Below are 57,907 nucleotides of genomic sequence, written 5' to 3'. Positions count from 1 at the left end.
CCATGTATCACCAACACTTAATTTATTCCACTTTCCTTCATCTTCTTCCCTCATCTTCATCTTCATACAACATTGAACAATCTTCATCATCTTCATAAAAAAAAAAAAAAAAAAAACATTTCTTTTAATCAAATTTTCTAATAATAAAATTTGTCAAATTTTCATACTTGTTCTCCGCAAAGGGTTGGGTAATCTGTGGAGCTTATCAAGATAAAGGTTTTCATACTTTTTTCTTCATCTTCCTCTTCATTAACTTCATAAATATTGAGTAATTAAACCAAAAATAAACCCAGCAAATCTGAATTACCCAGAAAATCAAAATTACCCATAAATATTAATATTCTTCCTTCCTCTTCCTATTCTTCTGTTCTCTTCTCCTAGATCAGAATTACCCACAATAACACCATCACCAGATTCGCATCACCAGAATCTCAACACCAACACCATCTCAACAGAAACGCTAGAACATGCATGTGTTTTTGAACCTGCACCAAAATCAAATCTCTATCTCAGAGTCCTTTTCAGAATCACAACCACATACACAAAATCAAATCTCCGTTGGAATCATATTACAATGGGAAAGCAATCAATTGCAAGTATGAGATTTTTTATGCTTAATGGGTTTTTGAGAAATGGGTTTTGAGATTCATTTAATCAAGCATCGAGTTTTAAGATTCTCTTTTCCTTTCATTGAATCTGTCGCTGTAGAGAGATTTACTGTTGATGATGAGTTTTGAAGTGATGATGGGTTTCAAATTTCAAATGGGTTTTAAGAAATGGATTTTATTTTGTAAATGAAGAGGTGAGGAGTTAAGATGATGAGTTTTGTTTTGTTTTGTTTTGTGGGTTATTTGTTGTTGATTTTCTGGGTTTATATTAATATGTTGGTGATGTTAATTTTAGATTTACGGGTTTGATTATGTAGTATTTATTGAAATTAAATGGTTTAATTTTTTAAAGAAAAAAAATGGGTTTTTCTAATGAAGATTGATGAAGCTTTTATGAAGATGAAGATGAGGGAAGAAGATAAAGAAAAATGGAATAAATTAGGTATTGGTGATACATGATTAGATCTCACATACCTCTTTTATCCAACGGTCTCCTTTTTTAGGAGATTAAAATTAACGAAATATGACTAAATTAACCGACGAAAACACATATAAAGGACCAACTTGAGACTTTTAAAAGATATGAGACCAATTTAAAAAAAAGAATTAAGTTAAAGGATCGGAGGATCAATTAAGCCTTAATACTATTATCAACTTTCTTAATTTCCGCAGTTTTGGCAAAATACTCTTATATTTAGTACTCTTAAAAATATGAAACTACCGAACGGTCCCTGTCTATTTGTCTTCCATTTCCTTCAAAGAAGAAGGTGATTGCTACCAGTTTCCACTGCTCAAATCCACCTCAGGTCAGAAGAAGAAGGTGAGTTTGAACAATGTACTTGGAATTCCATTCATATAAATTCATTCTTCTATCAAATTACATATATTTTCCATTTCTATGATATCATTCCAATTCTAATATATATAATGTGTTCATAGTTTACTGATGAATGAAGCAATGATCGTGGTAATGCTGTGACTATGATGATGGGTAGTGGTTTTGAGCTATTATGGTGAAGTTATATATAGAAATAGAAAATAAATTAAAAAACTCTAAACTTAAAAACATATTGATAAACTCATACAAAATTGGAAATAAACTAAGTAAGTAAGGTCAGCTACATGCTCCTGCAATATGGAGGCAGATCCAATTACTCGAATCTTTGGTTTGCGCATGTTATGATGCGGGGAAGAAAGTGGTTTAATGTGGAGGCTAGCTGGTTAGGGACTTGTTGGCATGCGAGAAATACTGAGATTCTTCGCTGATACTAATTCACGTACGAAATGATAGTATATGTTTAAGTCTTGCACGCACGCAGGAATAGAACTCTGGGTTACCACCTATATTGTGTGAGTAGATCGTAGGTGCATCAATTGGAACACCAAGTTTAGAGTCCTTGTTGGAGTGGTTGTAGCTATTATTTTTCCAAGGATTAAAGAAAAGCTCGCACCAATCTTAAACACCACAAATGACTACTAAAGTAAGAAAGAAATGTAAAAATGACCTCAGAATGGAGTCTAAATAAAGGTATTGATTACAAGGTTTTCAATCAAACCTTTCACAACCAAATTATAAAACACCACAGATGACAACAAAAAAAAAAAAAAAAAAAAGCCAAAGTCACTCAGTGAATTGAATCCACACTTTTCTTGATTATTGCTGGATGATAAATAAATAATTTACTTTAATTTGAAGCTCTAAGAAAATACGTCATCTTTGAGCTGTATTATGGAGAACCAAATTTCTGGCCACACCGACACAAGAAAAAATCAAGTCAGTTATCTCATACACTGTCAACTTAAATAAGAAGCATTACATGATCGGATGAAAGGTACCTTCATATTTTGAAGCTTGCTAAACACCGGATCATTCTCAATTTGCTTATGACTGCTTAGAAGACGAGTGAATAGTGCGAATTGCATAGTCATAAAATTTTGGACCGCTCGAGTGATGAATGGATACAAGAGGGACATGCTTGATAATCATGTAGTCTTTTCCTTTGTCTGGATCAATACTTTCAACAAATTCAGATGGCATTTCAGTGAAGTTAATATCTTTGAGTTTATCCAAGGACCTGATGCCTGAGGGCACCTCCTTTAGCTGGGGGATTCTGTCCATGTTCAGATATTCAAGAGAGATCAAAGTTCCTTCGTCTATAAGGATAGAATTTACCCTATTCAAGCGCCTGAGGTTCAGTCTCTTCAACTTTAGAAACCCTCCAATTTGAAAATGCAAAATTTCACCATCATAGGCGTTGTCCCATAGACCGAACTTCAACAGATTTGGCAAGTTTTTAAGTGACTGCAGTGGATCATTTTTCAAGTAAGATAAAGCCAACTTTATCTCAACAAGATACTCAAGTTTTGGAATCCATTCAGGCAATGTATCTAGTTTAGCTTTCAAATGAAGCGCCTGAAGTTGGGGCGGAGATGAGACAAAATTCAAGTTAATGCTTTCATCCTCACCAATTGTAGTGATATTAAGATCTTCAAGGTGTTTCAATTCTACTATAACAGCACTTATGGCCTCCCCATGCTCTCTTCTTACATGCCTTAAACCTAACCTTCTTAACTGACTTAACATTTTCATCTCTTGAATGAGATCAACTCCCCCATGATTTACCTCCACATAATAAAGCTTTTGTAGGGAAGCCATGTTTTTAATACCTTTTTCCATCTTCACACCAGATGTAAATCCAAACAGTGAATACTTTTCTTCATAGTTACGGTGTAATGCGAAAAGGTGACGAAGCTTTGTGAGCTTGTTTATCTCTCTTGGTATCTCATGCACAAGTGTGTATGTTATATCCAATATCTCTAAGTTCTGTAGCTCACCAACTGATTTAGGAAGAACCTTTATTTTTGTACTCTTTAGGTTTAAGTACCTTAAGTGAAAAAGATTCCCCAAATTTTTAGGAATATGATTCAACGATGTACCTTCAATGTCAAGTACCTTCAAAATCCTAGATTTCGAACACAGTTTGCCCACGAAATGCTCCAATGACACACTTTTATGAAAAACATGAATAGCACGGAAATGTGAAATGTTAGAGCTCTTCAACACATTGTTGTGGCTAGTGGTTATTGATAGGCGTCTAGTTTTCCCAACCACAAGTGATTCACCATCATCATGCATACAATGGCAGAAACTCAAATCCTTCATTTTTCTAATGATCACTTCCCGCAATAAATCATGGACTTGACATGTATGTACTTTCCCTTCAAAGTTAACATCCGAGACTTGGACTAGACTTCTCTGAATCAATTCAGACAAGTACTCCTCTGCAACTTGCTCTGGAGTTCTTCTCCCATCAGATTTAACAAACCCTTCAGCTGCCCATTGTTGAGTTAATCTCCTATGATGAATAGCAAAATCCTCTGGATATAAACCAAAATACAAAATGCATGGTTTCAAGTAGTGAGGCAGGCCATCATAACTAAGCGACAAAATCTTTGTTAGACTCGTTAAATGGGTATTACACCCCAACTCCAGGCTCAAATTTTGACTCACCTTTTGCCATTCAATCATGGTTTTAGATTTTGTTGAAAGTAGACCAGCAACGGCCACAATTGCAAGAGGTAGTTGCTTGAACTTTTGCACAATTTCTTTTGCCACAGCCTCAAGCTCCGGTGGACAACGCCCTCCAAGATCATATCTAAATACTTTCTTGCAGAAGAGTTCCCATGCTTTGTTTGGAGTCAAAAGTTGCAAGTTGTGAACATGAACTAGAAATGATTTCTTGAAAAAATCTGCAACTTGCATAATTCTAGTGGTGATTATGATCCTACTACCTTTGTTGTTATTAGGCATGGCAAATTCAACCTGGTCGGAAAAATCTTCTTGCCATACATCATCAAAGAATATCAAATACCTCTTATGTTCTAGGTATTTCCTTACCTCTGTAATCAGTGACCTGTCATCCATTTTGTGTAACTTCTTTGGAAGAGGGTCTTCAGTTTCCTGACAAAATTGCGCCATCATTTTTATCAGTAATCCTCTCACAGTGTATGATTGAGAAACTACGATGCAAGCTTGACAATCAAACTGTGTTGTTACCTTTTGGCTGTCAAAAACTAGCTTGGCAAGAGTGGTTTTGCCGAGACCCCCCATTCCTACCACTGAAATCACTGTGCGTTCAGCTGAACCCTCCAATAACCAACCATATAGTTCTTCTTTTGGGCCTTCAAATCCTACAATTTCTGTTTCTTCAATGAAAAGGGAAGACAGTCGAGGATCACGCCATCTTCCATTTTCTTTCTCTTCGGTAGTGTTGCTGCTGTTTGAGGATCCTTGTTCATTTGAAATTTGAAAGTTATACCTCACGCTTCTTTCCTTGATTCCGTGAATTGTCAGCTTGATGTCTTGAATCTCTGATGCAATTTTGTGACGGGGAATCAAAGTTTTGATTGGGCTTGTAATCTTGTTGAATACAGATCCGCTACCAGGAGGATTGGCCGTATGGATCAGCCGAAGGTATTCGTCAATTATATCTTCAATGCGAAACGATGCTTCTCTCATATGCTTCACCCATGTTCTTATTCCTTCATTGGTTTCTGCTTCATCTGCTGCCCTTCTATCTGCATCTTTGAGGAAGATTTGAATGCTTTCAAGTTCATCTTTGATGTCTAAGAAATCTTTGTGTACACCTCTTAGAAGATTTGTTTTTACCTTAAGAAGTTGGAACACTTCTCCCAAGGCTGATATTACTGCAGTTTCTGCCATTTCACTCGCATTTGCTGCTACCTTTCAGTTATATATGCTGTTTGGATCATCTGTATATATTATCCTAGCTGTATGGTGTTTGTCCACTTTTTTCTATATAATTTGTTCTCAGCTTTAGATGAAACGTGATTATTTTGTTAAGTTGGTGGTGGGCAGACCATGCTTTTCAAAGGAAAATATTATTCCTAGGCAGGCAGACCGTTTTTCTGTTTTTTATAATAGTCAGTGGGATGTTAGGCAGGAGTCTTTGGAATTGACCCACTTTTGGCTCCAACTCCAAGTTTAGCATATATAATATAGTGAAGCTTTATAATTTTGAATGGCTATATATTCACTCTTAATAAATTAGATATTGTCAATGTCATGGTCGGTCCTAAGATTTTTGAAATCTTGGACGAATCAATGTCATGGTCGGTCCTAAAATTTTTGAAATCTTAAACGAATCAATAAAGTTGTGATCTTTTAATTATTTGAATGTTTTTCTTGTATTTTTTTTTCTTTTTAAAAAGATTCATTCATAACCAAGGTTATGTAAAAATATATATTCATTAGAAATAATCAAAACTAGTTAAAAAGAAATATGTTTATATAGTACTAACTACTAATTAAAAATAATAATTTTGGTGCCTCAATATTCATTTTTTGCTGTAGGTTGAGATACCTTTGGTCTTGCCATAAATTTACTTACAACTCAAACTCTATAAGCAAGGTCAAGTCTTGTATAGCATAGGTACCTCATTGATCTAACGAGTATCCTATACTTTGTTGGAACCACATCATATTTCTCATCATTCTTTGACAATTGTAGTCTTGTTTCAACTGGATTTACTGCATGATTGATTGCAATTAATTCTCCATGTAAAATCTCTCCAGGATTTCAACAACATACCTCCTCTGATGCGCTGGCAAACCTCTAATACTCTTGTGAAACTCAATTTCAAGATCATTCATGTCAATTAGAATATTTAAAAATAAAATAAAAAGTATTCTAGGATGTGTTGGTAATTTTGGTTAGGACAAGTACCATATGCGATTCTTTAAATTAGATTTTATAACAATTTATTTCTTTATGTTTTTTTTTTTTTTTTTTTTTTTTTTTTGCAAATTGGTCTTTTTAAATCATAAAACATCTACACTATTATGCTATTTTCATCAAACTCGGCTAAAAAATGTTTATGTTAATATTTAATATTATGTTGATATGTCGAAATTTACTGCTATCAAAACTAAGGTTCTTAAGTATATTATTCAGTCTTGATTTAAAATAAAATTTATTGTTTACCTGATTTATAATACTATTGATGAAACATTTATCTATTAAATTTGGCTTGAATTCAAAAACAAAAAGAAGAGAATGTAAGTGCGTAAGTAACCATGTTTGATATCATAAGCATTTTTAGACCTCTCACCTCAATGTTAAATGGTACATCAACAATTTTTAACAAAGTTGATTTGAAAAATAGATAACTATGTCAATTTCAAGTATATCTAGATGAGACTCAAGATTTGGGACCAGATCGTTGATCATTTTTCAATTTTTTTCATGAGAATTAAGGTCAAGACGAGCATTAACATGTTCGTCTTTCCATTTTATTAACAAGAAATAAAATGATGAAATAGTAAAAAAACTTAATTAAATTAAAAGGAAAATTGTAGGAAAAAATGCATAAGATTAAAATCAAGTTTTTTTTTTTTTTTTATAGTTTTTAATATTGTTGTAAATTATTTCTTCTATTGTTGTTAATTATTCATATTTTAAAAAGATTTAAATTATTTTTAAATTTTTGAGAGAAACAAATTTTTTAATTTATAATTAAATAATTTAAATAAAAGGTATAGTCGAGTAATAAAAAAAAATCCAATTCAAAATAGATATGTTCAGAGGGGGTCACCCTTTTTCATCGTAAAGAACAAAAAAAGAAAAAACAAAATCAGAAAGGATGTAAGCTAACCTCGTCAAGTAATGATTATTTTTTTTGCTCAAAAAAAAAAAAAATAATGATTATTTTTAGAGTAAATTACACCCCCTTCTTCCAAAGATGCTTGAATTACACTCCCCTCCCCTCTTATGTTAAAATATACACTCCCCTTCCATCTTATTCAAAACATATTAGAAAAGGTTTCACCCCCTTCTCTAAGAGAAGCTTGAATTACATTCCTTGTGTCAAAATCTACACTTTACCCCCTCAATAATTTTTTTATTTCTAATAATCTAGCAAAAAAACTAATAATCGAACACACTTCGAAAAAAATAATATTGCGGGTCTATTTTAATATAATCAAAATTTGAATACATATTTTTTACTACTTTTTATTCACAATTTTATTAACATATAGTTTTAAAACCTATTATAAAATATGAAAAATTACTAAAGACAATAAAATAGGGTTACTTAAATTTTAATTTTATACTCTTAATTATAAAATTAATAGCAAAATATTTAACAGGTACTCTTAAATTTATTAACATATTGCGGCTTTTTGATTTGACAATCAACAAAGTTGTCACGGTTGGAAACATGTTCCAGTTGGGTTTGGAGTTGGGGGGGGGGGGGGGGAGTGGCGTCGCCGCTTGTGGGTTTGGGAGGAAGAGTTTGTAGAGGAGTGTAGGGAACTATTACTTACACTTACTTTGCAGGATTCCTCTTCTGACAGGTGGCTTTGGTTACCGGATCAGACTGGTGGGTATACGATTCGTGGTGTGTATGATATGTTGACATCGCAGGAACAACCCATGTTACATCAAAATATGGAGTTGATTTGGCACAAACAGGTACCTTTGAAAGTGTCTATATTTGCTTGGCGTTTGCTGAGGGACCGGTTACCTACTAAATAAAATTTGGCAAGTCGTGGGGTCTTATCTTTGGAGGCGCGATCATGCATAGATGGGTGTGGGCATGTCGAGGACCTCAACCGAAGGTATTCATCAATGACATCTTCAATGCGAAATGATGCTTCTCTCATATGCTTCACCCAAGTTCTTATTCCATCATTGGTGTTGGTTTCTTCTTCAGCTCTTATATCTGCAACTTTATTGTGTTTTTCCTCTCTTGTTTTTTCCTTGGGGTACAGTAACTTTAAATGGTGCCAAGGAAAGTTAAGCTTCAAAAAGTCAAACTAAAGGAATGCCATCACTTTTGTTATCAACCTATGGTAATATGATGAAATGAAGTTTTATTATTCTGTATTTTGTCAACGGAATGTGATCAAGTATGAATTCTTGTTTTATTCAACAGCTTATCGTATATGTTTGGTATCTTGGTGGATATGTTATAATCATGATGATCCACTATAATTTTTCAAAATCACGGCAAATTATAATTTGGTTCTGTAATATCCACCATGATATAGAGTTATTTGATAATGTCAATTTCATGCAAGCTACCAAGTATGTCTTTAGACCGAGATTCATGATCTGGGACCACATCCTGGAAAACATTTTTTCTGATTTTTATGATAACACTATTGTATGTTGGCTTCCAAATAACATTGTCAATGGTAGGTAGGCAGGCGTGCTTGACTATAAAAATACACATCATGTATGACTGGGTATGAATATGATTGTGACCGGCATATGCTTCTCTTCTATGTGCAAAGGTAAACAACTTTAAATATTTTAGAATATGTGTATTTTATGTTTCAACTTTAAATTCGAGTTAGGTGTAGGATTTACTTCTCTCGTACCAACTTTTTCATCATTTTAGATGGAAAATGCTAGATATCAAGAATCATTTTATAAGAAAGATTTAAGAATGACATGGCACAATAATCACCTTTAAATTTCAGTCTCATTTATTAATCTTTCATAAAAAAAAAAAATACATAACACCCACTACCCCATGATTTCCGGTCAGGCTGAGATTTTATTGGTTAACATTAATTTCAGGACTATTTCTTGATAAAATCTAAAGGTGATTATTCTGCCATGTCATTCTTAAAATTTTCTTGATAAAATCTTTCTTGATATATAGCATTGCTCTTTTAGACCTTTCTATTATAATGTTTGTAGAAAAACCACAATTTCAACCTTTTGCAGGTGGAAAATGAGACCTACCAATATGGTTTGGTTGGATTTGGTCCTTGATTATATATTTTTTTAAGGTGACGTTTACGATGCATAAATATTAAATTTGTGCATAATACATAAATACTTTCAAAACCTTCTATAGTCAGTATTCCAATTTCTTTATATAAAAAAATTTCTGAAAGCTGTACGGTTGGGTGGATTCAACTTTTAATATACTATCTTTTAATATCTATCATAAAGCTGTACTGTAGCAAAATGTTTTAGTTATTTTTATTTGTTGGATAAAAATGGTTAAGGTAAAACCAAAACAAACAAAAGGGAAAACAGTTCGAGTTTAAACATTTATTTAGATTCATTATTATTTTGAAATAGATTAATACATCTGATAAGTAGTATTTTTATTATGAAAATTATTCAAAAAAAAAAAATTATGAAAAGTTGATTCGTTAATAAAAAAAATAGTTCTTTAAGCGTGTGATGTGTTTTTACATTAGTTTTCTTTTTGTTTATAAAATTATTTCAATTTAATCTATAAAACTATTAATAAAAGAGACACTTGAATATCCCCACGAGCTTAGCTCATTTGTTAGGAATATTGTATTTTATATGCAGGGGTTAAAGTTCGAACCCCCAGACACCCACTTCTCCCCCAAACAAGCTTTTTTGGAGGAATTTTTAAAACAATTGGTGGTAAATATAAGATATTACACTAAATTATTTGTTGTTTGATATATTTTAGATTAAATATGTTTTTCTTCCTTTAAATATCAATTTTAATTTTTAATCTCTTTAAAAAATTTCTTCAAACTTTGAAAAAATCAAAGTTTTCAATTTTTTTTTCTAGAGACTAAAATGTATTTAAAGGCTTTAAAAGCATGTTTAACCCTATATTTTATTGTCCTCTTGAGCATAGTTCAGTTAGTATGGACAATGCATAATATATGCAAGATTTGGGGTTCAAACCGCTCCACCACAAAAAAAAAAAAAAAAACCTATATTTTATTAAAAAAATGTAATATTGATTTATTTGAACAACAATATTTGTGAATTTTTTATTCAAAAAAATATTTAATTACTTTCTTATTCCGTGCCCCATTATTTCACACAGAAAAATACTGAAGCCTTATCATCTTTATAATGTTTAAATAATTTTTTGTGGGGTCCCATTTTTTGCAGTTGCTTTATGACCAAAAAGTTGCTATCAGGTTGCCATCAATAGATCTAAACCATTCAATTAAAATAATATTATATCAATGGTCCCTTAACTAATTATGAGTTTTTAATATGATCCCCTTATTAATTTTCGCCTCATTTTGGTCCTTTAAATTACCTCCGTCCGCCACTTATTAAAAAAACGTTAACATTCATCTTCCTCCTTCATCAACTTCATCCTCAAACCGAAAAAAATCATCATCTTCGTAACCAAATTCATTCAGAAAAACTAATAAAATTCATCACAAAACTCAAAAAAAAAAAAAAACCCAAAATATTATCTTCTTCACAATCATCCAAAATTAACACAAATCACAAAATATTATCTTATTCCCTTTTAGAAACAAGATTCATATTAACTAATGTTCATCATTCTACCAATCTTTTCCAACCGTGATCTTCATAATCTTAATATGAAACTCAGAAATCCCAATTTTTTTCCTTTTTCAAACAAAAACGGCTGAGTTACAGAGAGATGAGGGAATAAAAGAAGTTTTCTAAAATACAGCCACCAAAAATCCCAACAAGAGGCTTGGATTTCGAATTGGATATGTGAGAAGAAGGTATCAATTGAGGTTTCGATTTTGGGTTTCTTGAACTGGATACAATTAGGAGAGATGGGTTTAAATGGTACTGTGTTATGCAAAATCGAATTTAGGTCATTCAGAGGATAGGTTTCATAGATTCTAAAAACGGATTCAATTCGGTTTCACAACCAAATTTTAAAACAACCTCAAATGACAAAAATAAAAAGTAAAAGCCAAATTCACTAAGTGATTGGAATCAACATTTTTCTTAGTTATTTGCCGGACGAGAAGGAAGCATTTTATTTTGAATGAAGCACTATAGAACGAAATACATCATCTTTGAGCTGCATCATAGAGAACCCAAATTTCTGTCCACAATTGTCAACTTAAAGAGACACATGAAATTATTAATAAAACTAACTTCATTCGTGAAACACCAAGTTTAGAGTAACTGTTGGAGTGGTTGTAGCTATTGTTTTGTATTTGGTCTGTGTGAGTGATGGTAAGCTCTTGCACATGTTGAGTGATTGAGTCTAGTGTAGCAGCAGAAGGGAAGAAGTTAGGAAATAGGAAGTGGCTTAGATTCTGCCAAGGTAGCTCAACCAATTAGTGTTTCTGAGTTAGGAAGAGTCCTGTGGTGTGGAAGTAGGAATGACTTCAACACACAATATGTGGGTTGATAGAATGTGATCCTTCAAAAAGAATGTGGCTGCAAATGAATTTGGAGTGATATACTCGAAACCTGATGGGTAGCTGAAGAGCGAAGTTTCTGACTTGGAAATTATGAATAAATAATCGGTGAGGAAGAAACTAGAGTTGAACCTAGGCTGGGAGCCAGTTTAGACCATATACAAGGCCTTTTTAAAGCTTCCAAAAATAATTAGGTAACGAGGGATGATGAAGCCAGTTGGCTAAGTCACATACATGTCCTCTTGATTAACTTTGAATCAACTTAAATAATGAAAGCAGAATTAATCTTGGTTAGCAAAATAAAAATATTCATTCAAATGAGGATATTTTGATTATTACATGGACAGAAACTTCAAAATGACGTCTGAATGGAGTCCGTGTATAGGTTGTGATTACAAGGTTTTGAATGAAAGGTTCTACAGCCATATTATAATAACATACTAAGTTACAACACCCTAAATAAGAAAATTAAAAAAGAAAAGCCGAAGTTACTTGATGAATTAAATCCACATTTTCCTTGACAATTGCATGGCAAGAAGGAAATATTTTGTATTCAAGCATCATAGATAGAGTGAAGAACAAATTACGTCATCTTTGAGCTGTAAATGGAGAATCTGAATTTCTGTCCACCTTCACACAAGAAACAATTGAGTCAGGTATCACATACAGTTGTCAAGTTAACTAAACAAGTTCAATGAAGAATCACTGTAAAATTGAATGCTAGTGTGAGAATGTTTTATATGGTAGCACATCAAATGAAAAATATATACAATATTAGAACCTACTTTATTCTTGAAAAGTTTCACAAGTTAATATTGTAAAAGATATCTAAAAAGATGTATAAGAGAATCATTGTGTGATTAGAGGAAATGTACCTTTTTCTTTTGAAGCTAGCTAGACACCTTAGCATTCTCATCTCTCAGGACTTCTTTGGTGGATGAGTTAATAGTGCGAACCTCATAATCATAGTATTTTGGGCCAAACCATTGACGAATGAACACAATAGGAACATGGTTTATAATCCAATGGTCTTGTCCTCCGTCTGGATCAATGCTCTTAACAAATTCATCTGGCATATCAACTAAGTCAATGACTTTGAGCTTATCCAAGTGTTTGATGCCAGAAGGCACATCCTTTAGTTTGGGGATCCTTTCCAATTTAAGATTTTCAAGAGAGAGCAAAGCTCCTTTCTCTATAAGGATAGAATTTGGTCTATTCAAGTGACTGAGAATCAGTTCTTTCAATATTTGAAATCCTCCATTTTGAAAATGCAAAATTTCACCATCAAAGGCATTCTCCAACAAATTGAGCTTCAGAAGATTTGGCAAATTTTTCAGTGACTGCAACGGATCATCTTTCAGCTTGGATAAAGCCAGACAAATCTGAACAAGACACTCAAATTTTGGAATCCAATCAGGAAACTTCTCTAGTCTAGCTTTCAAATGGAGCCGTTGAAGTTTTGGTGGGGTTGACGCAAAGTTTAAGTCAATAATTTCATCCTCTTCTATTGCAGTGATATTAAGTGATTCAAGGTGTTGCATCTCTTGTACTGCAGCACTTATGGCATTCCCATGTTCCCTTCTTACATGCTTTAAACCTAACTTCCTTAACTGCCTTAGCATTTTCATCTCTTCAATGAGATCTACTCCCCCATGATCTACCTCCACATAATAAAGGTTTTTTAGGGAAATCATGTTTTTAATACCTTTTTCAATCAGCACGCCAGTTGTAGAGCCCAAAGCAGAATATTTTTGTTCATAGTTGCGATGAAAAGCAAGCAGATGCCGTAACTTTGTCAGCTTGTTTATTTCACTAGGTATCTCATGCACTAGTGTTTCTCTTAAATCCAATGTCTCTAAGTTATGTAACTCACCAATAGATTTAGGAAGAGCCTTTACATTTGTATTCCTTAGGTTAATGTACCGCAAGTGAAAAAGATTCCCCAAATTTTTAGGGATATGATTCAACGACGTCCCTTGAATGTCAAGGACCTTCAAAATTCTTGACTGCGAACAAACTTTACCCATGAAATGCTCCAATGATCCATCTTCTTCAAACACATAAATAGCCCGAAATTGTAAATTATTAGTGCTCCTGAACACATTGTTGGGATTAGTGGCTATAGATAGGCGTCTAGTTCTTCCAAGTGCAACTGATTCACTATCTTCATGCATGCAATGACCGAAATTTAAATCCTTCATTTTTCTAATGATCAATTCCCGCATTAAATCATGGACTTGACATGTTTGAACTTTTCCTTCAAAGCCAACATTTGAGACCTGAACCAAACTTCTCTGAATCAATTCAGACAAGTACTCTTCTGCAACTTGCTCTGGAGTTCTTCTCTCTTCCAATTTTACAAACCCTTCAGCTATCCATTGTCGAGTTAATCTCCTATGATTAATTGCATAGTCCTCTGGGTATAAACCAAAATACAAAATGCATGGTTTCAAGTAATAAGGAAGTCCATCATAACTAAGTGATAGAATCTTTACTAGACACGTTAAATGGGCATTACGTCCTAATTCCAGACTCAGATTTTCACTCACCTTTTGCCATTCAATCATTGTTTTAGATTTTGTTGAAAGTAAACCACCAATAGCTACAATTGCTAGAGGTAGCTGCCTGCACTTTTGAACAATTTCTTTTGACACAGCCTCAAGTTCTGATGGACAATGTCCACCAAGCTCATATCTAAATACTCTCTTGCAGAAAAGTTCCCATGCTTTGTTTGGAGGCAAAAGTTGCAGGTTGTGAATATGAGTTAGAAAGGATTTTTTGAAAAAATCTGCAACATACATCATTCTAGTGGTGATGATAATCCTACTACCTTTATTGTTATTTGGCATGGCAAATTGAACCTGGTCCGCAAAATCTTCTTGCCATACGTCATCAAAGAATATCAAATACCTCTTATGTTGCAGGTATTGCCTCACTTCTATAATTAGTGACTGGTCATCCATTTTGTGTAACATCTGCAGAAGAGAGTCTTTAGTACTCCGACAGAATTGCTCCATCATGTTTATCAACAAACCTCTCACAGTGTAAGATTGAGAAACTGTGACGCAAGCACGACAATCAAAGTGTGCTGATACCTTTTTGCTTTCAAAAACTAGCTTGGCAAGAGTGGTTTTTCCTAGGCCTCCCATTCCTACCACGGATATCACCGTGCGCTCAGCTTCACCATCCAATAACCAACCAGACAGTTCTTCTTTTGGGACTTCAATACCAACAACTTCTGTTTCTTCAATAAAAAGAGAAGACAGTCGAGGATCATGCCATTTTCCATTTTCTCTCTCTCCTATGCTAATGCTGCTTGAAGTTCCTTGTTCGTGTGAAATTTGAAAGTTATACCTCTCACTTCTTTCCTTGATTCCACGAATTGATAATTTAATGTCCTGAATTTCAGATGCTATATGATGACGGGGAATCAAAGTTTTGATTTGCCTTGCAATCTTGCCGACTAAAGATCCGCATCTAGGAGGATTGGCCCTATGCATTAGCCGAAGGTATTCATCAATGACATCTTCAATGCGAAATGATGCTTCTCTCAGCTGCTTCACCCAAGTTCTTATTCCATCGTTAGTGTCTGCTTCATCCGCAGCCCTTCTGTCTGCATCTTTGAGGAAGACTTGAATGCTCTCAAGTTCATCTTTGATGTCTGAAAAATCTCTGTGTACACTTCTCAGAAGATTTGTTTCTTCTTTTAGGAACTGGAACACTTCCCCCAGGACAAACGATACTGCAGTTTCTGCCATTTCACTCTCATCTCATATTTCTAGGCTGCTACCTTGCAATTACGATGCTTGGATCATTTGTACATAATCCTAGTATGATGTTTTGCTTTTTTTTTTTCTTCCCTGGAGTACAGTAACTTTGAATGGTTCCAAGGCAAATTAACCTTCAAAAAGTCAAAGCAAATTACCATTGTTATTATCAACTATGTTATAATGTGATGAAGTAAAAGGTAATTACTTTTATCAACTTGGTAGTATATTCAGACCATGCTTTTAAAAAAAAAAAGGTTTATTGTTCTGTAATAGTATGACAGTAAACAAATATGAATGGTTGTTTAATTGAATGATTTTATTTATGCTACCCCGTTTGAAATTCAACAGGCTTAATCAATCAGAAATATATTTTTGACCATCATGCATCTGTCTGTAGATTAAGACTCAAGATCTGGGACCACATCCTAAAAAACAATTTTTTTGTTTTTTATTTTATTTTATTTTGTATTTTATAATAACTAGTGGATGTTAGGTTCCAAATTACCTTGTCAAGGGTAGGTAGGTGTGCTTACCACATAACTAATGACATGCAGCCGTATGTTTTATCTCTTGACTATTATAAAGATAATAAGGATTTGTTGTGCAAAGATTATTGTTGCATGGATAGCTAGTATCTTTATTTTAATTTTTATATTCTTTTTAGATATGGGATTGTATAAGACTAGTTGTGAAACTATGCATGAATGGATCACATTTTATGACAAAAATATAGTCATTGTGCTCTCTTTATCTCACAAACATAAGATATTTTCTTTTCACACCCACCGGGCTTCTCGCATGCCCTCCATTTTGACAATGTTGCTCCGTTGGAATTTTATAATCTGAAGCGTACTTGGATGATAATATTTGAAATGTATATTTCTTCATTTTGAACCCCTCCTCAAACAAATCATCGGGTTTTTTAAACAAAAAGACGTTCAGATTATATACTCCAAACCCAAAAAACACAATCCGGATTATTTAAACCGAAACATGCTTATATATAAGCAAATCTTATAAACTACATTCATTTCAACAATTTCGAGTTTTCAACTTAAGAGTGTGATTAGTTGAGATAATGTAACACCCCTACTAGAAATTACCTAGGATATCTAGAATGTATGTTAAACTTGGCATTGGATACATTAAAATTACAATAGTAAAAATTTCCTCTGGATAAGATATGGTAATTCCCGTCTTATACCTCTGGAGTAATACCATTGACATGAACTTTATATGGTCCAGCGACTTCTGCTTCTTCATCACGAACAGTTCTGTCGTCTAGTAACCTGAATATCTGAAAATAAATAAAAGGGATTGGGGTGAGACAGGATGTCTCAGTGAGTTCCACCTATCCTAGGTTGTAGGCAATCTCAGGGAACCTAGGATCGCCATATGTTTTAATCTCAACCCATTTCGGGTTTATACAGTCTTTATCATACATAACTGAGCGATCAGGATAACTAGGATCGCTACCTAGAATACTATCATGACTCTATCATAATGTCATATTCTTATTCATACACATACTCATAATCATAATTCTAAACTTAAAGTTAATGCCATTAATTATACATTTCATTGTGTGCATATTTATCTCTTCATTGTAGCAAACGGAGTTTTCACATTTTTTACTATGAGCCGTACCTCATAGGCTTTATTATCTCTTCGTTGTAGCAAACGGATTTTTCGCATTTGTTTTTTTTTCTTTTTTCTTTTCTTTTCTTTTTTTCCTTTGAGCATGTTACTCATTTCAATTTTTATTTCAAATCATTTCTATAAGTATATACATCAATTGTCTTGATTAGTGTTTTAATGCTAGAACCAATTCACATGATCAATACTTTCATAACATTCGTATCATATAAAATTTCATTCACATTAACATGACTTTGCATAACCATTAAAACCTCGATTGTATTGAGTAAAAGTAAATAGCACCATTTCAATGACATGATTCAAACTACCCAAAGGGAGAGTTAACTAACTAAGGAACTCACCTTGACATTTTCCTAAATTATCTACACCATTTAAGTCTCAAATAAACTCTTGTCAGCTTCATAGTTGCTTTTCTGCAAAACAGTTTATTGCGGCTTTTTTACGTCAGCTTCTAACTTTATGTATTTCAACTTCAAAACAAACACTTATTCAACCCTTTGAACATATATATTAAGTTCCGGAACCATTCCCCCAATTTAAATTCACGTTTTAGCTTATTTCGGACAAATCCAAGCCAAACCCGTAGGCAAATTTTCAGCATAAAATTCCAACCTTCAAACGCGTTTTCTGAATCCATTCCTAATCCAAAACATACAAAATTTATATCCAAACTGAAGTGAATTAAGTGTAGAATCCGAAACTCCAATAATTACTTAATTCCAGGTAACACAACAATATATATGATGAATATACTACAAATATGCCATACGAAGTTTTTACCCAATTTTCATAAGGTTCAAGTACAATCACTTTTATCAATAATACTACATTTTGATCACCAACTCATCTTACTTACATCAGCAATAAACCATCAACAACAATTCTCTAACATGAAAGTTATCATAGAAATCCTATCTTTCACACACAAATCACATACCCATAAAGCTTAATCAACAATTCAATCTATAACAATTCAATTCAAGCTTAAATTTAGGATTCTCACCTTGTTTAAAATAACTCTTACTAGAATAAGCTTCCCCAACTTGAGCTTTTACTTCAAACTTTGATCTTAGCAACCAAAATAGAAACTATCATCAACTTCACTCACCCTTGCATACAAAGCTTAAATCACCCTATCCTTGCAAGATTCCCAACTTCCTTAAAAGAAGGAGGAGGTTCGGCTGACTAAAGGGAGAAAGGTAGGAGAAATCAAGCTTGAATTAGAGTTTAATAATGGTAAGGATTAACTTTTAGAGCCATGGCATGTTGAATTGATTACTCTTGTTTGGATTAATTTGTGAGGATTGAAGGAGTGTGGGTGAGGACGTGTGTGTAGAGTGGTGGAAAAAATTTTGTGACTTTTGAGAGAAGTGTAGAAGAATGTAGAAGGAATTAATATTTACCTAAATGCCCTTCAAGCGAAAAGACACAATTACCATCTCTTGCTCGTAACCATATGATTTCTCAAGGAGAGTTGTTCCCACATGTGATAAGGTTGTGTCACACCAATAAAATACGATTTTACCCCCTCGGTAGTTAACTGCTGAGGAATTTGAAATTCGGCTGCAGTTAACTGTCGAGGGTCTGTTTCATCAGATGAAACAGCCACCTGCTCCCCCTACACACTATTTTCTTCATCAACTTCATTTTCCATCTCCATTCCAATCCCAAAATCCAATATTTTTTTCATCAATCCTTGATCCAAAATCATTCAAGCATCAAGCATAGGAGGTATCAACACACTTTTGACGTAAAAAAACAGGTATTTGACAAATCCTTGATTATGTTGAAGTATTTGCGGGTGAGGATCGTTATAACTACATTTTAAACGGATTACATCCTCCCGCAAATACAAAAACTTGTGCACATCTTGTTGATAAGTGGTTGACTTTTCCGGACATGGGACACATTGTTGCTAATTATTACAAAATGTGTGTGGTGGTGTTGACAAATCTTGAAGTTGGAAAGTCGGAATCGTTTTTCCCACTAAGAGGGCCACCACCGTCGGGTAATCAAAAAACTCTCATCTTGTGCCTTGGGGCAATTCCAAATCATTTTGTGCTTATTTTCTTGAAGAATGGTTGTCCACTACCTCCATCATCTACGGAGTGGCACAATCACAAGAAAGAAGATGCGGTGACTTGGGAAGATGAGTATTTGGATCAACATGAGTTGTTCCGAAAGCTCATGGCTATTGAAAGTGGAAACAAACCGTCCAAACCACAAAAGGAGTCAAACAAAGCGGCGCCTATTTTGTTGGACACTCTTGAAAAACCAAAGCAACAATTTGAAGTTATTGCGGAAGATGAGGAAGATTCTATGTCACTTGATCTTCTCCAATCACTTGGTCTTTAATGAGTGATTTTTTTGTCGGTGTTAGTTTTTTTTTTTGGTAGAAATTACACCGACGTATTTTTTGGGGTCGAAATTGTAACGCCAATTTTTTGTGGTCAATATATAACTAACATTATGTAATTTATATTGATATATATATATATATATATGATAATATGACTTTTATGTGGTGAAAATAATGCAATACTTATTTATAGCTTATTAATGTTTACGCATTTGATTTATTCGTTATTACATTCCATTTAATTTTGTTCTAATATATGATTCTTTTGTTAAAAAAAATTTCAAGTGAGACATGTCTGAGGTTGCACAAATTGAAGGGCGTGTTAGGTACTCCGCGTTTAAAAAGACGGTTAAGGTTATGATAACGCCGACGGACTCTCTTGACAATTTGAAGGCACAACTTAACACTTATTTTGAGCATCTTGGTGAAAATCAATATACACGTCACTTGTTTGGTCAAATGCCATGCATAGACCTAGGAGAAGATAGAGATGAATACGCATGGAAAACGGCAAGCTATATGCCTTTGCTTATTCGCGACGACGGCGACGTCGGATTTATGTTTCGGAATATGGTGGAAGATAATATATTATATACGTATGTTCGTTCCATATGCAATTGCGTTGAATGTAAGTAGGGATTTAATTTAATGATGTGTAATGAGTAGTTTAATTATGAACACTTTGTAATGTTTTGAGTAGTTTAATTTGATGAATTTCAAACGTTTGTTTAATTTTAACCAAATGTCGGTTTAATTTAATTATGAACAATTGTATGAATCTTGTATGAATTATTTACAGGTAAAAACAAACGTTGGAATTAAACTCATACAATATCTTCATTATGTCCGAGTTTCAATCTTGTATGAATTATTTTGCCTTTGGAAATGCTCTGGTTTAATTACAAGTAAAAACTGGCCGAAAAAATGGCTTCGAAATGTTTACATTTATGCAGACCCACTGTCTGCATAATCAGTTTTCCTCGGCAGTTAACTCCCGAGGTTTTCCTCGGCAGTTAACTGCAGCCGGATTTCAAATTCCTCGGCAGTTAACTGCCGAGGGGATATTTGGGTAATTTACTTGTGTTTCTCAGCCAAACAACATGTGGGAACAACAATTCTCTTTCTCAAGTCTGTTGGGATAATGTGTGAGATATCTACCGAATGTCTTCAAATTTCTCAATATCATATCATATCATATCATCATACTTATTTCTAATCACTTACTCTTAAAGCTTATTAGGTCATGCTATTAGTTAACCTAATTTTTTCCCTCTAAATCCATGCCATTAATTGCTAATGACCTAATTTTTCCCTCCTATTACATGTTAAATTTGAATTTCAAAATTTTGCTTCACAATTGTTATTTTCTCTCTTCTATGCGTGTCTTATTGATGTTTGGGAATAGCACTGTTACCATGCTATTAAATATGAAGTTTATAATATCCTTGGCAATTTCCAAAGCATTTATTTGCATCTATTCACTCTCCCTTTTATACGTGGAAGACAGAAGAATTTTTTTCAAACTTTCCCTGCTTGATATAAGTAAAGCATTAAATTGTGTGTATTGGAAACTAATCTTCCCATAATTATCCACCATATCTCATGCTATAAATGTACACTCCTCAAACGGTGCCATACAATTCTCCTGGTCATTACCTTAAAAAAAAATAAAAAAATACTCCTGGTTATTTGACACGCTAATTCTTCTTCTGTCTATTTCACTTTCTCTTTCCTCTTTACCCCTTCATTTTCTAGGTCTCAATCCTTTCTCCCTCATCTAATCCATCTCTTTCTCTCATGAGCATCCTTCATAACAGCTCCTGCAATTTTTGCTTTCTACTTCTCTATTTCCTCCTGTAATCGGATCTCAAACTGCTGCTCTTCCTAATACGCTGGAATCCAGATTAGTATATCTCTTAAGAAGGTTTGTGCGTGGTAGCTGCTTGCAGCGGTGATGGCTTATGTGACAGTGTTTACTTGTGGTGGCTCACAGAAGGAAAAAAAAATTTGTTTCTCAATATCTAAAGGAACTATAGTTTTGGATTAAGTTTCAGGAAAATGAGTAAATAACGAGACTAAATTTTTTATACTATTTGGTTTCAAGGTCATATATAAATATTTCAGTTAATATATGCATAATATTTCAATTTGGCAGCTGTATCTTGAGTGGGGAGTAGATCTATCAGTATCGACATTATATTTTAAGCTGTTTTTCTTCTCACCACTTTCATTTGGACTGCTGCTGTATTTGTTGAGTGGTGTAATTTGGTTACGTGATCAACTTATTAACATTGAACACATGACAACAGTCACTACTTTAACCACTAGGCTGCTCACATTTTTGCTGAAATAATGGTTTTAAAGTAACTAACATTAGCGGTTCCTTTTTTTTAGCAGTTCCTTTTCATATTTTTATAGCAGTTCATTTATTATTATTATTATTATTATTATTTAGGCTTCTTTATTATTTATAGCAGTTCATGTATTTTTATAGCAGTTCATCTCTGTGTTGTGCTTTTTGATTGTATCATGAAAATGTATCGAAGAACATATGTTGGAACTAAGTTTAACATCATGCATAATATATTAGTATTATTTGGTTTGTAGGTGGGTGTTGTATAAGGAGAAGAAGCAACGCTGGAGCGAGTCAAAGGAATGGGTGTTGTTTTGTTTTATAAATGATAAAGTGTTGGTTGATATACCATGGTTTTCATGTAATATGATTCTAAGTATGAGACTTAGCCTAACTTTATGTGCCAGTATTATTTTGTTTTTTCTTAAAGAATTATGTACTTCCATATAAATTTTTGTTTTGCCATAAAAAAAAAAAGTACTTGCATTAAGAGAAGAAAACGTAACAAATATAAGTTGCATTATTTTTACGGGGATGTTAAGTTACTTTCTTTAAGTAAAAAAAATGCTAATTTAATTTTTTTATATTTTGTAAAATTGTCATTGAAGGCGTAGTTTGTAAAACTTTATTTGCTTTGTTTTCTTTGACCATTAGAGATTATTTGGTGAAGGTAATAATATTCATGAAGTTATCATTTCATATTTATCATTTGACTTTTCTATTAATTTGCAAAATAATGAATATGCAAATGAATGAATTAAATGCTTGAAATAGATAATATTGATCAATATCTTAAGGTTTAATAATAGCAATATACATTACACGTTACTTTTAGTTTGGTTTTTTAGTTAAATTCATAACTATAATTTTATTCATGTTAATTATTATTTTACTGTTTCATATTTATCATAACTGTAATTTTAGTTAAACCTGGTCATTTGCAACTGTTTTTGCCATTATGACACACATTTTGGTTGAATTAATTTCGTTTTTAAAATAAGTATTCACGACATCTTACTTACTTAAAATCAAAGGTAGTCTGATAGGAGTTAATCCCTAACCCTAATTGCATCAAGGGCCCACATTATGCTTAATCTCTTTTGCCTAATACATGTTTTGGCGCCTTGCAATTTTGCTCTAATCACCCAACTGTCTGTATTAAATGACCTGGTGTTGGCCCCCACAAAGTATTTGCAAGCAAATGGTTCATTAATTATTCTACCAGCCATGTAATGCTTAGGAACAAATGCAACCGTTTTTTTTTGTTTAACCAATGCAAACTATCTGCATGCCCTAGGTATCATTCAATGCCATCTAAGTGAAGATGCCTTCAAACACTCCAAACCTCCTTAGATAAACGAGCCAACTAATTTTGCATTGAAGCAATCCAGATTTGCGCTGCTCAAGATGATAAGTTGGTTTGCTGGTAGAGCTTACAGCTCATACACTCATTAATGCGCAGACTTTCAACTGCATTTTTTGTGCTCAATGTAAGTTTGTCTTGCAATTCCCTTGACATCTGATTAATTACACACCATTGAGACACACAACTTATAGACAACATTTATTTCTTTGTCTCAAGGCCAAATCGAATTGCTCAAGTCCTATGATCTATTCCTATAAATATGAGTTACTCTGAGTTTTGTTTGTGCCATTCTCTCAAAATATATTTTAAGTTCATATCAGAGTGCATCCGAAACTATCACGTTAGAAAGCCAATCTTGCATACTCACTCATGGCAAACAAAGGTTAGTTTTCATGTTTTCATGTATGGTTTTGTTTGTAACATGACATATCTTCGTAAATACTGATGATGTTGTTGGTTTGTAGGAAAAGCTCCAAAGCTAAGGAAATTTGATGAGATTGTTGGTGGAAAAATTGAGTTCCAGATCCAAGGTAGAGTGCTTAACCTGTGGACTACTCCTGACCGTTTCAACGCAACTGATGTTGGCATGATTCATATGATACTGGTGGATGCTGAGGTAATAGAGTCAGTTTGTAATTGATATAATCATATAAGGGATTTAGATACGCGCATTGCACTTTACAGACTGCTTCGTGTTTTATTTTCATTATACAGTGATTTAATTCAATCTGTTTTGCTTTTGTTTTGTTATAAGGCATGAAAGTTTATGCAAGTGTGAGAAAAAATTTGTTACCTATGTTTAAGGATCACTTTGAAGAAAGGTAGTCTACACTTTGCTCTAATTGTTTTGCAAATGACCCATGTTCGTTTAAAACTTATAATTTACATCGAATAACTGTACTGCCGTGTGATTGTGCTTCTGCAGAATGAATGAGGCGAACATGGAATTTACTCAAGTAGTTAGTTAGATGACTGGACCTATTGTTGTTCCGTTGGCTGATGATTTGCTCGCTACTCCGAGAACGACTATCGAAGATTTGATTGAATCAACTGAGGTGTTTATTACTTTTTCATATACGGCTTCATTTAATTATGTAAGATCCCTCCTGTATCATACACACTATATATAACTGTAAATGCCTGATTTATATGTAGAAATGTGTGGGAGCTGTTTTGGCACGGACATGTGAGCTTGAGGTCGATGCTAGGTGGTTCTATATATCGTGCGTGCACTAAATGTGCATCAAGGATTACCATTATCAATGGACAAATTTGTTGTGATAAGTGTAGCAAGAGTATGGGAAAGAGAGGTTCTGAGGATGTGGAGTCATTAGATGACATTGTTCTTACTGCATACGACACATCTACAACTAAGGAGCTGAGGATTGTGTCAGTCAAGGTTGAAGATTCTGATTGATTGTCATGCAACTTCACAATGTCTGTGTTTCTTTTAAATGTGTTATGTGGTTTTCTGTTTGTTCCCAGTTAGACTTATCTATGGTCTTTTTATTCTGTTTTGTTGTTTCTTAATTTAACATGCATAATATTGCATGTAATTTTGGATGTATAATGACTCTTTTGAATTGTCTAATGGATTTGGTTCTACTATGTATTCTCAATTAATATTTGAAAGCAAGCTGTTACGTTTTATATAAATTCATCATTGCAACTTCCATCGTTTGTGGTTTACAAAGGTTGATCTGCATAATGGTGTTTTGTATCCTCAATGGCCTCTGTGACATGTTTACTGCAACCATAGTTACAATCTTAATTGAAGACAGATAATTAATTATTCTATATAGACAGATAATTAAAAAGGTTCCTTGATTTAGAATAAAAAGACCGTAATTACGGTTGCTGTGATTTAGAATCTGAACTATTTATAATGAAGCAGGCGCATAGCAAATTTAAAATAGCTCACAGATGAACTACTTTTAGAGATTATAATAATTAACCCTCACAATATGAATGTGTATTTATGTGATTTTGTTATGGCTGCCGTAATTTCAATTTTGAATACATAAAATATATTCTGTTTATTACTCAGGAAACATCTGTAATTACCGTTACCGTAATTTATAATCTATGTACTCCATGTTTATAACAGAGTCTATATATTCTGTTAAGTTATTACTCAGGAAATATATTCTGTTATGGTTGCATATTGAACGAGAGTCTATAACAGACCCGCGCGATAGCGCGGGTTTAAAGTCTAGTTACTTTCTAATTAATTACACCTTATTAGCAAACCTCTAAAACAATCCCCCACTTCTTATCCCAACTTTTTCGCTTCAAATAAACTTTAATTTTCTCTTACACTTATCATTTTTGGTTCTTAATTACTATTGGTTCAAACAATTTTTTATATAAGTTGAAATTACATAGTTAAATAGTTATTCCATCTCATAAGACCCGTGCGACGCACGGGATCATCAATCTAGTCCTAATTAACATTGCAACAATCACTCCAAACCCTAACCCTAATATTTTAGGCGCCAATTCATTCCGGCCGTTGGATGGATCAAAACTAATCACCACACAATCCATGGCATACATCAGATTCTCCACCCATTCTTTTTAATGCATTTGCGCAACTCCCACCAAATTGAATCCTTCAATTCCAACGTGAGTTACACCTCTTCCAACACCATTTAATGTTTATGCTCTTTCACATGTATGATTAGTCTCTATTCCATCAACAATAAATGCTTTTTATCTTTCCAATTTAAAAGTGACTAATTTCAAAGCATCCCAATTCAAACGGTGTGCATGTTGCTTTTAATGAAGTGCAGTTTTTCCATTTTTATCAGATTACATTCATCTTCCACGATTTACCTCTGTCTTCTTCCTCCCTCACCCATCTTTTTCTAATTCATTTAAAGCCATGAGAAAGACAATCAAATAATCCATCTTCCTTCACACGCCCTGTTTGATTCGGCTATGTCGATTTATCATTTTTCGGTCTCCACTCCGATGTCGTCTCATCCTTGGTTCTATCCATCAACTTTGTTAGTACACCTCTTTTTTTGTTTTGCATTGTTTCTGGTCCTCTTTAAGTATATGATAATTGCTATTACTGTTCTATTAATTTTTTTTCAACATATCTACATAAGGGTCTCTTACCAATCAATTTGACAATCTGAACACACCGAACAATATTTGCAAACTTCAAATTTGCGAGCTTCAAATTTTCTAGACAATGAGTATGTCTTTGGCATTCAGAATTATTATTATTAACTTTTTAACAATCGATTACTCCTAAAGAATTTAATTTGTTCTTCGTTGAATTAAATTTATACCGTTTCTGCTTCTCTATGTATTAGGTAAAACTTTTTGGTTCTCTCCTTTTAATCGACATTGACAAGTGTATATAACCATCTATTAAGTTTTGGAGTGGTGCAGGTTATTTTTTATAGACACAACATATGTATCCTTAATGATTTGAATTGCAATGTATATTTGATAGATGGAGGCTAACATAACATGATTGTTCAATTTCTAAGTGGTGGTTTTAGTTGTGGAAACCCAACAACCAACACTTTCGCTCTAGCACAATCTGCAAAGAGGGAGATAATTTTTGTTATTTAAATCTGCAATGGAGAGTATTTGTTTTGTTGATTTTTTATTTGTTATTTCATGATTGGATTAGTTCTTGAATTGCAGTGTCATTTTTTCAAAAATCTTTCAAAATTGAGTTATGTAAATTGAATTCATTGATATTTTTTTTTGTTGAGATTTTAAATGTAACAACTATTACTTTGTTTAAGATGTTAATGTGATGGGACAAAAAGTGACTCATTTATCTTAAATTTTAATTTTAAATGGAAAATTAGTAGACACGTATATATAATGAGGAAGTAGAGTGTGGTGATTGTTCAACTTTGGTTGGATAACTTCAGTGGCGGAGCCAGACAAAAATGTTTGGGGTGGCCGTCATCCCGCCATCAAAATAAACTAAAATATAATATATAAATCATTAAAATAAACCAAAAACCAATCATTCAAAATTTAAACTACATAATATATAAAGTCGATCATTACATACCTAAAGACGCACTTTACGCTTTCGGAGTGACTTGAAATCATCAATAATTGATTCAGAACTAATACACTCACTAATATCCCTTTCGATGTAAACTGACATGCTATTTGCTAAAAACCCATGTTCCATCTTGTTTCTCAACTTAGATTTGATAATTTTCATTGCTGAAAAAGATCTTTCAGTTGTGGCTGTAGAAACCGGAAGAGTCATAACAAGACGCAACAACCTATCAAGCAACAAGTGTTTTTTGGGTTGTCCATTGGCAGGAACGGCAGCAGCCAAACATGAGCATAATTCTTGAATAGTTGATAAATTTTTCAAAGTTGATGATTCACGAGCCTCAAAAAGGAAATGTTTAAGATGAAATGGCAAATTAATCTTCTCCTGGTCACTAAAATCCATGGGATAATATTTTTCAACAAGAGTACATATAGTGTTAATGTCAAAAGCTTTATATCCATCCTCCGGAGACAAAGCACAACTTAAAGTCAACAAATCCATTGCTTGCTCACTAAATCTGCTATTCAACTCTTGCAATTGTTTGTCAATGGTAGTAAAAAGAAATTCAACTCTGAAATAATGTTCTATTGTTACCTGATTCTCTTCAAGGCGAGAACGCCCAAATCTTGTTGTTGAATGACAATCATTGAGGTCAGGAACCTCAATATCATGTTTTTCACAAAAAGACACGACATTGGCAAACAACTTATCCCAACCATTTTCTCTCAAATCTTGAATAAGAGCTTTTGTTGAACGAACCAAAATTACAGCGTTAACAACATCCTGAGATTGTTTTTGCAAGGCTTGACAAAGCAAATCTGTTGTCCCCATAATTTCTTTCATCAAATGCAAGATAAATATAAAATCAAAAGACTTTAGGTGATTGTAAGAACTATCAGCATCCGCACGTTGGGCAAATTTTTTTGCATCTTTTGCAATGATTTTCAAAACTGTACAAGTTGCTTCATACATACTTATCAAGCTACAAATAGAGTTGAAATGTGATCCCCAACGAGTATCTCCATCTCTTTTCACAGTTCCAACTTGGTTTTTACCTTTACCAGTTACAATCTCCCCAGTCTCTAACAAATTTTCGATTTCTTTTGCTTGGGCAGCTTGTAACTCATCATGGCGCTTAGTAGAAGAACCAACAACATTGACAACAAAAGTCAGCTTCTCAAAGAATTTATGAATTGATGCAACTTCTCTTGATGCAGTAACTAAAGCAAGTTGCAACCGATGAGCAAAACAGTGGACATAGTAAGCATAAGGACAATCTTTCATAAAAAGTGCTTGTAAACCATTCCATTCTCCTCTCATATTGCTAGCACCGTCATACCCTTGACCACGAATGTTAGAAACATCAAGGTTATGTCGAGAAAGTATACCACATACTGCTTCCTTAAGAGTTAAGGAAGCAGTGTCATTAACACGTGCCACATCAAAAAATCTCTCTTGTATCAAACCAGCTTTATCAACAAACCTTAACACAAGAGCCATTTGTTTCTTTTTTGACTCATCACGAGCTTCATCAACGACGATACAAAATTTAGAATCACCAATTTCTTCACGAATATGTTTTCTCACCCTACTAGAAAGAATTTGCAATATCTCTTTTTGGATTTGATGTGAAGTATAATTGCATTTTTCTGGAGCATTTTTCAACACAACTTTTGCAACTTCATCATTGTAGGATGCTAAAAGTTTTAACAATTCAAGAAAATTACCTTGATTTCTCGATTTGTTTCCTTCACGGTGACCCCTAAAAGCACAAGCTTGAATTGTTAACCAACGAACAGTGTCAATTGAAGTCTTGAGACATAGTCGATTATTCAGAATTTGACTCGAACTTTGCACTTCAATAACATTCCTAAGATGCCCATCTTGATTCAAGAAGTCTTGGCAAGCTTTCATTGCATTGTTGTGTGGTGAGCGAGGATCCTTCCCTATATGTTTAAGAAAGGAACAATTCTCTCCATTCCTAACTTTCCTCCAACTTCTAAAGCCAGTAGAAATGAATACTTCTGATCCGAGACGTCCACTTGGTTTGTTGCTAAATAGATAACATTGTAAGCAATAGGCAGCATCTTCCGACGGCGAATATTCTAGCCACGAAGAAAACAAGCTAAACCAACTGTTTTGAAACCTCCTTTGTGCTTTCCCGATACCGGACATGGGATAGTTTTCTAAGTTTGATTGATAAGGACCCCATTTTAGATAGGCTCTTCGTATTGCATCCTTTTGATTTGGTGGATATTGGTAAATTGGAATACATTTTCCTGGATCCCTTTCTAAAGAATTTTCAATGTCATCCGGATCAACTCTATTAATCTTTGAAGGACGGGACTCATTTTCTTCGATTCTTGGATTCTCATGAACTTGTTCAGGTTCGGATGAAGAAATTATAACTTCATCTTTTTGAATATCAACGGCCTTCCTCTTGAAAATAGAATCGATTCTTTGAAACTTCATCTTAACTTTTCCACCTGTTAACAGCAAGAATCAAACCAACAATAAGATTACAATCAACAATAGTTTGAAACAGATCAAAGGGATTAAGGGAACATAATATTCCAAAGTCTATTTTAACAGAATCACAACTAACAGAGTCTCTAAAATTGATAATTGAACTCAAAGTGAACCAACACTTGAAAAAACCAATAAATTGAACAATCAGAGGTAACTAAAAGTGATTAAAACCAACGAAAATATAGAACAAGTTATCACAACTAACAGATAACTTAAATAAAATCAACAAAAAGCTATACTTTTTCAAAACCAACAAGCAGTTAAAGAGCATTCAAGAACATGTAATCATCAGAGAATAATCATATTTGAAGGAAAATAGATTCAATTTCTTATTACCTTGCAATTTACAAGAATTAGGGTTTGTGGAGACTTTAGACAACAGAGAAGATGGATGGAGTCATGGAGATTGGAGAAGGAGGTGGTTGCAGCGGCGGTTGCGATTCGAGCAGTGGCGGCCGCGGAAGAAGAAGAGTTTGGATGGAGTGATCAGCGATTGGAATTTGGAGAAGAAGGTGGTCGCAGTGACGCAGTGGCGAGAAGGAGGCGGTTGCAGCGGCGGTTGCGACTGGAGCAGTGGCGGCCGCGGAAGAAGAAGAGTTTGGAATTGGATGGAGTGATCAGCGATGGAATTTGGAGAAGAAGAAGAGAAGTCGCGTGTGTTTGTTCTGAACAAGAGAAGTCACGTTTTTTTGTTCTGAAGAGAGAAAAATATGCTGACCAAATGAAATATCAGTTGGAAAATATTATTAATAAGCAAGGGCATCTTCGTAATTTCACAAAAAAAATGGGGTGGCTGTGGCTCCCCCTTGCCACCCCCTGGATCCGCCACTGGATAACTTTCAGGAACATATTCACAATATTATGATCACCTTTGCTCTAAGCAAGTCAACAATCATGAAAAAGGGTAAATAATCTTGCACAATATCATTTTGCAATATATTAGTTCTCCATAGTTTATGACCCGGGCAGTAGCACGGGTAAAAGTTCTAGTTTAGTTAAACCCTTCATAAATTATTTTTGTTATGACACACTCAACTGATATATCAGTCTATATAGAATTTAGCGGGATATTACAGATAATTGAGAAATTTTAAGGAATTTAGAATACTAGGCAATTAAAAAAATTCAATTAAATTGTTTGTTTTTAAATATTATTATTGGATGGAGTAATAAAAAAATTCATTGTCATCATTTTTGGACAACATTTATAATATTTATTTTTTTGGGCTAAATTTGAAAATTGAATGAGGGGTTAATTTGCAAATTACAAATATTTCAAGCGGTAAAATTGTAATTTTGAAAAAATAGGGGTCAATTTGCAATTTTTTGAAATATTATTGAGGTCAATTTGAAAATTTTAGAAAATTTTATGACCAAAATGAAAAATTTGAATTTTTTTTAGAATTCACCTTATAAGGTGAATAAGTGGGGTGTCCGGGGTTCGAACCCCTGCCCCTGCATACAATAATGCATTCTATAAACATTATATTACCTCAAAACATTTCCCCATCCAAACACACTCTAAAATCCTCCAAAAACCCGAAAATTTGAACCAATCAACATTGCACGTGCTTTCGAGACCCGAGGGAGATCTTTTATATGTGAAGCATTTGCAGGATGCAGTTGATGAGATTGTTGACATGCAACAAACATTGGCTTAGATTTATTTTTAATCTAAGATCAACCAAAAACTTTCATCCTTATAAAGTGTTGGAGAAACTTAGATTTATTTGTGCCAACTTTTTGTGTTCTCTGAGTTGAGAGAAAAGAGTTATCCCTTAAATGAAGCTATTGCTAAGGGAGGCCGCTCTTACGAGGAAAGAACTATCCATGAGATAGAGTTAGCTCTCGGTTTTATAATTAATTCATTTTAACAAAAGTTCGATTTCAATACTCTTTTTCAAGTTGATTATTTTGATTACATTAAATTGTAACTGATTTCTATATTATCTTCAAAGTTGGATTACATTAAATTTTATATTTCCTTTAAATTTGTTGATTTGGTTTTCACCTCTTTATGACATTCAAATTTGAAATAGTCTTGTTCGATTGGATAAATTTACAAGTTTGTGAATTTACATGTGTACATGGATTAATAATAATTTTACACAGATTACTAGCTTTGTAAATGGAACTTAGGTTTGAGAAAAATAACCATTTGTTCCTTTATGTGTTTTCTTATAGTTGGTTGTAGTTATTGTCTCCTCACCTATGAAGATTGGACATTCCTAGCTTGGATTAACCTTGTCTTGGTGTCAGACATGTGTCGTGTAAAACACTAACACCGACACAACACATACACATATAATTACACTTAATTATGTGATTTTCTTAAAGTATTAAGTATCGGCATGTCAGTGTATGTGTCGTGTCTGATATATGTTTCTATATCCGTGTTTTATTGCTAATTGTCTTGATTCTAAATATAATTTATATAGGTTATAAGTACATATGTGATGGTCAGAAGTTTTTGGCCCTTGGGGTAGGAAACGACCCTGATATCAGACAAACAAGTCCATATGAAAAACATACAATGAGAAACAAATTGATAACAAATAATATACCAGAAGCAATTTAATTATTTAATTCATTTAGAACCCTAGAGTTTCAAAATAAGGTCTATATCGTTCTTGTTGATGGTGGTGTTACTGCTGCTTCCAACTTCAAACTAACCACGATACAATAGTGCAGTTCCTCCATTAAAACCGACCGAATCAACATGCTTATTTATTAGAGAGATAAGATCCATAGTTCTTCCTACAGATTCATCAATCTTCTTATCATGATGATCAACATGCTTGTCTATTAAAGAGATGAGATCCCTAGTTCTCCTCGAAGATTCACCAATCTTGTTATCATGATGAAGAGGAGGAAAAGTTGGAACCTTTGTAATTGGCCTCATGTATGGATGAAAACGGTGATTATAACGGCCACTTCCATGGACGGTAAACAACAACGTGTGAAAAGGTGGTGGTGGTGATCCATTGTAGTAAAAGTCTCTTTGTGATTGTGATGTTGGTGGTGGTATGAAGGTTGGTAATTGAGCATTGTTTTCATTTTGATTCCTCATCATAACGTGTTTTACAACTTTAATTATAGTTCCTGTAATTAATTGAATTTTGTGTTTGGGAAGTTCTAGTACAGTGTTAACAGAAGGTAATTTTATTGTATTAGATTTTTGACACGTGCTCCGCTCGGGTTTAATGTAAAGGGATTGACATACGAATAATAAAATACAACGGTGAAAAAAAAATAAGTTTAAGGTCACGTCTTTCCATTTGTAAAGCTCTAAATATCAAAATATATGATTTTTGTGTTCTGTGTGAAATTTTTACACAGCTTAGGGATTTTTTTTTATTGTTGTGAGAAACACGTTTAGGGCTTGGAATATATAACCAAGTTTACATGGAAATTAGGGTAGCCGAGTTTGCATGGAAATTAAGGTATTTTGTTAAATGTAGAAAATATTGTAAAAAAAAAAAAAGGCAACAGGATAGGAATGAAATAAAGGCATGAAATTGGTTAAAAAAAAAAAGTGTACAAAATATTGTCTAAAAAAAGGCATGAAATTAGTGCGATGAATTTTTTTAGTATTGTGTACAAATTATTGTCAAAAAGAAAAAGGTAAGAGATAGCAAAAAAAAAGACAAGAGAATATGAATGAAATTGGTGCGATCCATTTTTTTAGTATTAAATAAGTGTACAAAATATTTTTTTAGTACAAAAAATTGTCAAAAAAAAAAAAATCCTAAACAAGATAATACAAGTGCAAAAGAGTAGCTTTAATATAGCCTTACATAGATAAAAACAAACTAAACAAAATGACTCTACTTACTAAAACGTGAATAGCGGAGCAACTGAGTCAATCCCACTAGCCCTCCTAACAAATAAGAATTATTAATTACATAATAGGAACAAATACTAACAACTACAACTATGACAGCTAATTACAACACGTTCAACATTCCCTCCCTTAAACTATTTCTACTATTGCAATTAATTTATGTATCAACATAGCAGATTATGTATCAGACTCTCATACTGATACAATAGTCTTATCTCTGTCAGAAGCATCAACCTCTTGTTCTTCCCCAACCAAACCCAGATATAACATCAACATCTTCTCACCTCCACCACCTAACCCTTAATCTAAATGAATGATTATGTTGACTTAATATATTTTCTTGCATAAGACTATTTTTTTTAATGACAAAAGGGGGAGAGAGAGACCTAAAGTATTTTACTGAGTTTGAGCGCAGACTAGAAAAATATAATTCCTTTTGACTTAAGTAAATTTTTGCTCTGAATGAATCTTAATCTGGCTTTGAAAGTTTTTATATGCGTCTAAAATGAATTTCATTAATCTAGTTAAGACTCAGGTAGCTTGCAAACCTCGCTGATTACGGAGCATCATATAATATTTTGGGCTAAGATGAGAATTATAGGAGTTGTCAATGGTTCAAGGAACATATTATATTGTTTTCACTCGAGTCCTTGTAATTCATTTTTATCCTAAACCATGCAACTTCATATGTGTTTTGAGTGTTTTGTAGTGATAAATCTTGTAAATCGAAAAATTAAGACATCACGTCAAGGATATGAATATTGAAGATCAACGACTCTTAAAAGGTTTTTTTTAAGACAATACAAAGTGAATAAAAATCATTTCAAGTTCGTAGGAGAATTTAGATGCAAGAACGATCGAAAATGGGACGAAAACGCAAGATTTCACACACATGAGCTGCCTCAACGGCCTCCTGCGCATAGGCCATGGACCATTAGCACATGAGGCACCGATTCCACTTCCACATGCGCCTCCTGCGCCAGTGTATGTGCCATCTGCGCACAACCCCGGGAAGAAATTGCCTGCAACTTATTTTTCAAGCTAAAACAGTGGAAAAAAGCACATTTTTCTTCTCATAACCCTAAGTAACTATTTGCTATAAATAGAGATCCTTGCATTATTCATTCAGAAAGCTAGAGGTTCAAGGTAAGGGTCAAGCATCAGAGTTCAAAGGCAGATGGTCTTCATCCTCATCTTGTTCTCTCTATGGTATATTTTTCTACTGTTTTGTTATGATGTTGCCATGAACAACTAAACCTCTTTGATTAGGGTTATAAGATGAACTCCATTTTATTTGTTGGATTCAATTAATAAAGTTATATTCGGTTATGTTTTTATTCTGTCTGATTTAATTCATTCTTGAATTGAGAATTTGTATTGATCAGTAATCATAAAAATTAATATGTAGAGAATTAGTAGGATTGACAACCCAAATTTATTACTTTGTTCATGGCAGTTCCAATTGCTTATTTCTTAATTATAGTTAATGAAATTGAGTATGAAACTTCATAATTTCTAAAGTTCCTTTAACGTTGTAATCTTGGTTATCTTACCGCACATGTTGTGGTTAGGGTTAATACGATTTCTAAATTTAGTTTCTTAAATCATAAGTAGACATCATATAACTGATGTATTACTGAGTTAATTTCAACAAAGACGAAAGGGAGATTCAAGGATTCCTTAATCGTCGTTAATCATCTAATCACAAACCTAATCTCGCATTGAGCAACCTATTCAAATCTCTTTTAATTTATCTTTTTTAAAATAATTTTTTCTAATTACTAAGTTGAACGACAATCCTTGTGGAGAACGATAAACTTACTACTTTGTTTATTGTTACGATTTGGTGCATTTGCCCATTTTGTCCATCACTTACCCTTTGAATTATCCGACTTAGAGGGAGCTTAGAAAACTTAGACCTTGAAGTCAACTTGTTAATTAATTAACAACAATTGTTCTTAAATATTTAGGTTTTCCATCATTAAAAATGGGGAGATTGTTTAACCAAATTGGATTTTGTAGGATGCCTATGAATTCTTGATGATAACCAAGTATAAAAAAAAAAAATAGGATATGCTAATTTATGTTCAAGCATGCAGGACCATCTATTAAAATTCCAAGTACTAAATCAAGTTTTGGTTACAAAAGAACAAGATTTTGAACATATACAGGAGCATCTAAAACTTATGAGAAGTTAAATATTTGAATCAACTCTGATGAAGTGAAGCCTCTGAAGACTAACAAACTCTAAAGGTCACATTAGTGGTATTAATGCTCAATCACTACAGATAGGAACACTACGTATAACTAATATACTGCCGCGGTTTTTCACTCTCTCGCTCGGTTTTTTCTCTCTCTCGCACAGGACCCTCCGATACTCAATCAATTTCCCTTCTCACCATCGAAGAACTCTCTCACAGAACCCTCCGTAACCGTAACCGAAGCTGGGTAACCATCGAAGAACTCAATCAATTATTCAAAGGTATTCTCGTTCTTTTTCAATTCCAGTTCATTGATAAATCTCATGCCTTTGATCAATTTGTTGTATCGTTTGGGGATTAGGGTTTATAATCTTTGAAATATTTGTAGTGATTTTTAAAAACTTTTTCTGTTTCAATAAATTAAACCCTAAATCACACTATATATTTTTAACCAAAGCTACACCAGTTGCTTTCTTTGTGATTGAATTTGGGTTGCTTTAAATTTGATTAATTTTCTGCCAATTTTTTTAGTTGTGAGAAAGAAGAGAACCGTTCTCTATAACCAGCACAACAACATTTTCAATCGATTGTTGAGTTGTGAGAAAGAAGAGAACCATGGGGAGAAGGAAACCCAGGGTATTTTTCAAAAATATCCCCATAGACTTTCCCACAGAGCGTCAATCAAATATGCCCATAGACCTTCCAATAGAGCTTCAATCAAATATCTTTGATAGGTTGTGTGCGAAGGATCAATCAAAAGCTATGTGTGTCTCACACTCATGGCGCGATTTCATCCTATATTCAATATTACCGAAGGACGAATCACAGCAATCTTCCGTGAGCTTGTTTCCAATTAAATGTCTAGATCTGAAATTGCAACAACTCTTCCATTGGTGTTCTCGAGTAATGTGTTGCAGAGTCGGACCTAACAAACTTATTGACTCATGCAACGGATTACTCTTGTTTTATCACAACTATGGTCGGGCTCAGAACCTCACTCATGGTGTTTATCACTACTATGTGATGAACCATGTCACAAAACAATGCGTGGCTGTTTCAAAGCCAAATGGACAAATTTCTAGAGCGTATTCTTATGCTACTCTAGTATATGATCCTACAAAGTCTAGGTTTTTTCAAATTGTGAATTTTCAGGGACATCGTCATGTCAATGTTTTCTCCTCTAAAAACGGCATTTGGACTACACAGACTCTTATTTTGCCTAAATATATTATTGCGTCTAGTTGGACCAAAAAATCTGTTTACTTCAATGGATCACTGTACCGACTCTCTCGCTCAGGACATTTGGTGAAAATTAAAGTTGATATTCAAGAGAATGTTTTAGAACAAACTGAGGCAATAACACTCCCTCAGGATTGTCTTTCTTTTAACTGCCAATGGGAATTAAGTGTCAAAGGTAACAAGTTGCTTTTTGTCATGTCTAAAGGTTTGAATTTTGTAGTTTACGAACTCGTTGAATGTGTTTCAAGTGGTGTTACATCCTGCTCATGGTGCACTAGTCATAGAATCCAAGATGATGGTTCTAAGTGGTATTATCTTAATAAATTGTTCAAGCTCTTGTCCTTTCACCCTTACGATGATGTGGCATTTTTCAAGGGCTATAATCACCTCTTTTATTACATCTTTATTGGTAATAATACCATCACAGATCTTCAGCAGGTTCCATCTTGTGAAATTCTTTATGACTATTTTGAGTTTTGTGGGATCCCTTTGGTTGAATGCTACTCCCCTTTCGCTTGCCGCTTAAATGAAGAGGTAATTAACTTGTCTATTATTTATTTCTTAATTATATATTTATTTTATTTGTTATCTTAGTTATATATTTAATGAACTATTACCAGATACCAATAAATCTAACAAAATGAATCATATTTTAATACCACAGTAACTCATATGAAGGGTGGTCGATTTAATTTTAAATCCTAAGTTAGTCAACAACTTCTACATTCTTGAATACGAGATGATTACCCACATATAACATTAATTCCATACATTCATGATTTTAATAAAATAACTATTTTTTTATTGCAGCATCCAAGAGTTTTTCAACGGCCACCCATTCCAACAGTGATTAGGGTGATTTCTGGATAAGCTAAAAATTGAAGATTAGGGTGAAGGTTTTTATATATAATTGAAATTTGTGGCATTATGGTTGTTTCTTGTTTTGTTTATTTATTGTATTTCGTTAATGTAATGCCTCGTTGGCCGTTTGAAAATAAAAAGTATACTACTAAAGGTAATAAATAAAACAAAAATTGTCTTCTTTAGTAGGGAGTGCAATAAACTTCTTGTTGAATGATGATGATCAATTGTTGTGATATAAAATTATAAACAGCTAAATGTAAATGTTTGATTAACTGATGGGTTGTCTCCCATTCAACACGTAATTTTACGACTCGAGCCTGAAGGTTACATAAATGTAAACTAATGGGTTGTCTCTCATTCAATGCTTGTTTTATGTCTCTAGCTTGACATAACTCATAACTAAAAAGCCACATAAAGATGAACTTGGAAAAGAGTTCGATCGGATCAAAGTCAATTTGGCTAAGCATCTTAAATACGTCTCTATTTTGCTTTGCTTGGTGCTCCCATTTTGAATTCCTTAATCTGACTTTGCTGCTTTTTGTGTATTGTGAGCTTCTCTCATATATGTGACACTCTAAAAGTCCTATATTTCCCTCGTAATAATCATACAAAAATTAGTGGCTAGACCTACCCTTTCCTCTCACATAGCCGCCTCTAATTATGGATCACCTTCAAACTTATGCATGGGCATATAGCTTTGCTCATCTCCACCATGGCATTAGCCATGCTCAATGCCAAGTTGTCATACCTTTCACGAGGTTTTCTAACCTCTTCCAGCTCCACTCCTTGTGGGGATTTCCTAGGTGTTGTTGGTGGTACCAATGGTGTGTCGGGTCAACCTCTCAAGCGATCCTACATCCATAGTATTTGCTTTTCTTAGTGGTAGATCATTATTTGCACTTTTTACACCCGCACCCTCACATAGTCCATTTATAATGCTGCAATGCCCAAAAATGAGGACATCTCCTTCAATAGCAATTCTCCTCAAAATTTTAGCTATAATTCGCCCTACTTCAATGTCATCAGCATTCATTATTGCTTGAACCGCGACATATCTTATAAGTCGAAACTCAGATGAATTTTCGGTACTTTATAGTGTTTGCACTAGAAATTTTTGGTACTTTAGACTAAACTTCTTTGGCAACATACCCTCAGTTTGCGTCAACCACGATGCTCCCTCTACTTATAATTCCCTCTTTATGTCTTTCAAATTCTCAATTTCATCTAAACATGTACTTTCATTAAGTTCCTCTCTTCTTGTTTGAATTCCACATACCAATGGTGCCTGATGAGTTTCAAGTAAAAGTATTAATAGCATCCAGATCAAACCTTACTTCCCTCCCATGTATGAAGGAGGCATAAGGATTTGTATCCTACTTACTTTGGTATGCATCTGCAAAGAACTTAGTAGCAATAGTACAATTTGAATTTTGAATCATGTTATTCAACCTAGTCCATCCCCATTGTTCAAGCTCCTCTTGAACTCCGGGAATTGCAAATCTCCCACTTTTGAAAGCCCTTTCTTCCACAAATTTCAAATGCTTAAATTTGTTGTATCTTTTATTTTGTGGTTCTCCCTTAAACAGAAAGGAAAAATCTCGTCCTCTTTTCATGATGGAGTGGGATTTAATCAAATGAGGGTTGTTAGGAGAGAAAGTAGTGGAAAATGGGTTAGATAATTTGTGTGTAATGGAGATAAAAATAAATAAATATGTGATTAAGGAAGGAATTGAAGTTGTTGGTATGCTAGATAAATGAATTTAAGTAGAGGTTTTGGGTTAGATATGGTTTTTGGGTAAAGGATTTCGATGGTGAAGGTTAAGTTTCAAAGTTAAAAAGTAGATGAATAAAGGAATTGGTTGATGAGAGATTTGGCTTATGTTGAGAGTTTTGATGGGCGAATATGATTTGTTTGTTGTTTGTGAAACATAATCCATAGTTTTTGGAAGTGATTTTGGTGAATTAGGTTTTTGGGTAGTGTTATTGTGAAGTGTTTTTGGAGATTAATTGTGACAAGGGTAAAAAATAGGTTTGTGAAAGAAAGGGGCCGAAGTCCCTTTTGTTCTCCCAGGCCTCACAAGTTTTGGGCAGTGTTGGTGCGTGGCTTCACCGGTGGTCGGATTAGACAAGTGTACTAAATCATTTACTAAATTTGTTCACAATTCATGTTACTTATTTTAGTTTGATGATATAAAATAAATGAGTTAAGGGTTAGATATTGCAAATTTTTATCTGTTTGCAACAAAGCAAGTTACCTGTTTGGTTGCAAAAAAGTAAGCAGCGGTTAAGACTATTTGAATCCTCTATTTATTTTGTTGGAATTAAATAACATTCATGTCGCATTTAGTTATCTTAAATACAAGTGATGCGGCCGTTGGGACGTTGTAACTTAGTTTGTTGCCAAGCTGCACCTGCTTACCGCACGGTGATCCTTACGTGCGGGGTCTATACTATCTCGGTTGATATATGTTTATCCCTCCATTGTCTAACTATACATGTTGATCGCACGGTGATCGTTACGTGTGGCGTCTTACCAATTCAAAGGTAATTGAAACATAGACTTAAATTGGCATTCCTAGATTTCCAAAGGCAATGAAAGTCAATGTTCTTGAAGGTCTTCCGATATATGAATCTTAGGACACGACTCTTCTTCTCCTCTTAGTAGTTACAAACTGGCAGCCCTACCATCGTCTACCGTACAAGGGTTCGAGGATAATGGTTCTATCAGGATCATTCACTCCCTAGAGACACTTGTTTCCGTAATTAATAACTTGTTACATCATAAGTTCAGCAGATTATACTCAATATTGATAATGTCACCTCCTAAGTACTTACGACTAGGGTCAAATCGTTTTTAGTATCTTTGGTCTAGTTATTAACTACTTACTTCCTAAATAGGTAGATATAAATATAAATATATAAGCATCAATATGAGGCCCTGTCTCAACCTAAGTACATAATCTATGGTTGCGCTCCTTTGAAACAAACTAATCCTAATAAGACTTAATAGCAACAGAAAATATACTAAAATAAACGACATTAAATTAAATAATTATCCAACAAAACAAGTAGAGGTTCATCTTAGAACCCTAGCCTATAAATATCTAGTTACATATGATAACTAAGACAAAATACAAAAAGATAAAAACATACGTACCCTAGAAAATAAGGAGAAGATAGAACTCCTCCTGAAGCTCCTAGAATCGCCTTCCTCTTGAACTACTCCATTTCTGAACGAGAAATTATGAATGAGGTGATGAGATAAAACCGCAAGTGCACGGTCTTACCGAAGTAGTAATAAAAGAGTATCGTTCCGACAGGGAGTTATGAATTCAATTAACTTTAAATAATGATTAGATGAGAGTTTAAGATTATAAAGTTTGGATTTTTAATTAAAAGAAAATAATAATAATAATAATAAAAAGGCGCATTGGGATTATTGGTTCGTCATAATGACAAACCTTTCACAAACCAAACTATTAAACTTAGAACCTTATGTTAGACCTAATTTCTAAAGACATGTTTCTCTTATGTTCCTTTAGCAATCAAGCATATTTCGCTGACTTGATTACTATTAGATTTTGGTTCCTCTAGCAACCAAGCCTATTTCGCTGACTTGATTACTATTAGAATCCTTGAAGTTCAAAACTTATATGTCTCAAGGAATGCAAAGACTATTTCGCTGCCTTTGCAATCCTTGTCTAAATTCACTTGTTCGAATATCAAAACTCCACTTTCGTTTTATGAATTGATATTTGAGATGATGGATTAACAATTATCAAACCCCCCACTTTCGTTTCCACAGTTTGATAATGATTAATTCATGTTAAAACAGTGAATTTAGATTAGAAATTAAGGTTGCATAAGATTAGGGTTCAAGCTTGGTTTGATTAGGATTATGTCAATAGACTTATCCAACAATCCCAAGACAAGAGAAGTCTACTCACTAACGTTCATTGTAGACATAAAAAGAGAAGAAGAAGAAGAAGAAGAAGAAGAACAGAAAATAAAGGTTGAACTTTTATTCAAAGAAACAATTGTCACTTATTATTTCCAAGAATAAAAGATGAATATTTGTGATGGCTAGCTACTCTATTTATAGTCTTATTGTCGACTTAAAACCTAAGCAACTATTCACTAGAATGTTCCACAAGAAACCACGGGCTTTTCGATCAAAACAGGCAGTTGGATCATGAAACAAAAGCAGCAAAAGAGACTCTGGGGGGTGGCACGACCTTGCCAACTGGTGGCACTGCCCGTGCCAAGCTTTAGACTTGGGGAAACATATTTTTGTCTTCAATCTTTCGTATTTTCAACCCGAATCAGCTCATAATCCTCTTTCTTTTGCTCCAAGACTCAATCTATCAAATATTCATTCATGAAATATAGTAATATGAAATTAAAGTAAAATAGTTCTAAAAGGAAGTAATATTTAAATAAAATAAACTTAAATCTAAATAAAACGAAACTAAATATTATACTAAAACGACTAATTATTGACTCATCAAACTCCCCACACTTGAATCTTTGCTTGTCCTCAAGCAAAAGGCATAAACATAGCAGCATAAACAAGATTATAATATGACAATTCAATTAAAACTTATGTCTCCTCAAAGGCTTTTAATTCAAGCGTACACTAATCACAAACTCAAGCATTTCTTGTAATCTTTATTCAACCCAACAATCAAGTTTCAAGTGAGTGTGTGTGTAGTGCAACCCTTTTCTTGCTCCTGTATAAGATGGATATTATGATGAAACATGTTCTAATCCTAGCGCACTAAACCAATCGAGAAAAGTCATTTCTTCATTTCATATATAAGAGATGGGAATTAGCTAGATTTATTTGACAATTTAAACGTTTTGGGGGCTGCAGATTGCTTAGGGGATACCATTTTCTCATAGGAAGTCCGCAAGGGGGTATCCTTTCCTCCTAGATTCAATGATCACCCTAAGTAGTGCTGCAAATTTATAAGTTAAAAGAAATCATATTTACATAAGAAGTCAGCGAGGGATATCCTTTCCTCCATGTGCTAATGATGTCTCCCAATTATGCAATTAATTCTTTCCTTCTTTTAGAAGGATTTATGGAAGCTACTTTGAGTTATTAGAGAAACATCACCTTCACGTAGGAAGTCAGCGAGGGGATATCCTTTCTCCCATGATCCAATGATGTCTCCTTTATAAATATATTTGCTTCCGCCCCACTTTGATTTATCTATTTATTCCCCACACAAACTTATACTACTTCCGCCCCATTTTGTAATGAACTTCAAAGTTTTTTTTAAGCACATCTTATGCCGAGGAAAACATTTTATTTAATATTTAATCTAATTTTATTTTAGCTTTGTAAAAAATATATTATATTTTTTTTGTATTTATTACACCCTTATCAAAATTTTGACAACAATATAGCTTGTTAAAAAACAATTATATCTTTCTTATATTTGTTACACACTTATCAAAACTTTGATAAGCATTAACTTCTTCAATGACTTTGACATCACAAAGAAAAATAATGCACAAAAAAACTAGAATAAAAAAGAAAAAATTCCTTTTAACTATCCCACTCTCAGTATGATGTGAAATTTCATCATATCATACCAGCTGGTCCATTTCTTCTTCTCAAAGAACAAGTATTAAATCCAACGGCTGAGATATCTCCTCCCGTGGGTCCCACCGAGAGTGCATGAGCATTTTCACGTCGCGAGTTTATACCATGACTCGGTGCGTGAATAAAACTCGTTCTTCTTCTTCTTCTTGACTCTCTCACTTCACTCACATTCTTCTTCAACCTTTCTCTCATTGTGAACATTCTGGAAGAGGTTACGTTTCTTTTTCATTTTTTAATTAAAATGTTAAAGAATTGTATTGAATTTGTTTGTGTAATTTGATACAGAGGTGGAAGAGCATTATCGATAATTTCAGTGGAGAGTGAGTTCATACATCTACCATTTCCAACGAAGGTAGAAATTCGATTTTGTTGCATGTTAGTTTTTCTTTTGTAGTTCTGAAATTCATCGTTGTTTAACACTGATGAACGATTTATTCTTTGAATTTAGGGTTTTTCGTTACAGTTTTGTGAATTTTCAAATGGAAATGAGTGAATTCTGTTTTTTTTATTGCATGTTAGTTTAGTTTTGTTGTTTGTAATTTTGTATAGTCATTGTTGTTTGACACTATCTGAAACAACTCACACACAAATGCGAGGTCCGGGCTCGAACTTGTATGAAGGTGTCTAACCTGTTTGGTTGTGTGTTTCTATTTTGAGTTGTTTTAGAATTCGAGTGTTCTTCTTTTTAATTGTGTTCAGTTTTCGACATTGTTTGGATTAACAACTTATTTGCAGCATATAACACAAACATTTATTATGCTAAGCGCTAAAAGTCCTGTTTACATTGGCTTTTTGAGCTTATCCACTGGTATAAGTCATTAAGTTGTATGACACTGTTTGAGAGAACTTAGGAAAACAACTTAAACTATTGTCCATAAGTTGTTCTCAGCTTATTTTCATAAGTTCTCCAAGATAGCTTATGAAAACAGTTTATAGCTTAAACAAAACAATTTCACTTTATTTTATATTTTGCTTTAGAAATAGCTTGTGTAAGCTTATGCGTAAGTGCTTATCATGATAAGCGTTTGTGCTATAAGCTGTAAATAAGCTGTTTATTCAAACGAGTTAAAATAAAGTTAGGAGAACCTATAAAAATAAGCTGAAAGCAACTTATAGACAATGTTTTACACTATTTCGTAAGCTGATGCTTTCATTATGAAATCACCATTCTAAATAAAGTATAATATAACTGATCTGGACATTGAGCGGCAAGGAAGCATAGACGTTTATATGTTGTCTTGCTGTTTGAGGTTCATGATAACTCTGGTTATGTTGTTCAATTTGAGGTTCATGCTAATCTTCTTGTTATGTTCTTGAGCAGCCCGGAGATCTGTACCTGGCAAATTGAGAGATTAAAAATGGTATGTTTTTCTTGCCAATTTCAAAATCACATTCCACATATGCTTATATTTTGTTGCTTTACGGTCCTTACTTACAAGTACGACTGTAGTGTCCCTTGGAATATGAGTAACTGTAATTGTTTTTCTCTCCCTTGCTTTTCGTAATTGTTTTATATATTTCTGTGATAATTGTGTAACAATTTTGATTATTGTGTAAAAATTATTGCAGGGTGATGATTCTAGTCTCGAGAGTGACAATTTTGATTGGAAAACTGATGATGAACTTGAGATTGAGAGCTTTAATTCCTTAAGTTCAACTATTCCAAGTAGACAAACTATTACTGCTGCGTCTGTAGAAGTAAGCTTTTATGTACCTTTTTCTTTCTGGAAGTTATCTGTATGACAGTATGAGCAGTTTAATATTATGAAACTAGAAGACCAAATACTGTTAACTTAAGTGATAAACCAAAAGATTGACTAACCTACCAGGTCATTGCAGAAAAAGAAGCTTTGAGAATTGTGACCTTACCAAAGTAGTTTTACATATATTATACATATTTCAATTTTGTGGATTATATACATTTCTGATTTCATTGTAGCTAGTTCCTGAAAGTGTTTTAAACCCAATGCAATTACCTACACCTGATGTTTATCCAATCCAATTACCTACACCTGAAAGTGTTTTAAACCCAATGCACAATCACATGCATCATTGAGAAAAGTGCATATCGAAATATGATTTTTCACATGAAATGGAATCGCTTTAATACTAACATATATTCTCTCCCCTTGAAGGCAAGGTCCTCTGCAGGTCCTTCTAATACCAAGGTCTTGGACCATTTCATTAGCATGGGATTTCCTGGAGAAGTTGTTTCCAAAGTAATCCAGGAATATGGTTAGAGCATGCACTGCTTTACTCTATTTAAGTGTAGATTACTAGATTTTGATTCATAAAGCTCGCAACTAATACTGCTCTGCTGAAATCCAGGCGAGGAAGATGAAGATAAACTACTTGAAGAGATTCTCACATATTCAGTAAGTTTATTTTTTCTTCAGCCTTTACTGTTAGCATTCTGTCGTTTTCCCTCAAAACTACTATCATGTTATACCCAATATGCAGTATCCCCCCACTTTGAGTTCCACAACGAAAGGTTGCTGCCTTGTGACTCAGAAGAGGTCACTGGTTCAAATCTTTGGAAATAGCCTCTCAATTTGCGGGGGACTCTCATTTTGTGGTGGTAAAGTTGTGTACATCTCCCTCCCCAGATTCAACCTGGTGGGACTGGGAGCCTTGTGGTGGGAGCCCCGTGGGATGTTCTTTATGTAGAATAATATTTTACCAATTCCCAGATTCTACTACCTTGATACACTTGAAATAATATTTTACCAATCTCAATGATATCCATAGGACTGTGGCTGTGCTTGCTTTACTTTTTTTTTTTTAAGAACTAATTTGCAAGATAGCCATAATAAAATTTGTAGGTTCGTGGACAGTCAAAACAAGTAGGTAGCCAATATTACTTATCTACGTGTGCTAATATAAATGCATATTCCTTTGGCTTTTCATTAGCTCCCTTTTCCCCCATTTCACCTCTTTGGTTCTTTTTGACCTGTGTTTGGACTTCTATCTGACATTTTTAATGTAATATTTACTTGTTTTTCAATTTTGGTTGCTACTGTCATAGTCATCTTTATAATATTTGTTTTTCTTCATATTTCCAGGCTCTAGAAAGTTCTTCTCAGCAGCATCAGCAAGTTGAACCAGATCCCACCTCTTCAGAGTATGCAGGGAGCTCATGGGATGATTTATCAGATGGGAATTCTTTTTCTGATGAAGTAAACACCGTTCATTGTGCTTTGATATTTTGTTTTCCAGAGTTTGCTATTTGATTCATCTTATCATCATGCTATTTTGGGTCTTAAGTGTAATGTACTCGGATTGTTTCTATTCTGCGACAGGGTATGCGGTAATAGACTTGATACCTTTTTTAAAACATGAGATAAATTCATATGGTTTGTGTTTTTTCCTTGTAGAGATTCTGAGTAACTGATAAAGTTTCTCTTTTGTCTACTTCAAAGAAAAATGAAAGTATCTTTGTCGTGTTTCCACTTGCTTTTAAATGCATTTATCGGAGGCCTCGAATTGAATGTCGTAGGAGCAAATATTTTGCTGGCTATGTATTTTAAGTTATGGGATGATTGTTGTTTTTTTGCAGGAAACACCAAAATCTGTTTCTAGGAATGATGATACACTGCTGTCTCTGGTAAACATGGGATTCAAGGAAGAGGAGGCTTTAATGGCCATAGAAAGATTAGGTGTGCTTCGTATTATTCACTCTTGTATTTGTTCAAGGCTTTTTGCTTTTTAGTTTTGCAAAAATGCTAGACTTTTTTGCTTGAATTGGTTCTTGTTGAATATTCCATGCCATCTTCACTTGATTTCCAATATCTTGATTCAGTGTTAATCGCGGAAAATAGCAGATTGTTACCATTCCCTATGCAACAGTGCTATAGCGCCACTATAGCCTCTGTTTACAACCATTTATACTAAATAGCGTATCGCGGAACAATAACTGTTTGTCTAAATTCCGCTACGGTATAGCAACGCCGCTATAGCTGTGCTATTTTACAACACTGCCTTGATTTCTGTCCCCTGGAAAAGAAAACTTAGAGCCATTTTATGAACTTCTCAACAAGTACTTATAGGACAAAAGTTGAAATGGTCTTGTAATGACTGAGTTTTTGAATAGTATACATTGAGATCAGACCATTTCATTGGACTCACTGTTATTGCATAATACTGTAGGCCTAGACTCCTCACTTGACGATCTGGTCGATTTTATCGGTGTTGCTCAACTGGTGAAAGAAGAAGATTCCCTTCTGCCTCCTGAAGATAAGGTAGTAAGTTTATGCATATGTTTTTCTGATTTTTTTTTTCCTTACAATAATTTTATCCACCATTCATATATTACATTTTGAACTTAATTTTTGACAGCAACAATGCAGCGGGCATCCAAAACCAAGAAAGCGTAGTCTTTATGAATATGAAGTGCTAGGAAAGAAAAAACGAAAGGTGTCTGACAAGAGAACTCCATGTGAAGAGGAGGATGATGGCCAAACACTTAATCTGCCCAACCCAATGATGGGGTTTGGGGTTCCCAACGAGCCAAAGTCTATAATTACACACCGGACACTCCCTGAGAATGCTATCGGACCTCCCTACTTCTACTATGAAAATGTGGCAATAACACCGAAAGGTGTTTGGCAAAAAATATCTAGGTTCTTGTATGACGTGCAGCCGGAATACGTAGACTCTAAATATTTTTGTGCTGCGGCTAGGAAAAGGGGATATGTTCACAATCTCCCTATTGCCAATAGATTCCCGCTTTTACCTCTTCCACCACGGACAATACTTGACGCATTCCCCCCATTGAGGAGATGGTGGCCATCATGGGATCCTAGAAAAAATCTGAATTGTTTGCAAACGGTACACGGCAGTGCACAAACCACCGACAGAATCCGGAAAAAGCTGGAAAGTTGTGAAGAATTTGAAGAACCATCGGAATCTGTCAAGAAGTATGTTTTAGAACAATGTCGAAAATGGAATTTGGTATGGGTGGGCAAGAATAAAGTTGCCCCCCTAGAGCCCGACGAAGTGGAAATGCTGCTGGGCTTCCCTAAGAATCATACAAGGGGGGGTGGAATCAGTCGGACCGACAGATTCAAATCACTTGGAAATTCTTTCCAGGTATGAAAATACTCTCTCTCTCTCTATATATATATATATATATATATATATATATATATATATTTCTGATACGTCTGTTAGTAGAAATAAATAAGGCATAATAGGCTTATTTGGTGGTAATAAGAATTGGGAGTGCATTACATCTCTCAAATATTAAGCGAAAGGGAATCTGTGTGTTCTTTCTGTTCATTGGCAAGAATACATTCTTTCTATTCATAATCTAAATCAGTTTTTATCAAGACCAATAAACTTTGAATAAAACTTTAAAATAGATTTTGATGCAACGAGTCTCTACATAGAATTTCTTTCATTTACAGCGCATCAGTGGCATTTTTGTGTTTTACATTGTATTCAGCATAATTTTGTCCAAGTGCCAATTTGTTTTCTTTTCTAATACTATTTATTTTCTGTTTTTCCCTGTGAAACTTTCCAATAGATTGTGATAGCAAGTTACATTGTTTTTCTCTATAAAAGAAATTTGTGGCTTATGCATTTATGTTTTCCGTGTACAATTCGCTTTCCTTATGTGTTCAGTTTATTTCAGGTTGACACAGTGGCGTATCACCTATCTGTTCTTAAAGAAATGTATCCTAATGGGATCAATCTTTTATCCCTCTTTTCTGGAATTGGTGGTGCAGAAGTAGCTCTCCATCGACTCGGTGTCCCTCTAAATAATGTTGTGTCGGTCGAAAAGTCCGAAGTCAATAGGAACATTGTTAGAAGTTGGTGGGATCAAACAAATCAAAAAGGTAATTTGATTGATCTCGATGATGTGCAACATCTAGATGCTGAGCGTTTGGAGCAGCTCATGAGTGCATGTGGTGGTTTTGATCTTGTTATTGGTGGGAGTCCATGCAATAACCTGGCTGGAAGCAACAGGGTTAGCCGGATTGGACTCGAGGGAACAGAGTCAGCCCTCTTTTACGATTACTTTCGAATTTTAGACTTGGTGAAAGCTATGGCGCCGAGATTTCAATGAAATTGTATATAGAAATTTCATTTTCAGGATGTGTATAATCCAAACATGTAGGATCTTCTAATATAACCTCAACATTAGGCAAACACTTCTAATCCATTTTTATTGTCGAACAAGGAAAGGCAACTGTATCAAATAAATTTTTTCCGTAACATTTCTGGTTTCAGTTTACTACTTTGTTAGTACATTGTATATGTTTAGTACATTTAAAAATGATAGATGAATCAACTATGGATAACGTTAAATGATTCTAGTTACTTGCAAGTCTTTCAGCTTATTATTTTTCAGTTTCATCTATGGATAGATTTTTTTTTTTAGGATCAACTTTTGTCTCTTGCATACCGAGATTGTATGCTAGAGTAGAAAAGTTATGGAACACTGGGGTGTTTGATTTTGCGGGGATGAATATTGGTTTTACCGTTTAATAGAACCATCTGCTTTGTAATTGATTTTATGAGATGAAAAACGGATGGTTTTATTAAACGGATGGTTCTATTAAACGGATAGGGAGTGATGATACCAACGCGGATAGCAAGATCATGTACAGGGTTCAATATGTGTCGAGATGAAAAACACGGGATTTGCAAGACTGATATGAGTTTTCAAAAATGAGAAAAGAATGTAAAGGGTAGGGAGTGATGATACTAAATGTGGCCATTATGGGACAGACATATAGTCATTAAGGCGAGGAGGATGTTTGTGAATGCGTGTAGACTCTAAGTGGTGTTGCAAGGCAAAAGGGTGTGGGGTTGGAGGTGTTAGGAATTGGGTGTGATGGAAGGTCTGGAGATATATGATGAGGTATGATGGCTTTGTGGGATATTATTTAGAGGACCCCAAATGTACCATGTAAATTAGATCAAACGTTGTAGTACTCTTATTATGACTAAGAGGGAAAGGGATTTTATGTTGTTTGGAAATTGGCAACAATCACAATTTTATTTGATAGAGTTTGTGCAAATGAAAATTGAGTAATCAATTGTTGTGCAATAAGTCTGAGAAGGATGGCCAAACCTATAATGTCACAAATCAAAATCAATGGAAAGGGTGTGACTACAAATAATATATTCAGTATGTTACGAACGTATAAGATAGCATGATCTTGAACATGATTATCTCTCTCAGTCTTTATGCTTTCTTTTCTTATGTAAAATGGATTGCAGAGATATGGTTGAACTTAGTGAAGGGAAAGACCTCCCTTCTGTTTCTGGTGAGATACTTTCCTGATAGATGCCTTACTGCCACTGTTAACAACATTGAGGTACCTAGGGATTGCATGCATTGCTCAAACCATTACTCAAAAATTCACTTTGCTTGACAAAGCCAAGCGTTATAGTATAGACTACCATGCATTGTCAGAATCTCGAGCTGCTCTTATTGCATAGATTTCTCTTTAGTTTTTTTCATTGTACACTTTTTAAAGATCTGTTATCGTTATTTTGCATTGTTTTCTCTGTACTTCAACTAATGTCAGTGGCAACTAGTATATGTTATGATGGAACCTATGAAGTGTTCAGTAATAAGGTAGACTTATATTGTATGCATATTTTATTCTTATATACTTCAATTGGGAATGACAGGTAAAATGACTCAAATTGGTTTTTACTTTGGGTTGGGTCTACAGATATCATCACTTCATTTTGTCAATCTGAAGATGAATCAGAAAAGATCAAGATGAAGCAAAGTTCTGCATGATGATGTTAACATGGGATCATAAATATAGGCTTTTTAGGTTTGACTCTCATGAGCTTAAGTTTTAACATAATGACATTAACCATCAAAATCGTTGTAGTTGTCAAATTTATGTATCAAAAATATATTTTATGTTTTATCAATGTGCGCGTGGAAAACTTTATATACTGCAAACTAAAAGAAGTCTCTGTTTAAAGAAGTAAGGGAGCATAAATGCATTATATATTTTCAGTTTTCACTACCAACTGTCCCAGACTTTGCTCTAGCTTTCACTAGGCCTCCAATGATGCCATAATTATACATCTAGCAAGAGTATAAAGGAACCTCAAGCAGAATTTTTTTATATAATTATTTATATTAATAATACAAAGATCTATAAATGTTATACACATAATAATTTGCTCTTTCTTCAAAATCATAAAACACATCACTGCAGATGTAAGCTGGGGGTTAATAAGCACCTTATAGTAAGAACTCAGAAATAAAGGGCTGTTAACTAGAGTATTTAATTATGTTTTGTACCACCACTGTCCTTACTTTCATAGTTCTGCCTACTATATCGATCAGCTTGCACACTCAAACTCTCAATAATCTCCGCAAAAGTTTCTATTTTCTTCTTAATCTCATCGATTGCAAGCTTTACAGCATCCTCATTTCCAAGAGCAAAATCAGCAGTTTGCACCATGGATTCAATCTTTATTTCCAATTGATCTATACGAACCCGAATGTTATTCATATCCACCAGTGCAATATAAGTACCAACCTGCATTGAACTGATTACTTCTTGTTGGCCCCCTAAATAATACACGTGGCACCTCACTAATAGACTGGGGGTCTAAAACTGCCAAATAATCAAAACATAGGGTCTGTTTTGTATTTAAATTAGTTAGGGGGTCATAACCGCAACTTTTAGAAAGATAGGGGTCCAAAAGTGCAATTAAGCCTTGTTTTTATAGGTGATATTGGCTTCTTCTTTATATATCAAGACAAGACAAGACTAGAAAAGTTTAGGTCCCGATTTCTTTGCTGTAGTAAAATATTTTTCAAATCGTTCTATCTTTACCTTTCAAAATATCTCAAAACAACTTTACCTTTTAATTTTTTATTTTGTTTTTTTTTTTAATTTTTATTAATAATTTACTCAGCAAATAAACTATAAAAACTATAAAATTAAGTCTCTGGTTTGTAGGTTACATATCTAGGGTTTCTAGCTTCCTCTTCCGTTTTGGGAGAGTTGGGGGTTAGTGAAGTTGGTGACGACATCATGTTTTATTTAGTTAACGGTGACATTTAGGATTTATTGTGATGGGTATCAAAAGGTGGTGGTTGTTGGTATTGAGTTGGGATTTCAAATGTTAATCGTTTCTTTTTTGCGTGGTGGTGAGTTTGGGGATGTGGTGATTATGTGATCTTCCTCTATTGTATGCTCATGGTGATTTTCAATCTGGATCCATCTCTACGGCCACTAGATCTTGCCGATTTTTGGTTGTGTTTGAGATCACCCCTTTTTCGACTTTGATTATGTTTGCACTATTGCTCGATCTTTTAACTATCTTATGTAATTTTTCGTATGGATTCTTGTGGCTAATAACTTTTTCTTCAAGATCGGAAGTTAGTGTTTAGATTCATCTTTTTGGGATGGTTGTGGTGTCCTCTTTGGTGGTTCAGGAGTTAAGGGCTGCTGGAGTGATTTGTTTCTGAGGTGCGAGAGTGAATTTCTAGGATATTGTTATTTGGGATTTTATGGTGTCTTCTCCCGTGGACCAGAGGGTTAATTCGTGGTGAATCTGAATCCACGACATATTTAGTGTATTTTGTGTGTTTATTTGGGCTCAACTGTGGGAAGGGAATGTGTGATGTTGTTATAGATGTATTTGGTCGATTTTGATATATTTTTGAAGGTTTTTGTGTGAGTAGCAGGTGTATGATGTTTGGAACTAGTTTATGTGGTCATTCTTGGTGAAGTGGTTATGTAGTTTTGTGAGGTTTGACGTTGATTTTTGTGTGTGTTGGTTTCGGTCTTGGTGGGTAGTTTTACATTAGTTTTCATGATAGACATTGGTTGGGTGGTGTCAATACAGTTGCTTTGATGTATGAGGTGTATGAGTTTACTTTTGGGTATTCCGCCTATATACGGCGTCCTTTGGATGCTTTTATTTTTTCGATCTTTGTTCTTAGCAAGAATTTGATTATCAATAAATTTTGCTAGAAAAAAAAGTAGCTGATAAATAAGCTATATGCACAAACTATTTGAAAATAGCGTCTGAAAAATAAGATATAATAAGCTAGTTATCAAACAAGTATTTTTTTTTGTCATACAAGCTTATCAGTTATAAGCCACAAGGTAGCTTATATGCCTTACCAAACACATTCATAGTAATTTTTCATGTACCTCAAGCTGGTCTTGATACCTCCACATCTACGCTAAAACTTCCAAATTACCATTTCTCTCATTTGTTTTAAATTAATTTTTGTTTCGAGTTTTTAATACTCCCTTCATCCCAAATATAAGTCGTGATGGAAAGAAAAAAAATTGTCACAAATTATAAGTCGTTTAACGATACTAAAAAATTATTAAGGTTACATCTTTTATGATACTCTTGACTATTTAATACTTTCTCTACTTTCAATTATTTAATTTCTCTTTCACATGTCAGTAAAATAACTCATACGTAGTACATACATAGCTGAAACCATCAATAGGAAATTGAAAAAGTCGAGATCGAAAGTTGGTGTCTAGATTAATGTTTTTGGGATGGTTATGGTGTTCTCTCCGGTGGTTCAGGAGTTGAAGGGTGGTTGAGTGATTTGTTTCAAGGGTGAGAGAGTGAATTTCTAGAAAATTGTTGTTTAGGCTTCTTATGGTGTCTTCTTCAGTGGACCGAAGTCGATTCGTGGTGAATCTTAATCAACGACATATTAAGTGTATTTTGCGTGTTTATTTGGGGTCGGATATGGGAAGAGAATGTGTGATGTTGTTATAGGTGTTTTTGGTCGATTTTGATGGATTTTTGAAGGTTTTTGTGCGAGTAATGGGCGTCTGATGTTTGGAACTAGTTTATGTGGTTATCCCTGATGAAGATTGAGGTTTTGGCTCAATTTGGTTATGCAGTTGTGTGAGGTTTGACATTGATTTTTTTTTTATTTTTTATGAAGAAGCTAAACTAACTCACCCAAATTGGCATCAGAGAGAATCAAACCTAAAACCTCGAGGAGGAGCATACTTCCAGATCCCAACACAATACCACTAGGCCAACCTAAATGACTTTTGACGTTGATTTTTTGGTGTTGGTTTTGGTCTTGGTGGCTAGTTTTATACTAGGTTTCATGACAGACATCGGTTGAGTGGTGTCAATACTGGTGCTCACCTTAACCCATTAAAATGACAAATTACAGTACTTAGAACCAGTTTTCATTTAATTTAGACCTTATTTAACAAACAAAGTTTTTCACAAGCATAGCTATCAAAAACAAAGTCATCAACTAACCAAGATTCAGGTTATAAAAATGTTCACTCCTCCAGAAGATATCACAAATTAAAAGTTGGCGAACTTCTTTTCTTTCAAATTTTCCACAGTCTCCTACTCTCCTTGATGCTGACTTCCAAAAGAGTTAATTCAATTCCCAAGCTCTTGACCTTTTCTTTGGAAACCTGATATGTAGGCATGTACGGCTTATCATCCAAAGTGAAAATGTAAGAAAAATCCAAACAAGTTGAACTTGAATCATCCAAAGTATATAAATAAATGTATAGAATGATGAATCATGTAAGCCTCGAAATATAGTAAGCATTAACATATTTCGCATATTCAACAACATTTGTAGGATTTGCCACATTTAAATTTGCTATACTTGGCCTTATATTGAAAACATTTAATTCGTAAATAAATCTCAAATGAAAAATTCAATACAAATCATCATGCCATTCAGGTTGAGTTTAAATGTGATACAAAACGAAGTATTCCCTGGATATGCTTAGTTAGCCGATGAATATTCACCAACTCTTGATGGAGATCTAAAATTAATTATACATTCGAAATTGGATGCATATAATATAGTCTATGTTCTAGATATAAGTGATTATGGTCCTAATTAGAATTAGTCTCTCTGTTTATTACCACCGAAATACTTTCCCTAATTTCTTATTTTTTCCTTATTCTGAGAGATTCTCTCATTTGTTGAATGTCTTGTACATTTTTTTCTCTCGCTAATTTACCTTTTCGCGTCTGCATTAAATAAACAACCTTGAATCGGATATCAATGAGGACTGAATCTTTTCATATGTAGCACTGAATTGAGTTTCAAACAGGTAAATAAGGCACATCAGATGATAATTTGCATTCATACAGGGGCATAAATTATATGCAATCTTTAAGTTGCTGAAATTATTAATCTTCCTTTTCTGGGAGTTGCAACGTAGGGCACTGGTTACGTAAAATCTTCACCAGTTCTGAGTAGTGGACTAGTCTCTCAACCAAAGAAGAAGCATTCTCGTACGCCAGAATATGGGCATTTGCAACATCTTTCACATTGACCCATCAAAAACTAGCATTTCGAAATGTTTGTGCACCTGTATCAAGCAGTGAAAGAGTTTCAATTATCTACAGAAGGACAAAATCTTGATAAATATATTTGAAGCACGTAGGAACTACTATATATATCCTAAAAATCAATGGCATATATGACCTAGAAATATATTTCAATTATCGACATATTTGGAAAAAATCAATGGCATATAAGACCTAAAAATACAGATACAATTAAACAACAATCAAACAAAAAATAACAGGAAATGTACCGTCATCCAGCTTAACGATAAAAGTGCACATATCCTGTACTTTCTAACCATTCTATTTTAATTTCTATTAAACCAACAACTAGTAGCAAAAGATTAAAGAAACACAAGTAAAAGACTAAACACCGTCGATCTTCATTCACGCAGTTCGGCCAACTAGTAGATTAGATGTAGAATTGCCGCAGCACTTGTTTTAAGGACTGGCTGCAAGAGAGGCCCAATGACCATTGCTGGTTTAGTAGTAACCATGTCAATAATGTTGTTTTCTCTAACAAATTTCCATGCAGAATCTTCAGCCAATTTCTTTAAAACCACATACCACAGCTGAAAGCATCAATAGGAAATAGAAAAAGTCAAAGAGCATTACATGATAAATCATTTTACACACATTGCTGGCATTGGAACGATGCATTAGCATTGTACTCAAAGTTATCAAATAGCGGCTATACCATAGCAGTATTTGAACAAATCGTTGATATTTGAACGAACCGCTGTTTTATGTGATCCACGTTTAACAACCATTGACAAGTGTGATTGTAGTCCAATAGTAATTGTGTAGTGCATATAAGATAGAAACAATAATCAGTAAAAATTTGCTGGACCAAATTGGCATTAAAGAAATGAAAGGCACAAACGTTTGATTCTCTGCACAAATCATGATCAGTAAACCAAGTTTCATCGACAACTACATCGAGAGTTTGAGGCTTTTTATTGTACGCAACCGCAGCGATAGAAGAGGTTAATACAACACGTTTCAGAGATGGAAATTTTGCACATGATTTCAGCACATTTAGAGTCCCCTTCAGGCAGCCACAGATAATCAAATAGAGGATTACTACCTCGGTGTCCCATAAGTACAACTAAGTTGGTAGCTTTCAGGATATTCAATGGGTGAGAACTTGAGTTCGAACCCGTAATTTACCACTGCCACTGTGATTCTCGTCAGTAGCTCACTATATGTTGTTTTTTTTTAAAGAATAAAAAATGGTATATATTAACAAAACCAAAGGCGTCTACTCTGCACAAGGTGTACCAAGAAGACCCCTCAAACGTACAATCTGTCAGTCAAATACTTCTAATTTTTTTCATATAATAGAGGAATTCAAAAAAGATAAACAATCTATAAACAAAACACACCGAGAGATTGATATGTAACCACATTACTAAATACATAACACCCTTCCATTGCATATTTATACAACAGAAGAGAAAAGAAACCATATTGTTAAGAGTTCCACGTCGAGTAGATAAAAGTGTTTGATGTGATATTTAAACCACGAGGCTCTTCTAGCTAATGGACTAGTATTTTGGTTTGATATCTTATCATGGAATTACATCCTAACAATCGATGCTTTCATTGAGAGTTGGACCACAAAAAGAGCTACTTATAGGCTGGATTAAGATGTTCCACCGAATACCGATAGGTGAGTAAAGCCGCCAAAAAAGAAAGGGCTACCATCATGCTAGTGCCAATTTAGTAATGTCGGTTCTTAAAGGGCATGGCAATGTTAGGAGTTCTACATTGTGGCAATATTAGGAGTCCTACATTGAGTAGATACAAGTGCTTGATGTGGTATTTAAATTATCAGCATCTTCCACCTAAAGTACTAGTCTTTTGGTTTAGGTTCTCCTCATCGGCTTAAGTCCTAACACATTAAGCAAGGAAAAACAGCCATACAAAACCGAAGATCAACCAGATAAGGGAACAATTCTCTATTTATTATATTCACAG

General features: G+C 34.0%; 5 protein-coding genes across 12 annotated transcripts; 2 read left to right on the top strand and 3 right to left on the bottom strand.

Moving 5' to 3' along the window:
- Positions 1-2,064: 2,064 nt before the first annotated feature.
- On the bottom strand, positions 2,065-5,588 carry LOC11421023 (disease resistance protein RPM1). 2 transcript variants are annotated; one of them, XM_013603411.3, is made up of 3 exons: positions 4,666-5,588; positions 2,445-4,569; positions 2,065-2,353 (listed from the first exon to the last, which is right to left on the bottom strand). In XM_013603411.3, the coding sequence occupies exons 1-2, from the start codon at positions 5,329-5,331 to the stop codon at positions 2,491-2,493; spliced, it is 2,745 nt and encodes a 914-aa protein (XP_013458865.1). In that variant the 5' UTR covers positions 5,332-5,588; the 3' UTR covers positions 2,065-2,353; positions 2,445-2,490. The 2 variants fall into 2 exon arrangements, with proteins under 2 accessions (XP_013458865.1, XP_003598409.1); XM_003598361.4 differs by having other exon boundaries at positions 2,445-5,588.
- A 6,486-nt stretch (positions 5,589-12,074) lies between these two features.
- Positions 12,075-18,581, bottom strand: LOC11413331 (disease resistance protein RPM1). 7 transcript variants are annotated; one of them, XM_024779532.2, is made up of 5 exons: positions 18,220-18,581; positions 17,558-17,855; positions 16,762-16,854; positions 12,663-15,688; positions 12,075-12,417 (listed from the first exon to the last, which is right to left on the bottom strand). In XM_024779532.2, exon 4 carries the CDS (start codon positions 15,543-15,545, stop codon positions 12,678-12,680), a length of 2,868 nt encoding a protein of 955 aa, XP_024635300.1. In that variant the 5' UTR covers positions 15,546-15,688; positions 16,762-16,854; positions 17,558-17,855; positions 18,220-18,581; the 3' UTR covers positions 12,075-12,417; positions 12,663-12,677. The 7 variants fall into 7 exon arrangements, with proteins under 7 accessions (XP_024635300.1, XP_003598408.2, XP_039688177.1 ...); XM_003598360.4 differs by having other exon boundaries at positions 17,558-17,629; XM_039832243.1 differs by having other exon boundaries at positions 16,762-17,855.
- Positions 18,582-27,326: 8,745 nt separating this feature from the next.
- Positions 27,327-30,513, bottom strand: LOC112419829 (zinc finger MYM-type protein 1-like). The gene is made up of 2 exons (XM_024777796.2): positions 30,202-30,513; positions 27,327-29,822 (listed from the first exon to the last, which is right to left on the bottom strand). Exon 2 carries the CDS (start codon positions 29,806-29,808, stop codon positions 27,340-27,342), a length of 2,469 nt encoding a protein of 822 aa, XP_024633564.2. The 5' UTR covers positions 29,809-29,822; positions 30,202-30,513; the 3' UTR covers positions 27,327-27,339.
- A 5,398-nt stretch (positions 30,514-35,911) lies between these two features.
- Positions 35,912-38,068, top strand: LOC120579672 (uncharacterized). The gene is made up of 2 exons (XM_039832334.1): positions 35,912-37,683; positions 37,960-38,068. Exons 1-2 carry the CDS (start codon positions 36,526-36,528, stop codon positions 38,017-38,019), a joined length of 1,218 nt encoding a protein of 405 aa, XP_039688268.1. The 5' UTR covers positions 35,912-36,525; the 3' UTR covers positions 38,020-38,068.
- A 5,567-nt stretch (positions 38,069-43,635) lies between these two features.
- LOC11419444 (DNA (cytosine-5)-methyltransferase DRM2) lies at positions 43,636-49,945 on the top strand. The gene is made up of 11 exons (XM_003598349.4): positions 43,636-43,835; positions 43,910-43,976; positions 44,946-44,985; positions 45,194-45,322; positions 45,760-45,859; positions 45,953-45,999; positions 46,687-46,800; positions 47,181-47,280; positions 47,771-47,862; positions 47,960-48,712; positions 49,257-49,945. The coding sequence occupies exons 3-11, from the start codon at positions 44,983-44,985 to the stop codon at positions 49,689-49,691; spliced, it is 1,773 nt and encodes a 590-aa protein (XP_003598397.2). The 5' UTR covers positions 43,636-43,835; positions 43,910-43,976; positions 44,946-44,982; the 3' UTR covers positions 49,692-49,945.
- The last annotated feature ends 7,962 nt before the right edge of the window (positions 49,946-57,907 follow it).

Source organism: Medicago truncatula, chromosome 3 (assembly GCF_003473485.1).
Source record: "Medicago truncatula cultivar Jemalong A17 chromosome 3, MtrunA17r5.0-ANR, whole genome shotgun sequence".
In the NCBI taxonomy this organism is placed as follows: Eukaryota; Viridiplantae; Streptophyta; class Magnoliopsida; order Fabales; family Fabaceae; genus Medicago; species Medicago truncatula.
The sequence above is the reverse complement of the archived record's forward strand: the minus strand, read 5'-3'. Positions and strand labels throughout refer to the sequence as shown.

Bases quoted from the DNA above. Each gene is read 5' to 3' on its own strand.
- LOC112419829 (XM_024777796.2), bottom strand. From the start codon at position 29,808: ATGAAGTTTCAAAGAATCGATTCTATTTTCAAGAGGAAGGCCGTTGAT.
- LOC11421023 (XM_003598361.4), bottom strand. From the start codon at position 5,331: ATGGCAGAAACTGCAGTAATATCAGCCTTGGGAGAAGTGTTCCAACTT.
- LOC11419444 (XM_003598349.4), top strand. The intron at 45,860-45,952 runs GTTAGAGCATGC...GCTGAAATCCAG, and splicing joins CAAAGTAATCCAGGAATATG to GCGAGGAAGATGAAGATAAA. The intron at 48,713-49,256 runs GTATGAAAATAC...AGTTTATTTCAG, and splicing joins CACTTGGAAATTCTTTCCAG to GTTGACACAGTGGCGTATCA.
- LOC120579672 (XM_039832334.1), top strand. From the start codon at position 36,526: ATGGGGAGAAGGAAACCCAGGGTATTTTTCAAAAATATCCCCATAGAC. The intron at 37,684-37,959 runs GTAATTAACTTG...TTTTTATTGCAG, and splicing joins CTTGCCGCTTAAATGAAGAG to CATCCAAGAGTTTTTCAACG.
- LOC11413331 (XM_039832243.1), bottom strand. From the start codon at position 15,545: ATGGCAGAAACTGCAGTATCGTTTGTCCTGGGGGAAGTGTTCCAGTTC.